General features: G+C 36.2%; 1 protein-coding gene across 6 annotated transcripts; it reads left to right on the forward strand.

The window, feature by feature from the left end:
- The first annotated feature begins 5529 nt into the window (after positions 1–5529).
- On the forward strand, positions 5530–58551 carry MICU3 (mitochondrial calcium uptake 3). Of its 6 annotated transcripts, XM_014873447.2 has the most exons (15): positions 5530–5829; positions 18216–18369; positions 21991–22022; positions 22813–22891; positions 26222–26269; positions 27591–27673; positions 32377–32448; positions 33769–33807; positions 36198–36293; positions 41315–41415; positions 42897–43068; positions 47078–47186; positions 48141–48298; positions 51129–51203; positions 56289–58551. In XM_014873447.2, exons 1-14 carry the CDS (start codon positions 5530–5532, stop codon positions 51195–51197), a joined length of 1512 nt encoding a protein of 503 aa, XP_014728933.2. In that variant the 3' UTR covers positions 51198–51203; positions 56289–58551. The 6 variants fall into 6 exon arrangements, with proteins under 6 accessions (XP_014728933.2, XP_014728932.2, XP_088019557.1 ...); XM_014873446.2 differs by lacking the exon at positions 51129–51203; XM_088163431.1 differs by lacking the exon at positions 33769–33807.
- The last annotated feature ends 6272 nt before the right edge of the window (positions 58552–64823 follow it).

Raw genomic sequence — 64823 nt, forward strand, 5'->3', positions numbered from 1 at the left:
GGGCGCGGCGGCGGAGAGCGGCTGCCGGCCTCTCCCGGTGGGCATGTGGGGGTGCGCGGCGGAGCCCCAAGCATGGGGAGCCGGCAGGGCCGAGCGGAACCGAACCGAGCCGAGCCGTGCTGATCTCAGCCGGTGCGAGCCAGGCGGTGGGGTGCTGCTCATCAGCTTCGCGCGTGTGTATATATATACGGCGGTCCCCTGACATATGCTAATGAAGCCGCTGCAGGGAGGCCGCGTTTGAAATTGTAAACCGGCTCCCCCTCTGCTCGCACCTTCCTCTGATCTGCGGTGACGGCGGGGAGGGGGCTCCGGGCGCGCTCCCCGCGCGCTGCCGGGCGCGCACACGCGCGGCGGGGGCGGGGGCTCGGGCGCGGCCCCTGCGCGGAGGGGAGCGGAGCGGAGCGGAGCGGGCAGCGGGGGACGGGCGGGAGCTGCCGGAGCATTACGTGGACAGGTGCAAGGAGAGGCAGGAGGGAAGAAAGGAGAAAGGGCGTTACCTGAGGGTTAGACCTGCCCAGACATACATGAAAGAAAAAACCCGAAGATCTGACAGTTTTACTCCCTGTTTCTAAAACGGTAATAAAATGTACATGCATTACGCTTCCCTTTTATCGCTTCAACTACAAGGAGGGGAATTTCTAAAGAAATTGGCATAGCCAGGGAGGTGTTTTCCCCTCTGCAAATTCTCCCTTGCATTTAATTTATCATTAATGTGACACTAAACTGATCTATAGTATTTGGGTATTGACAGGGGGTCTTAAAAACATAAATGGGCAGCCCCATCGTTTGGGATAAATATTTTCAAAATTTGCAGAGAAGAAGAAAAAAAGATTGAGAAGTGGCTCATCTAATCCATCTTCTTTGGGGTTTTTCATTGGTCCCATAGCCAATGTCTGTGAACATCATAAATTAGCAATATTTACTGAAAGATCCCTGTTGTAGTTCTACAATGTTTTGAATCAGTTTGGGACTTTGTTGTCCTGTTCCAGACGAGCATAGGCACTTTTTTCATCCCCGGAGTAGAAGGGTTCACACAGGAAAATATATTTTGGTGGAAAACATTTTCAACAATGGTAAAACATTAAAGGCTACATTAAACCTAAGAGCTTGACTTTTGCCATCTTTCCTGCTTTTTCTGTAAAGTCTAATGAATTTTAGGGCTTAAATGACATGACCTATCTTAGCATCTAAGATATGCAGTTCTTTGCCAATGTTAAAACATGGTATTAGAGTATAAAATGTAAAGATCTTTCACAGTTAATTCTTTCAAAAGTTCAAGAGAATCACTTGGTGGTTTAAGGTTTCATTTAAACAGAAAAGTTGCAGAGAATCATGAAAGATTAGTTCTCCCGTCTTGCTTCATCGTCTTTTCAGTCACAGTCTAAATCTGAGAGATCAAATGGATTTGACTGCTTACCTTTATTTGCTATGGAGAGTATAGGGCTAATTAATTGGCAGGTGCTTTAAAGCAGGTAATGTGACACCTTTTCATCATTGCAGTCCTAAGTACTGCCCCTGTGTGCACCTGAATTATAAAAAGGCTGCTTTAAAGCAAGTGATTTACTGTGGAGGGATTTAAAACTGAAAAAATTAATGCTAAATACAATGATCAGATAAATCACCTCAGAGGATAGCACAGGCAGACGTGTTCTGAAGGCAGTTACAGATAGATGTTATATTATTTTACCTTTCAGATAACAGGAGCCTGTCATGTGGTGGGACCTAAAAATCCACCATAATCGAGATTTCAAAGCACATCTGTGTAAACATTATCACATCAGTGTAAAACATCAACCAATGAGCTTTCTCTTTGAAGCAAATCTACTTAATTGTAGTGCTAAATCAAAGAAATAGATCAAAGTTGAATAATCTATATGGCACCTATTTCTCAAATAGCCTGTTCACTGATTACTCAAATACACCAAAAACGTTTGAAACAAACATCAAGTATTTTTATTGACATGACTGGCAGGTCAAGATCAAACTGTTCATCACAGCTGTTAAGTTGCAGGACATCCACCAACATGGTACAGTTAAGTGGAGGAGGTATATTGTTCTAAGCCTAAAGATGCTCCCATACAGATACTGTTCCTGGGTCCAAGCAGTACCCTTGAGTCCTACAAACAGTAGATGGGTCTACGATTCAGATAACGTCACTGTCTCCAGTAGAGAAGGGTTGGAGTTATTTTGAAGAAAAAAAAAGTCTTCAGCCACCACACACTGAAAGACCCTTATGGCTAAATCTTTCCTGTTATATAATGGAAACATTTAAAGTAGAGCGGAATACATAACACCAATCTTTTCTGAGTGGAGTCTTTAATGTCTGGGAACTAAACCGGTTATGCTGTTTTATAAAGTACCAGAAAAGAAACAAAAAGATAAGATTTTTTTTGTGTGTGTTTGCACTAGTCATGTGACAGGAAAAGATAACGCTAAAGATTTTTCTTTTGCACCTTCTGAAACTATACCATGGGAAGTTAAATAATTTTGAAGAGTTTTTGTACAAGAGTACATAATTCAACTTAAAGTATACAGTACAATCTAATCGACTCTACATATACTTCCTAGAGACGGCACTTTCAGTGTCATTAAACAAATATATATGTGGTCAAGCTTTTATTTCCATAGCAAGTAGTTAGGACTTCTATAGACAATACAATTACTGTATATTTCATAAGAATAGCATGTTGTCATAAGCAAAACCTGGTGGCTACCAAGAGAGTGGAGAATGTAATGGACTGAAATCTTTCATAGGTAGTCTATATATACACAGACAGACAGATTGATCTACATATCTATAAAACTCCTGTTAGCTATAAAACTTTAGGTCCTGCAATTTATTGAACCTTTGTTAATTTTAGAACTCCCTCACAACAGTTCTGTGCCAGCCATAAATTTTTAATGATATAATAAAATATTGGAGAGAGAGGGTTCATGAATATATGAAAAAGCAAACATTTGGTGGAACAAAAACCACAGAGTAGCACACAAAGAGATATGTCCAGCTGGAGATATCTATGTGTCATAGCCAGTTTCAGATTCGTCCTAGATTTGGACACAAAAATATAATTCTTGGCTTTCAGGGAGGTGAGCAGAACATGCACAAGTTACAATGAGTGCCTTTCCAAGCACTGCAAGTCTGAATGAAAACGGTGTATCCTTGTGCAGAATTCACTAGGAAGAAAATAACAGAACCTTTCCAAGGCTCCATGTACGAATTAGGCCATAATCTGATGATGTACAGCCTTTAAAATGCAATACATGCAGATTTTAAAAACACTGAAAGCTTTCCCTTCTGAACAGGTACAGTAGCAGGTATGTATGCATGTATACATACATGTATATTTATATTTAACTATTTAAAAAAACTCAGATGAGGAAAAAGCAATGATGATTTTTTTCCTATAGGAAGGAAGTTCGACATTTCTTACACATTCATGCTTTGTTTTATTTCTTTAATTGAAGACAGAAATTCATAGGGCTTTTTAAGATGCATGATTTTACTGTCCATGTTTTTGTGGACACACATGAATAAACCCCTATATATGCAGTATGGAACAGAGAAGCTATTGCAATGAGCACACATTTACATGGCTATATCCATATATCAATATTCAAATGCCTCATTTGACAGCTTTTTTTTATTAGTCCTGTAAGTGAATCATTGGATTAAAACAACCTTAATTTATTTAAATTACATGCGTTCTGAATCTTTGCATGCAAGATGTTCAGACAGCTTATGTTTTTAGACTTATTTGTTTTGAGCAAACACCTCACCAGGGAAGTTCTGCCTAAAATTACCTGGGCGTAAGTAGTTGCATAAGTGAATTGGATTTTTGAAAGAAATTTTAGCCTAAAGGTGTTATTGGACAGTCAGGAAAATGTGGCTAGCTAATTGTGTAGAGGGAGATAACTCAGGGTTCATGATTACAGTTCAGGTTGCTGATGAGCTCTTAACAGGTTTAATTTGGGACACCACGCTGACCAAAAGGAGTTTCTCTTCCAGTCAAATCAAAAAGGTAGACTATTTGAAAAAGATTATTGTATTGTTGAATGACGTCTCCTAATGAGGCAGCTAGAACAGATAAGATTCAAGACTCACATTGTACAAAATTTTCTAGACTGATGCTTAGTCATGTACTTGCAAGAAAAGTACTCATGTTTCAGTCATGCTAAGCATCAGAAACTATTATTGCCTCAACTCCTAAATGCTGGTCTCCATATTGGCCTTTAGTCATTTAGTAGAGAGATGCAACTCAGACTTGCAGACAAGGATTTTGCCTGGGAGTCATACATATAAAGTATTCATAAAATAAAGCAGCAGACTATTAAGAAAAACCCCAAAATAGTTTTTGACAGTTGGGAATAATGAAGTCAAGGGAATTACTTGATGATTGAATTGGCTTACAGTATTCTTAAATTTTGAAAGAAATGCAGTAAATCTATCATTCAGCCCAGATACCTGCCCTTCCAGCCATAGCTCTGAGGTAACTCAACCTTGGCCATGCTTGCAGTTGCATGATCTGACAGACTGTCAGTTGACAAACACGGCCACACTTACTCCTTGACACATATCATAACCACTGAATGTAACTGAAAATGCATGAGAGTGCCTTAAAAAGTATCAAGTTATCATTTGTGTATTTTCCGAAATCTTGCTCAAAGTAATATAAAAAGTCATTAGAGATTTGGGGGGGAGGGGGGGAAGGATAAGTGGCTGAAACTTGGGGAAATGTACTTATGTGAAGAAGAAAAGACTGAAACTGTACCATTGCAAAAAAAAAAAAAAATGCCATAAGGTGTGCTGTGTCTTGAAATGTTTGTCTGCAGTTTATAAAGTTTCAGGATAATACAGGTGGTGATGCAGGTTGTACCATGGAATAATGCCCTAACATTAAATGCCTGACAAGATTTATTGCCTATCAGCATTAAGTAGAGACAAAAGACCATGCTCATCTTTCTCAACTGGTCTTTAACTAGTTCTTGGTTATGCTAAGGAAGCTACCTGTCACCAAGAATATTTATCAGAGAGGCTGTTGACATGGCAAGGACACATCGCGGCACCGTGCGGAACACGCCCCCGGGAGCAAGGCCCCGGAGTACCGCGGTCAGGCTCTGGGCACGATGCTGAGGACATGAAAGGGGACCCACTGTGCGGGCACAACTGCAGTGAGGCGCCCGCACCGCCTTGCCCCGCTCATGGCAGTTCCCCCGCATCACCCCGCCCGGGCACTTGGGCTCAAACTGCGCGGATCCAGACCCGTGCCGGGTCCTTTGGTCAGGCCACCTCGTATCTCCGCTAGCTTGGCCGCGCCCCGCCGCTGACACGGCCCGGCCCGGCCTGCCGCCCCGCCTGCCGCCGCTCGTCCCGGGAGCCGGGCGTGAGGAGCAGCGCCCGCGGGCGGCCCGGCAGCGGCGCGGGGCGGGGACTGCAGGACCCGCTCGTTCCCCACCCCCTTCCCCGCTTCTCGCGAGGCTTCTGCCGGCACCGGGGGCTCGGAGCGGCGGGCGCTGGGGCGGAGCGGGGCTATGGCCGCCCTGCGCTCCCTGCTGCGCTGGCGCCGCCGCCTGGGGCCCGCGCCCGGCGCTCCGCCGGCCCGGCGGCTGTGGGGCGGCGGCGGCGGCGGCGGGGCCGGGCCGGCGGGGCCGCGGCGGTGGCGGCGGGAGCTGGGCTGGGCGGCGGCGGGGGCGGCTCTGGCCGGGTTCGCGGGGTACCGGCTGTCCGAGCGGCGGCGGGAGCCCTCCCGGGAGCCTGCAGCCGCCGAGCCGGGCGGGGCCCGGGCGCTGCTCCCCATCCCCGTGGCGGCCGCTGCCAAGGAGACGGTGACGGTAGGTGTGTGCGCGCCCCCGCGCAGGGAGCCCGCTCTGCCGGGGGCGGCTCTCCGGGAGGGCGCTCCCCGGGCTGTGGCGCAGAGGTGACCCTGTTTGGGGCAGCCCCGGGCCGGGAGGCGAGGCAGGGCCGCAGCAGGAGCTGTCACCGTCGGGAGAGACGGGCTGTCACCGCAGCGCGGCCGCGGACACTGGCGCGCCTTGGCTGCGCCTCGCAGCGTGAACTCCGCGTTTCGCCTCCGGTGCTGTCCTAGTCGAATCTTTCCTTAATGGGAAACGCTGGTTTGCAAATTGAACAGCTGCTGGCAGTGCAAACCCTGAGTTTCGGTTTGTGCTTAGGACAGTTACCTTTCTAATATAAAATTTCCTGCAGAGTGAAAGGCTTACACTGAACTTCATAAGAAGTGACAGCATTGTGACAAATAACGGTTCAGTTGGAGACTAATTCAGTGAAAACACCGGTTGGGTAACCAGGGGTAACAACAAACAGTTGATGTTAACCTGGAAAATGAAGATTCCTGTGATAAGGATGAACTGCTGCACCGCAGCCTATGTAACATATGGTAATCATAGGGTTGGGGTTTTCTTCGTTTAAAAGTGTCAAGAGCTGTGATTAGGCAGTTTGTCAGAGTGGCATCTGCTAAGATTGGAAGTCAGTGGTGCAAATGGTCTGTTTTCTCTATACCTAGTTTATTTTATACTGTCTTTGAGAAGAGGATCTGCATTTTTGCAGTGGAGGCCTTGTGCCTAAGTATAAATGTTCACCGTTTTGCCCTGTAATAACCCTTTGTATCGTTAGCTGAAAGGCAGATTCTGTTGGCGGCATCCTTTATGAAGGGAAGCTGAATGGTATTTTTGATTATTCATGGTCTTGTGTCTGGAGTGTGGCACAGAGGACTAAAGACAAACTGTTTCAGTTTTTCATAGTGTTTTGATTTGACAGAACTTTACATTGTTTTACTTAGCCAGTCTTAATGGTCAGGGTTTTTTTAAAAAGAAGTATTGCTGCTGTACCTTTGAAAAGTCAATGAATTTACTTGGATGTATGATTATGAATTTTCACACACATCGCTATAAAAGCATTGAGGTTGAAAATTAAGAACTAAGTTTATATTTTTATTAATGTGAAACTAAAAAAAATTATAAAATGTGATACCTGTGTATACTTATTTTTTGAAGACAAACACTGTCTTGATGCACCTTGTTTCTGTATGGAAAAGGGCTCTAATTAATTTGGTTTTCTGTTTGCATAGTAGAAAATTAGAATGATTAACTTGAAATATGTCCACTCAGATTGTGTGGGCTAAATCCGGACTGACATCTGAGAATAATACTTTTATGTTGCAGGTTTTTATTTTTGAATGATTGATCTAATTGATTTCCAATTGCATGTTTCAATTAAAGCCCTCTAAAAATGTGGATCAAATAGCTGTGGAAATTGTGATCTGAGGTAGTGGGGTTTTTTTGTTTTTTTTTTGTTTGTTTGTTTGTTTGGGGGTTTTTTTGTTTTGTTTTTTGTTTTGTTTTTTTTAATTGCTTTTTTTATTATTGACACTTGTTCCACAGAGTGGCTTGTGGGAAAAGACCATAGTTTGAAAGCAAATCTGGACAGGGAACTACCATGAGTAGTTTGACCATAAGCTCTATCTCTGATCCATCTATAATTGCCCTCTAGACAATTGGGTTGATGTGATGAGCACCAACTCTTTCACTACAGGTTTCTAAAACATCTCCAGAGAGGGAAAAAAGGATGCAGATATAGTGTTCAAGTTGCTTTGAATGGTATTCATGGTATTCTGCAATAGTATTGTATTGTAACATCCTTTGTTAGAAGGCTGAATTAGTGTTGCCTGAGTGGCAGTAACTTTTTTAATTCCTGATTTTGAGTGCTGAGCTTTCAACTGTAATAGTGTGTAACAGTTCAAAAAGTCTGATAACTTTGAAAGTAGAAAATTCTGTCATAAAAATTCATAAAGGTATCAGTCTTACTAGGATTAAGATTGGAACTCTTGGATCTGCTGCAAAGTGTGTTCAGAGTAATCATTGGAGAATGATAACCTGTAGCTTCTGTATAGATGAGGTTGTTGGAACTGTGATGCATGTTTTGCTGGGATATTTTTACAGGTTTATCAGGTACTGACCAACGAAGAATGATGAGGCTCAAGTGTCTTGGAATCCTCTCCAACTGCTTTTGGTTGTTTCTTTAATCCTGATGCATAAAGTCTGGCACTGTGTTCTGGAGTTTTCTAGGTTTATCCTTACCCTACTTTCCCATTTCCCAAGTTCCCCATTTCATTTCCAATCTCAGGCTGCTTTTCATTCCACCAAAGCAAATCATGCAACAGCTTTTCTTTTTCCTACCTTCATCAGGCCACACTCTTCTACTTCGTCCTAGTGTTTTCATTTACATGTTTCTTCCTTAATCATTAAGCAGCATGCTTTTCCCAAGTGCTATTTACTTAGGTCATTGGAAGCAGGAAGTGGTGTCTCTGCTGTCATAATACAGCAGCTGGTAGAAGCAGTTACACCAAATATTTCTTTGCATCACGCCTGGGGGACAGAATAACCACTAAAAAAGACCCCAGTACTGACAGTAAAGGGACCAGCCCTTGCAAAACCTGAAATCTTTCCTTTAAGACATAGATAGCTGTAATATATGGATTTGTATAAACATAGACTTGACAGAGAGAGAGTTAAAATTTTTGTAAATGTTCTGGGGGTGAAATTTATCTTCCCCCATCGATTTTGTGTTAATTTTTTTTTAAAATCCATTCTGAAACATTAATTGATGATGGATAATTTCATTTTTTAAGTTAATGCATAACGAGTTTATAACTGAAAACAGTATCACAGTGTAGAGTATTCAAATATTGAGGGTAGGTACGGCTGTCTCATCTCTAGCATTGTGGTTAACCTTGGCCAGCAGGCACCACATGGTACCACATAGCCACTCCTTCATCTTCTAATAATGAGATGGGAAAGAGGCTTGGAAGTGAAAAAGTGAGAAAACTTGTGGGTTGGGATAGAGACAGTTTAACAAGCAGAGTAAAGGTCATACAAGCAAAGGAAAATAAGCTATGCAAATAAAGCAAAACAAAGAATTTATTCACTGCTTCCTATGGGGAGGCAGGTGTTCAGCCATCTCCAAGCAAACAGGGCTCCATTACATGTAGCAGAGACTTGGGAAGACAAATACACTGGATATGTGTGTCCATTTCCTCTGTCTTCCCCAAAGCTTTTTTTTAGCATGCACAACTATTGCATGGTATGGAATCTCTCTTTGGTAGGTTGGGTTCAGCTGTCCCAGCTATGTCCCCTCCCAGCTCTTGTGCACCTCCAGACGACTCGGTGGTGGGACAATGTGAGAAGCAGGGCAAACCATGACACTGTGCCAGCACTGCTCAGCAACAGCTCTGTTAGCAACTTCTGGTCACAAATCCAAAACGTACCATCATACCAACTGCTGTAAAGGAAGTTAACTATCCCAGCCAAAATCAGTACAATACCTGGTATTGAACTCCCGTATGTCTTTTTTACTTCTTCAGAGGAATTTTTGTAAAAAAGTAATGAGTAAAGTGGCCTTCTTGTTTCATCCAGGCAGCTCCAGTGGACAGCAGAATAGTTTTCTGATGCTCCCAAACACTAAAAAACAGGGGTTAACCTAGTTTACATTTTGACTCTCAAAGAACAACTTTCTTTTCTGGCAGGGCACCTACTTCCAGATGATGTTCATATAGCCTGTGAAAGTATTTTGAGAGTTGTGCTAGTCCCAGTTAGTATCCCTGCAGCTTACTTTTCTTCACATTCTGTCACTGAGTTGAAATAATGCTTGGTAGTAGTGACAGAATATTTAAGTGTATGAAGATATCATACATATCTTGATAGTTGGTTGCTTCGTCCTTCTACTGTCTTCTAGGATTTATGAGCCAGGAAATTTTAAAAGGAGTTTTAGATTCCAGGACTAATAGTGGTGATTGATGGAACACCTTTTTGACCAGTTCAGAAATGAGGCACATAATTTGAGGCTAGCTGGAAGAAAAATGTATTTGAGACTTATAGAGAAACATTGTGTCAAAATGATCTGCATATCTGTCTTCACGTTCTATGAAATTGTTACAATATGAAACCTGATGAGCAACAGATTTGTGAGTTTATGTACAGATGAGTAAGAAAATGCTATTTGCCAAAAGTCAGGTAAACTCTGAAACGTGTCACCAACTTGAGGTCTGTGGTATGGCAGGCTATTTGATCAGACAAAGATAATGGGATCAGTGCAAAAGTATACTTAAGTATACTTGCTTGGCCAAGCATTACACTTGAGGTGTTCTGGTGGAAAGTAAGATTTGTTGCAGAAGCAGCATGAAGCTAAGCTCCCTGCTAGGATTACCTTTCCCCAGATGCTTTCTGAGAATAACTCTGGACCTGAGGGTTTAGGGCTTTGCATATGATTACTTTGAGTGAAATCTTGGATACTATAATAATTGGCAGTTTTAATTCCTGGGGTGCTGCCACAGAACATTTCAGAACCAAAGTAAAATTCTGCACTCAGGGCTGCTAGTTTTGTGTCTGAAGGTTTTGGTGAAAACGGGGAGAGCTCTGCTAGCAGACAGCTCCTTTAAAGTTTTGGAGATGGTAATGGACAGCAAGAATCTGTTTGAAAGACCTGTTATTTTGACAGAGTGACAAGAGTTCCTCAGAGGAGTTAATATTTGTCTTCTAGTTCCTTACTTCCAGACATTCAGTGTCATCAGTAAAACTTATTAAAGTGGTCTTGAAAATACTAGAGATGCATCCTTGTATTCCTAAGAGACCTTTTATGTAATCACATTGTCATTATGTAAAGTGAACTCCAGGCCTCCATTTATTTTTTGAGGATATTCTCTGTGGATCACTTCCTTCAAAAATGATTTAGGAATATAAAGAGGGGCAGGAGAGACAGACACAGACTGCATACTTCCATCACATTTCTTGAAGGCACATTAATTTCCAGGAGAAGGAAGGAAGCTATGCACCTCAGGTGTTTCCAAAGGGTTTTTCCCTAGTATCCCAGCACTACTGTCAAACTCCCACTTTGTGAAAATAATCAAAGGGTCAAGTATTTTCATAGCAGCACATTTCTAAGTGCATTACATCATGTATTTCCATCTCTGTGAAACGAAGAACAAGACTTTACCTCCAAAAAGTAAGGGACTCTCCCCTAGGGAGGAGGCTCTCCTGCCTGCTCAAAGAGGATGCTGTTTCAAAAGATGCATAAGCATCACTTTTCCAAAAGCCACTTGCAGCAAATGCAATTTCATAAATATTGTGCATTTCATGCCATAGAGCAATTGCCAAATGTATGAAGATGGTTTGCTCTTTGACTGATCACATCTGAAGCTCCTTACCAGCATAATCCTGAGAAGGATACTGCTTGCCAGCTGTAGCGAGAACCATGCTGAAGGACAAGGAAGGTTTTGCATTTTGTCCTTAATTCTGTGTTCTTCATAATGTTAAAAAAGGATGGTGCATGTTTGGGATGGATAGATCCAGCTAGTGGTGTGTTTTGGTGTTGTGTTGTGTGCAGTATATGAATATATGGAGCTGGATATACTGACTAAGGCTTCTTGAAGAACTGCTATAGATGAAGTAGTCCCCTGTGAAACTAATGCAAGAAGGACTGATATATTAGTTACATTGTTACACCAGAGATTTCCTGTAACAGAGTTCTATCTGAACTTGGCCCTTTTTACAGCATTTTAAACCCATTCCATCTTCCTACACTTGTAAATACTTTAATATAATAATGTCCTTATCTCAGTGAAGCGGGATCAACTAACAGAATTGTTGGCTGTACTGTATCTTAGTAGTCTGCTAGAAATACAACTTCAGTAAGCATCAAAACAATTTTGTCTACTTTGGGATTTTCCCACACTGGGAACCTGACGGTTAACCTTTTGGCCACCCAGCATGAAAACAGAATTGTGCTACTTTTATCTACATGGGAGCATATTAAATAAGCCTGAAGTCAAATATAAACGAAGGAAGTGAGGAACAGCGTTGCTTTGAAAACCTTTGTATTTTAATAATTTGCACAGATTCTCATTGATGGAAGACAGATTACTTTGCAAACAAAAATTCAAAGAAAGTTACTCACTTGAAATAAAGATTAAAATACTGTAGCAAACATATTTTTGACTGCAAGCAAAATGTACCTTTAGTAGTAAATGTTGGCTTCTTTAGCTGAAATAGACTCTCCTTTATCTCAGTTGGAAAAAGCAAGAGAACACTGATTTGCCTTGGAATAAAGTTGTGAGATTTTATGTGATACTGCTGGAGCTTTTTGCCTCACATGCACACACAGAATGTATATTTTTAATTATTTGTTCTGTAAAACATTTTGCATTTTTTGTAGATATTCTCAGAATCTGGGAATTGGATTATTATTCTGGGTTTTGACAATGGATTCTCGTAGATTACTTCTGCAGAGCTTGTAGGCATCAAATTTTTAATTTCCAAGAAATTGTATATCTGGTATTTAAGCTTATCTCTATGAGAAAACTAGATCTTTTGTCACAGAATAAAACTGAATTATTACTAATGTTACATAAGACTCACACTCAACAACATTTCTTTTGTGTTTTTTAATAAAAAAGAGTAATGAGGTACTGCTTTATCTTCTGCACTGTACTCCCAGTGAATTTGGGACATATCATTGCCTTTTTTTATATTTTCAAATAGTTCAGTGTCATAACTGCTGCAAAATTTTAGCTATTTCAGTGTCAAGGGCTTGTGCCCTTGCATTGTGTTATGACAATGTAAAGTTATTGCAGGGGTTTCGCTGGAAAGCCACTGGAAGGCCGTACAAGTTAATTCATGTTATACCAGATTCTGAAAGGAGATGTTTCTAAGGTAAGACAACCAGGAAAGTGAACATGGGACATGGAACCAGAAATAGAGATTAGCCTGTGCTTTAAGAAACTTAAAAGAGTACATGGAGACCTTTGGTGAGACACCAGATTTTCAGGGCATTTTGACTTGTCTCTGTTGATAGACACAGTACATGAATGATGAATCCAAAATGGAAATGAGTTTTGAATGCTGAATTTGCTTGATAAAAAGTTAAGATTTTCTTCACTCATGTTTTTGTTGTGAATAGAAGGAGAAAATACTAAGGAATGTCATTCTGAAGAGGTTCTCTAAGGATGCCTTCAAAGTCAATTGACTTAAAAATGTCAATTGTCCATAACAAATACCTTCATTTAAAGGACTACACATTGTGATGGTATTATTACAACAAGGATTCAGGTGGCCCTCTTTAAATACAAAACTTGCAGAAAAGAGTATATTAAGTCATTGAAACATGTTAGTGAGAAAGCATTATCATCATATTTTCATTTCCATAATAAATTTGAAATTTTTGAGGCCTTTCCCAGATATTTTAGGCTATTTGTGATATGTTTGTAGCATAGATTGAAGACAACACACCCAATGAAAGAATTATACTCTCCCTTAATAAAAGTCCCATGCCAAATTACTATTTGATCTTCATTTTAATTTTTACTTACCTTGCTTCAATAAAAAATGTTTCCCTCTGTTTCCTTTGCCTGAGTGTGATTTATATATAAGTGTGGAATCTATTTAATCTAATTTAGAAAAGGCTTTAAAATATGCTCCATGGGAGAATTAGGTTTGTGTAAACACAATTCTGTGTTAGGGAACAGCAGGAAAATAGGCCAAGATAATTTTCCTCTTCAGTTGATTTAAACACCCAGAACTGTGCCAAAACACCAAAAGGTGCTGTGTTCTCTCTGCAGTCCCTCTGCAAGAGTATGGCACAGGAGGATGAGGTGAAATGTGGAGCAACAAGGTACCAGAGTTTGAGGAAGGAAGGGCAGAAGGATGATAACCATTGCGTTGTTTGATTATAACTGTTTGATTACAACTTAAATTTTTTTGAGAATAGGGAAAAGAGAATATATTGTTCATGAGTTCTAATAAGCTTCAAACTTGCCCCTTTTTGTTTACTTCTTGAGTTGTGAAGTTGAAAGGATGGAAAGTTTGTCTACCAGCTAGATTCTTGGTTTCAGCTGTGGACTTTTTCCCCCTGTATTTCTAATAACAAAGCAGGTCAGTGTACTTGTGCAGATAAACAAGAGATAAGCAGCTATTCCTAAAATTAGGGTAAAACTGCTATTAGGAGATTTGTGACTCTCTGAGTGATTGAAATGGGCGTGTCTGTTTTTTAAAAGAGAACTGTAACATGATACAACATTGTAGAAATTAATAAGCATGATCACCAAGAGGATTGGTAAACATGTAGTATAAAAAATCTATCTCCATTTGTTTGTCAGAGAGATGTGCTTTCATGAAAGTTTTTGAAAATACTTGCTAATCACAGAGATTTAGTCTGGATAAGCTCTTGAAATTTCAAATACAAATTGGAAACCTAGTGAATCCTGTTCACTCCTTCACCAACAGTACCTTCCCTGAGGTATTCAATATCTATCTACTTTCTTTGTCTTGTTCACAGAATCATAGAATGATTTGGAAGGGACTTTAAAGATTATCTATTTCCCAACTCCCCCTCCATGGACAGGGACACCTTCCACTAGACCAGATTTCTCAGAGCCCCATCTAACCTGGCCTGGAACACTTCCAGGGCATCCACAGCTTCTCTGGGCAACCTGTGCCAGGGTCTGGACACCATTCTTTTCTTCACAGTAAAGAATTTCTTCCTAGCATCTGATCTTACTCTGCCCTCTTTCAGTTTAAAGCCATTCCCCGTTGTCCCGTCTCTACGTGCCCATGTGAAAAGTCCCTCTCCAGCTCTCGTGCAGACCCCCTGTAGGTCCTGGTAAGGTGCTCTAGGGTCTCCCTGGAATCCTTCAGTCTGAGCAATTCTCTCAGCCTTTCCTCACTGAAGATGTGCCCATTGTGTCCATTGCTACAGTAAGATTTCCCAAGTTGGGCATAAATATGAAATAAATCAATCGAGCAATTGGCATCACTAAGATTTTCACACTTGCCTCACTGCATTATCATTTGCAGATGTTGGGGAAAACAGATGATGTTTCATTGTTATGTGTTGAGATGAATTTCTTAAATGAATGCTTGAAGAAGTGCAAATTGAGGTAATTCTTTAGAATGTCCTGGTTTTCAATTAGAATATTTATTACTTTCCAGTAATTATGGCTTTTACACAAGAGAAAATGTTCTGTATGATACATAAATTATTAACCATAATAGAAGCACTAAAGCTCTGACAAGAAATTTGGATAAAAAATAATATTATTAACAAAGAAAGTTTTATTTTTCAGTTTGCTAATTGTGTGCCTGGAGTCTTTTGTAGCCAAACTTTGCTTTTTTTTGGACATTTAGTGTATGGACCACTGATCCAATACATATTAAGCCTTGGTTACCTTTATTTAAATTCATGTTGAAGCAATAGCAGAAATAAGTTGTTTTGATTCTTTCAGATAAGACCACCAAATTCAAAATAAAGTGGTGTTTTCACTCCTTGGAATAAAATAATGCTTAAGCTCACAGTTGTCCTTCACTTGAAGTAGGTGGAGCTTGCTGCTGGAACAGGTGTTATTTTATTTTTTTATAATCTGTAAGCTCCTATGGCCTAGGTTTTGAAACAAATAACTCTTTATTAAATATTTATATCTTTTATTAAATAACTTTTATCCAGGCATCTATCTAGCTTAAAAATAACACCACCAAAAGAAAAGTTCTCTGTCAGACCAGTTCCCTCATGCAGTTTGACGCTCAGAAAAGTGAACATAAAGAACCAGAGCAAGATCATGAGGTATTGGTATTTTAGGGAAGTATCCTTATGGGGGCAGGCTGTATTCATATCAGCTTACAATGCTTTTGAGCCAGAGCATGAAATATTGGCATTGCTACATAGTCAGGGGGAAACTAGATTGAAAAATCAGGCAGAAATTAAGTCTTTGCAGACCTGAGTACTGACATGCATAAATTTTAAGCATGTGTTTAAAATTCCATGTTTCCAGCATGTTGCTTTATACTTGTAGCAGCATAGAGTCCTTAAGATAATGTTGAAGTATGTGTCTGAGAATTTAACAAATGTTTTTCTGAGCATCTCAAGCAAAATATTAAGCAGTGGTACCTGAGACAGTGAAAATTTCTTGAGAGCAAGGAATCTCAACATGTTCTCTAAATACTGACAGTGATCAAAACTAAAATAAGATTTGAGAGATACATTATCTAGAGATTTCCAAGACTGTGTATGATAGATTATGACTGATAACGATTATACATAGTGTGTGTAATATGGCCTTGAAGCTGGTTCTTTTCTGAAATTTGACTTTGCAGGAATACTGTTTTATTACTTGTGTTTACAACCTGACTGTATTCATCAGCATGTTTGTAATAGTGATAAAATAACATACGTATCAAAAAAAAATAGATTATTAAACTTCAAATACAGGGATAATCAGTTGTGTCACTACAAGTTCTATCAAAACAACTGAGTTATGTACTTCCCACATGAAGGCATAGCTTGAATGCCATTGGACTGCTGAAGGATCAGTAAGACCAAAATATTCAAACAGTGAGATAGGACAGAAATATTTTGTCTTGCATGTGAGTATGTTAGAAAAGAATTCTGTTTCTTTCTGTCATTTTAAGATGACTTTGTAGGTCTGGCTGATGGACTATTTTTTTTCCTCCCCACATTTAATTGTTAATCATTTGAAAATTATAAGAAACATGAAGTCCTGGTTTAGAGCTGCTTCTCAGGCAGAAGTGCAGAATATTTGTAGAGCAGTCTACTGAAAATTAAATTATCGTATTGACCTTTCTCTTAATCTTACTTTCTATGACAGGTTCGTCTGTTGAACCAAAACATTTTCACACATGGAGCAATGATTTTGAAAGTACTAGAGACAGTCCAGAAAGAGAAGTACACAGTCAATAGTCTTTTGTCCTTATAGAAGGCTGGCTAAAATGTCCTAGATAAGGTATTAAGTAGTAAGACTCCCCTATAAAACATAATTTTTTTCCAAATAGAATGTGTTTGACCTCTTCTAGACACATTCATCTTTGGTGTTTCTCTTCTACAAATCTAATTTAACCCCCTACAACTGAGGCCATAACATTTTGTTTGACTGCAGTGAGACTACTGTTTAACTTTTTAAGGATGCTGTTTGAAAAGCTGAAGAAAAGTGAGCCCAGATCTTTGACTACTCAGTATTGTAGTATTGCTGAAATCTGTAGTCTATTCTTAGAATGGTTTTGGAAAACCGATTTTTGTTTGTATTTGAGGACAGTTATCTCTTAGTGGACAGCCATTGTAGACATCTTCCAACTTATGTTTGGGTATAGATGCCTCTCTGAAAAATAAAATGCATTTGCCTGTTTCCTTAGTTGGTAAAAGAAAACATAATATGAGTTAAATTGTGTGTTCCTTAGTTAGACAAATGGAGAATTTTAGGAATGCTGTATTAAATGACAGGAATAATGAGCAATTCAGAGTTTTCATTGATAAGATGCTGCATTCCTATTTTAACATAATGGGAGAAGTTACCTATATGATCATTCCTCCTTCTAGAAAACAGTTTGGGTTTGGTTTTTTAATCTCTGAAAAAATGTTGATACTTACATTTTCTTCAGGATAATGATTCCACAGAGGAGCTTGCTTCATTATGGTCTAAAAAGAGTTTTCAGATCGTAGTAGCATATTTTCTATTAAAGGTTTGGCAGTGCAACAGAAAAATGTGAGAATTTAGAACATTACAGTTTTGTACTACCAAGTTTACATTTAAATCAGCTGGATGGGAAATATACCAGAAACTCCTGACGTAGACTATCATGATATGTGAGCTTAATGCTATATTATACTTTTGTAACTCTGGAGTTATAATTATTCTCTTTTCTTCTTGGGTTACCCCAGGTATTGTAGCTTTACACTGCAGTATATTATGGAGGCCTATTACTATCAACAGCTGCACTCTATATTAAGAAGCAGTATAGAAAAAGTATTACTCTGTTCTCTTCTGGAATTATCAGAAAACTTAAATAGTTTCGGTAGAGTTGCTTGAAGTCTGCCTGCTGAAGTTGCAATGACTTCCTTGAGTTAAAGTTGCCCTTTCTTCTATGATTCAGGAGCTGAAATCCTCTTTTTTTGAATCTTTTCTTCTGAGGTTGGGTAGTACTGCCAATTTCAATACACAGAGATTGTTGCAAAAGTTGTAGAAGATTGAAAATTATAGCCGTGGAAATCCCAATTGTAATTTCATCTCTTACCATAGAAAAGTACTTGGATGTGTTTGACTTTATGAATTATCACTTCTATAGTTATAGTTCCTTTATGGTGGATGTGGCATTTGTAAATCAGAACCTTTTTCATAGATTAAAACTGCATCTTTCTGTCTTTGAAGGTTTCAGAGCACAAATCAGACCTTGAAGATTTACACCTTTATGCAACTCCACGGGAACAGCGGTTTCGTAGGTTTGCCAGTCTGGAATTTGAAGGACAGCTGTACATGACTCCATATGACTTCATCCAGTCTGTTACAAGTGATGAACCCAAACGTAAGCAGGAGTTTTATAATGCTAAAACTGCTAGGGAAAATGCCCATGGTGCATGTTATTTTCTCTTTTGCTTTTGATTCCTACTTCTGGTTCTGATTGTAGTAAAAAGGTACTGCATCTTCAGAATTTTGTGTCCAAATGCATAAAAACCTGATTGTTACTAGACTGTAAACATCTGTATGCTAGTTAAACATTCTTGTCTTAAAGGTTGCAAAAGCTCAACAGCCAAGAAAGATGGCAAGTTAATTTGTGCCGTTTGCATTGACACAGTTTCTTTCTGAGCAGGCCTGTATTGCTGTAAAACTCTTGCTTCCTCTTCTGTATAGTTTCTCTGTAAGCAAGCAACATATGTGTCCTCTAAAAGACTTAAGATATAACTTGTAACTATATCATGGCTCTCTAAATCACATGCTTTGAGGAAGAGTTTTAGTCCCTCAGGGGATCAACTTTCTGTGCTTAAACATTGCCAGTGTTAGTACTATGTGTTAATTAATGAAAAATTAACTATCAACTTTAGGTCGTTTATTGTAAAATCTTTGCTTTAAATATCAAAGAGTGACTAAATAGTAAGGTGATCCCTTTCTGCTGTAGTTTGATTTCCTGGCCCTCAGGCTTACAGTGCATTGGTAGCAGCACACAGCTTCTGAGGAACGGGAATATCTTTGCTCAGGTGTGACTTGTATAATCACTCACCTTAGGTTTTCCTTTCTTCAGTCTATACCAAAAAGCTAGTATAGAGAATAGTCAAAAGCAGTGCTAAAACAATCAGAGGAAGTTTAAAATTCTGTGCAGATGTTGGATTTTTTCCCCTTTGTTCTCTTAATAGTAATGAAACAAGGAAAGAATTCAGCCATGGCACATCAGTGATCAAAACTTCTGTAACTTCTGAATAAAGATATAATCTCATTGTAACAGTGAAGATAGAGCTTAGATGGTGAAAACTTGCAAAACTTTGAAACTCTTACCAGAAAGCAAATCTTTTTTTTGCTTTGCAGTTAAAAGAGAGGAAGCAGATTGCTTATCACACAAGTTAATACAAATACAAATCAGCATTTTTTATCTATTTCCTCTGCTCAGACCTTCAATTCTTCCCTTTTTTGTTAGTGTGGAGTTGGGTTTCACTGTGTATGAAGCACTTGTGCCAGATATACTGGACATCATTAAAATATTTTGGTTTAACTCTCTTTTATGACGGTTTGATTGGCTAGACCACACTATATATATGGTTTGCTATTAAAATTTTTCTATGCTAATGAAGTTTCTGCTTTCTCCTCTTGCAAAGCAAGTATTCAGATTTTATAAACAAAAGCAAACCAAAAATCATGAAGCTCATAAGGACATTCTGTTTATCTCATGGAAGAGCAGAAGAGATCTGGAGTTGAACAGTCAGGCACCCTTCTGAATTCAGTGTAGCAAACCTTGTTTCTGTCAAAATCTTTTCTGATCATCCAATTCACCTCTGAGACCAAAAGCAAAACTAACCTGGGTGTCTTTTATGTTTCATGGTATCAGAGATGAAATGGCTGGCATAACTATTTTAAGGGATTTTAACTAAGTAGAAGTGGATCACTTTATTCTAGTGCAGGTAATATTGTCTGGGACATGGGGACAGAAGGCTGATAAATAGGAAGTAATAGCTGAAAGAGATGACCCACTGATGACCACATCCAGCTTCTCATCTCTGACTATGGTAATTTTAACCTCTGTACTGCAGCATTGCCGAAGTACCACTTTGTCTTCTTGGGCAAGTGAATTTTTGTCTTGCTCTGTTGAAAGTAGTACATTTAAGGAAGGAATTTTTCTAATAATACATTCTAAACATTTTTTTTTTGGAGGGAGTAATTTTAGAAATAATTGCAAATTGTATATAATTGGGTCTATTCAGGCTGACCTACTAGACCATCTATATTTTGCATAATAAAAAAGAGAATGCATACCTGGGGATTTATGAATGAAGACTAGAAAGGTCTTGAGTTTTGTCAAAAAGCAGAAATGCCCTTTGAAGTACAGTAATAGAAGCTCTTTATGTCTGCTTTATAGAAAAGCTAATAACACTAGGCCTGAATGATATTTGTGATTGAGTGAATGCATCTATTGTGATTGATTTGCTTTGGAAATCATGTAGACCCTACAAAAGTCAAGAGGGTGTTCACTTCCTTTTTTGATTAAACACTAACTAATATGGTAAGAGTATATTTTCTTTTATAAAATGTAACTTTTTACTCTAGGCATTTATTACAAAAAATAGAAACTAAACTCTGTAATTAACTTGCTTCTGTCTTTATGGTGCAGGCTTTCATTTGGGAACGTTCATTATTTTTAAGTCATTCATGATATATTTTTATAATCTGAATATGTGTTTATATAGTGAGAAAGCAAATTAAGAGACAATGAAATATATTTTTCCTCTTATTGCTAGCTATAGGAAATTCAGCTTAATACTGAGCTGTAAGAAATGTACATATATACACATAAATCTTCACTGAATTGTCTAGAAAGAAAATAATGTATATAACATATGAGACTGGGAAATTATCTGATTGGAAAACTAAATATATTTATTCTCCAAGTTTTTATGGCAGGCATAAACATACATCAATTTATATGGCAAATGAGATTGTTTTAGGGGACTTTATTTTAAAAAATTCAACTGAAAAGCTTATGAAAATCCATTAGCTCATGTTATGATGTTATATAAGTCCACTCTAGTTAGAGTGGAATTTGTCAAGAGTCTTGGTGTAAACCTTTACCAAGATGTAAAATTAAAATTTCAGTGAGTTTCTAAACATTAATTGATGAAAGACTGTAAAGGGTAGCTTATGTATTGTTTTAATTATTTAATGAAGCATGAAGTTCATTATGAGGAAAAGTTTTCTCATAGCACAGCGTGTTTTGCTCTATAAAAAGAAGCCTTTACCTACCAAAAAGTTATGGATTTGACCACATAAAATACTTTCTGGACCTTTATGAATTCTGATATTCACAATGCCTTATCATAATATTGAATCTATACAAATATTTGTCTTGAGAAGGTGGTGATGAACCTCAAGTTTTGAATTATTGAGTTGTTATGGACAGCTCTTCAATTATAACTACCAAAAAATTGAGCCTGACACAGGCTGGAAAAGGAATCTGAGGTAGTAGGAAGGGATGAAGGGTGTCTGAGCACTTGGTGTAGTTTCAAGGGCTTTTTTTGTGTCTTTGCTATAAAAAGTATGAGTAGTCCATGAAGCAAGGGTCATAATCCAGATCTCCTTACAATTTGCATTTTAATACTACTGCTACTAAATAATCATTTCAGAATATTGATACCAGGGGTTAGCACAAATGCCCTCTATTTCCTGTTAAATGTTTTAAGGATGTATTTTGGAGGTTGAAAATCTTTTCCCTCATTGAAGCAGAGCTGGATTAAAAACTCCACCTGAATTGGTTCTTTAAAGGTAGGACTTTAGGTATGTATTAAGTTAAAGGTTTTTTTATCAACATAATGACAATTACACTCATAAAGTAAGGCAAATAATTCTTTGTCCAGAAAACACAGTATAGATGTAGTCCAATTTTTATGACACCACAGCAGCATAACTAAATTCTGTGCATTCATAACTTCTTCTTTTGTTGCAGATGCTAAAAAGTGGCGATCCCTTTCAAAGCAGGTGAGCAATAATTCCTGTATGGTCTTGTAACAATACATTTTGATAGTTGATTTCACTTTTAATGTAAATGTAGAGGCAGAGGAGAGTTTAATTTCTTCATTTTTGTCACTTCAGACTCAGCTGAATCCAGAATCTCAGATACTTTAGCTGGTGTTCCTGTTTTGTTGGATTTACTGTCTTTCTCAGGCATCTCTCAGTTTCTCCCTCAGTCTATGTCTGACTGCATTTCTTAATGTTTAGGTGAAATAGGTGTATCTCAAAACCTTCTCAGATATTTGTGCTACTCTGTCCCTTTTGTGGTGTTTAAGTGCCTCTTTTTTTTTCATTTGTAAAACTGCAAAAGGACTCTGTCTGTTTCCCTGTATTTTAAGTAAAGTACATTCGTATTCATGGGTGAAGTTTGCTTTAGTTCATGTCAAGTGTTTTAAAAGGACAGTTGCTTGGATTTTGTATGAAAACCTTACTGAAATCCAGGGGGACTTATCCTTGGCTTCAGTCAATATGAGCAGTGGTGAGTTATTTCAGCAGCAAATATATTGCATGTCTCTCTCCAGCTCAGCAGCACTTAGTATTCATGCAGATGAGTAATTATTGTAATAATTATGTGTGCAAAAATTTAGAGTGCTTAAGTACTTCCAAAATTGTGGTAACTGAAGTTCAGTTAACTGGAAGATTTGCATGCAAATCCTTGTCTTTTATGTTGATATCCTAGAATTTAATCGTAATCTATTAACTACTTCATTAAATAGTGAAATATATGCTTTTGAATTTTTTAAACCTTATGTTTTAGGAACTGAATCAGATCCTTATGGAGACACCACCGGTTTGGAAAGGATCATCCAAACTTTTCCGTAACCTTAATGAGAAAGGTGATTAAGGAGAATTTATTTTCCTGAACCAAATTACCATTCTACTAACTTTTTTGTGGTGATGTACTTTAATCTGAGTCACATTTTCAAAAATAAAAGAAGTGCTTGCTGTTGCTTTCTACATTTTACACCATGGAAAAGTTCCATGTAATCTCTACAGTGTTTTAATGATGCTATCTTCCAACTACCATCTTTAAGTGGTTGGGCATTCAGAGTTTGTTAAGCTGATGTTTAAGTATTTCAGGTTCAGTTTGTTGCCATAAATGATCTCTGGACTATAGACAGAATATTCCAGTAAAGAAACAATATCTCTTTACTTCTTTTCAATAGGTTAAATAATGTGATTGTTTCTAAAGACAGTAGTGGTATCTTATATCACTCAGTAAGCATTTTGTGCACAGCACAAAGGGACAGTTTCAGAAATGTTATATATTCCTCATCAGATGAGGGGTTTGATAGCTTTTAAAAGTCATACTATTGGTAAGCAAAGAGCCAAGAGTCACTCCTGGTCTCCTCTGTTGTATTTTTTTCTTTCTTAATAAGCTCTATCATTCACAGCAAAAACCAGAGTGAATTAAACAATTATGGCTTTACAGACATTTAAAAGCTATTTATGATAAATAATCCACATATTTCTTTGCTTATATTCAGAGTGGCAAAGGTTTGGTGGCGTGTTTGAAATATTTTCTAAAGCAGACACAAGTACTTGTTATAAATGAGAGACATTTTATGGCTGTTTAAAATAAACACGCCAGCAACAAAATTCCAATCAAACATATGCATGGAATTGATTAATATAACTCAAATGCATCTCAGATTTATTCAGGGAGTAAGTAGAATGGACATACTCTCAAAGGAGGCTCTCTAGTGCATGGAGGCACTCACTTTTTTTCCTGAGTCTGCAGCCAGCACTCCAGAGATGCAGAAATTGGCACATCTTTGCATTGTATTTGAGTGTACTTCTTTGCTCTAGGCTGCTTTCTATATAGTCAGAACAGCTGACTTTTGAAGTATTAATTGCATAAAAATTCAACCTCAGAATCTGTTAAATCAATACATTATCAGCTAAAAATGTATCTAGATGTTGCTTATTAAGTTTGTAATAAAATGTCTGCAACATGCACAGTCTTGATTCAACAATATCTTACTCCAGTTTTCTGACAGTGGAGTTCTACAGAAGTTGATGGAATTGGTAGGACTCAAACTGTCAAAATAAGATGGTAAAATTAGTATTTAGAACTTGAGTATTTGGATATCTTTTTAGCATGTTTTATGAAAGAGTTCTATTACTCAGTTTTATAGAAAATATAAGAAAATGGGTCTTATGACTGATAGTGTAAATTGATGAAAGAAATAGAATTCAGGTCTCCTTAGTTATAATTTAAGGGTTTTTTGGTTGTTTCTTACCTTTTTTTTTAAACATGCACATATAAATCAAAGTAGCAAAAGCATATGACCATTTATTTTGCCATGGATGTATGTAATTCAGCAGAGGCACACAGATTTATGCCCATTGACCTTAAGTTTTTATTACGTTTTACCCTTGAGTGCCCTCCTTCTCTTCTTTCTGATTTTAGTGTAAGTTTTTCTTTCCCTTCAATCATCATTTCAGAGCCTCTCTCCCATAACACTCAGAGCAATCAACCAGAACTATCTGTCTGCAACTACAATATGCCAGTACAAACAAAAGGAGAGAAGGCTTTCAACTCCATTTTTATTGCTTTCTTCATACCTGTGATGGACTGCTTGACAATTGCAGAATCACAGAATCACAGAATTAACTAGGTTGGAAAAGACCTTTGAGATCATCACTTTCTTCCTGTTTTACAACAAAGAAGGTGCCATCAAAAAAACAAAAATATATATTTACATTTATTGACTAGCTATTAAGGAATGTTTTGCATCACTGAATGAGAACCTTTGAGGTATCTGATTTCTTGATAGGTGCTTGTCCAAACAGATTCAAGCAGGCCTTTGAAAACTTATTTTCTGCAAGCTGCTGTATAAAATCAAGAAAATAAAGCATAAAGCATGTGTCATTTAAATGCCTGTATTTTATCATTGCTAATCTTCAATAATGCGTAAATTGAGGAAAAGAGTTGGTGGTATTAAAAAACTGTAGTAACTTTCCTAACTAGATCTACTAGCAGTAATAAAATACTGGTTCTGAGGACCTAAATTTGCCCTTGGATCAGAAGATAGGATATGAAATATAATGGAAGTAAAATACAATGTTTTTAGTTTAAATTGTACAGGTTTTTCAGTTCAAAAAAATTCAGATGACTGCTTACCTAGTTTGTCTATATTCAGTTAAGTCAGATTTAAAAAGATATTTAAACATCCAAAGATGTGGCTTTTTTTGGAAAAACTTTTGCACCTGACTTGGACTGAAATCAAGGAGACCGCCAGCAAGTTTTGAAAATCCTAACTGATAGACATCTTTACTCTCAGGCATCTAAATACTTTTTTTTCTTCACTCTTTTGAAATAATCTAATATTGTGGACTGACTTAACACTTCTGGTTTTGGAGGACAGACAAAACCAATTTGTGAGAGATTAGGAGCAAGTTTTCCTAGTTGAGCCTCAAAGGTCATTGGAGCTAAGGGCTTTTGGGAGAGCTGCAAGCTGTTGTTGTCCATTCTTTCTGAACTATGAGATGCTTCTCTTCTTTGCAGCTCTGGACATCCTGCAAGGTTGTCACTTTACCCCATACTCCAGAGCTAGGAAAGCACAAGTACAATGTGTGGTACCAGACATACTATTTGGGTGTTGACTTCAGCTCTAATTTAAATTTTGCCTTAATCACTTCTGAAGAGAAAAGGAAGTGCCATTCCACAGTGTGGTTCTCTTTTGTAATCTTGCAAAAAAGAGAGATTAAGTTTTCAGTTAATACAGCACATGCACTTACAAAGCACTTAATAAAGTCAAGAACTGTATTCAAATGGTGTGTATTAGGAGGAAGAACTATGAATATTCTCAAAGTAAATGTTTTCATGCTGTTAAAGAGTATTATCATGAATTACTGATGGGGTTTTTGGAAAGAAAATGGAATAAATCATTTAGATTAGCTTTTAAGAGTCTATCCAGATTCTGTGTAATGAGCCTTGTTCCACTGACTGTCAATTTACTTGCCATATTTAATGTACTCCTCCCCTAAAATACAAACTCAAACAAAAAGCCCCAAGTCTAGATGAATATGGCAGACACATAACTTCTTGACTAGGTTGAATAGTTACATGTGCAAAAATTCTTCTTATATATAGATTTAGTGTTTTCAAGTTTAGGATGTAATGGCAAGGTGAAACTAACATGGTGCTTTTTTGTCTTCAGGTGTGATATCTTACACAGAATATTTATTCCTCTTATGTATTTTAACAAGTAAGTACTTTTGGAGCAGAAGTCTAAAAGATTCCTTACAATTTCAAAGCTCTGAATGTGTTGTCGTGTGTTAAATTACACTTCCCATCCCTGTATATAGAAAAACTACACCATACATCTCTGTGTCCCTCTGAACCTCTTTTGCTTTTCTGGAATCTTGTGTTATGCTTTATTTAAGTGCATTATTATCTAGAATACCTTTTAATGGCTTTTGAGGAAGCTGTACCATACACTCCAACTAAAATCCAGTTTAGAGCTTAAATTTATTTTCTTGTTTGAAATTCCTACAAAATTTGTAGCTAAATTTGCTGAAGTTAAGGGGCACTTAATATAGGAAGGACAGGAGGATACACATTATTGCTGGTTTGTTTCACCAATTAGTGCATAATGGCTAAAATCAAAGAGTCAGTGGTAAAATATAAAGTATTTATGTCAGAAACACTAAAAGAATTGAAAAATTATTCTTCTAGCTCCCAAAAAATTGAACTAAAATAACAGAGTAAACTATACCTGATACAGATTTTTTTATATTTTAAGATGTTTTTTTGGGACGAAGCAAAGAATTTTATTTGTCTTTCACTTACATATAATTAAATAATTTCAATTGGATTCATTTGTGGGGTTTTTTTGGACATGAACTGGATTCCTATTATGAATCAGATAATACTGGAACTTGACCCTGAACCCTTAGTATCTTCCACTGTGGGATCAACGATTCTTCCATCATTTCGTTGTTATCTGAATTAACTTTTGGCCATAATTCGTTCATATTGCAAATTAGGGCATCCCCAAAATATTGCCTAACGGCTTTACTTACAGTTACCTTCAAAGTTGCCATGTTTCAGAAATAATTTAAAATTCTAGCCTGATCTCAAATTTCAGTGGCATGTAAACAAGAAAATGTTGACTGTCTTTCAGCATAACATTTCCTTTGACCAGAAGTTGTGTTTTGTACCTTTATTTCAAAATCTTTTCGTGCTTTTGAGAACACTGTGTTTTCATAGAAAATTTATTTTTTACTTATCTGTGCTTATAATGTAAAATGGACTCTACCCATGAACTGACACTCTTTTATGAGATATTATTCTTGAATATTTCATGTTCTATTTCTACTTTTGTGAGCATGCCTTCTGTTTGAATAACATGGGTTATACTGTTTTACAGATGTTATGATCTGCATTTACTATGTACACAAATATCCTGATTTAAATTAGTTGAGGCTCTAGCTTTTATGAAGGGACACCAGATAATTTCTTAGATTACTATACTTGATTTCTTTCCAAGGAAATAAATAATTGAATGTTTGGCATTTTTTTGGCAGAGCCACATGCAGGTTTTCGAATTGCTTTCAACATGTTCGATACTGATGGCAATGAAATGGTGGACAAAAAGGAATTCTTAGTGGTATGTATATTTGCAGTTTTTGATGTAATCTTGAAACTAATGTGATGATGTCAGTAGTCATGAGAATACTATTTACATTGCTAGCTATTCTTCACTGAATGTAGTTATTTGCCTAATTTAATATAAATAGTTATTATAATGTAAACTGAAAATAGAAGCTCCTTCTTAAGAGTGCACAGGAGTGTTGTCTGAAATTATTTTTGAAGCTCAATTCTAGTTTTTATTCTGGATCTTTTAATTGCTACTGTAGTCACAGATAGGCTATTAAAGTAATAGAAATGTTTTAATGGTTAGCAGAGTTATTTAATTACCCTGATGATGAAAGGACTTGTAAAAGAATCTTTTGCTGGGAGACCACCTGACTTTGCCATTCAATCTGCTGATAATTGCAAGTGACCTGAAGATACTGACTAAAATAATGTGACAAGATTTGTAATGAAATAAAACATACTGTACATATATCTAGTTTAGCCCGTAAATCCATATGCTGAAGCAATTTGCTGAGCTGGGGTTTGGTGAGTTCTTTTTAAGGAGAATATTCCTGCAAGCGAAGTTGACTTTGACCTGAATGATTTCCATGTGCTTTGGAACAGATGGCAGGATACCTAGAACTTGGCAGTAGTTTGGTTGCATCCAAGGTTTTGTTACATTAATAATTTGAATGACAGTATTTTTCAAATTCAAGCTTTACTCTGTTTACGGTTTGGAAAAAGCAGTTCCGTGAATTCATCTTATAAATCATTTAAACAGAGTTTATTTTTTTCAGGTTATAAATCTAAACAGTTCTAAAAAGCCCAGACTTTGAAAGATAAATTCACATATTGTTGAGATTAAAATGAAGACTAATTTGGCACTTGAGGGAAAATCTTTGAAAGTCTTAAATTATCTACTATATATTAATTTTTATCATGATAAATCTGATAATAGCATCTTAAAATTTAAATACTTCATAAGTTTTTAGGTGGTAGGGTGTGCCAAGTTCAGGAGAATGATCTTTGCACTAACAAGAGGGCTATTTTAGATTTCTGCTAATTTGTTTTCTGATTTCAAAAGAAATGGGAGGAATAATTAATGTGATTCTAAATAAATGCCAGTGATTGATCATTTGGAAAAAAAAGAAAGGAAATGCAGAAAACTGACTACTCAAAATTAGGGCTTAATTTTCTACTGAACAAGAACTGATGATTAATACAACAAAACATTTATAAGAATTGAATCAGATGTTGAAAAAAAATATTTGTGTAAAAGACATACATTTTATCTTCCTATATTTTTGTAGTTGAGCTTATAAATAAATACAGCGAGTACACATGAGAAAAAGCCCAGTGCCTTATTGAAAAAGATGGAGCAAAATACAAATAATGAAACAGACATGGAATGTATTTAAGTGTCAGAGCCCAATTTATTTAAAATAAAAACACCCTGATTTCCTGGGTGTGGTTTCTTAATTGATTCAAATAAACTATGCTTACCTTAAGAAAATAGAAATATGGAAGAAACTCTCCTTAACTGAACTTCCCTCAATTCTCCTTTTCAGGGAAGTGAGGGCTGAGCTCTGGGGGTTTGTTCTGGTGACATGGCTTAAGCAGAACAGGTGTCTGCTTAGATTCCAAATTTATTTTGGAAGGTGACACCACTTGTAAATTGTGGCATGGTAATTTTTTTGTATTCTGTTCTTAAATGTACACCTCCTTGTATGTGCTAATTCTTAATAAGCATCTCCTCCAGTTGGAGGAACAAACCAGCAAACACTGGATTAATTAACAAAAGAAAAAAAATAGAGGAAGAAGAAGAAAAAAAGTAAGCATCTTTCATGATTCAATTAAACAGACTATGGTAGAATAGACTGACAAGTTTGCTCTAAAAGAAAAAAGGGCTTCCATTACAACAGCTAAATGGGAGGAAATTGAAGCAAGAGGCTTTGTCTCTCAGAAACTAATGCTAAAAATGAAATAAAATAAGCATGTAAAGTGGGAAACAAGGACAATATTTAACTATGGATATTGTGTCTTTCTTTCTAACTATGCTTTTATAGTCCTCTTCATGTCCTGCTGTGTATTTGTTCTCTGTCATAATCCCTGGCTAAAGTTTCTCCTTATTCTTTTTCTGTTAGCAGACTTGGTGGATAAAAGAAAGAAAGTAGAATTTTCAAACAATAGATATACTGTCCCCTACCTAAGATTGTCTTTAACAAATTTGTATAGATTAAACTTTAGTGCAACTCTGCATCATTAGGTGTCAGTGATCCTTCACAAATGAGATCAGAACCCTTAAGTCAGAATGTTAGATCTGAAGTGAAAAAGACTAAAATAGATAGGTAGGTAGATTTTTGTGTAATAAAAGTAAATATGAAAATAGAAGTTGATTCAGTGATACTGCAGCTGTGATAGAACTGGCTCCAGAACATACATTTGGCATCTTTACTCAGCTTGCTTGTATATGATGTATCATATTCTGTGTGCCTGAAAAAGGAGACTTTTCAAAAGTTGCCCATTTGAGCTCCCCCAACACTTGCAAAATATTTATCCATCAATTACAGGCAGCTGTCACAGAATTGGTAGTAAATGCTATTCCGTTTTACAGATAAAGAGACTTTGAAGAGCTTTGTTTAGGGATCATGTGTTATGTGATTCTTGAGGAAAACACTATGTGTAGTAGAGTTAAAAATACTTAATTTTTCAGATAACAGCTGTATTGTTTTTGTAAACTAATTTCATGGTGTTTGTGCTTTCCTCTTTGCTTATGTCATAGGGTTGAGGTCAAGAACAGAAGGATTGTGTTGCCTTGTTACTGGAGATCTTGTTTTTGCTGCCTTCAGCAGTCAATCTCATTATTCTGTTTCAAACAATGTTCCTATGAAAGTACTCCTAGACCCTTTTTGCATTCACTTATTTTCACTCACTGGTATCCTATAGCACTCTCTGAACAAAAGATCCATTTCCAGAAGTTTAGCAAGGGCTTTAATAATGCATGCAACAGAATCCTACTCCTTTTGCCTCTGTGGCAGGGGAAATACATCCAAGATGCCTTGCTTTTTACTGATCTTTTTTGGTTTTTCCATTACTGCCACTCTTCTCTCCTGCTTGATGGCTTGTCACTTCACTTTTCACAAGGGATTTTCTTTCTATTTCTCTCTGTTCATTTAAATTTTTTCTTTGCATTGTTCTGGGTTGCAAACTTTGTAGTACTCTATCCTATCATTACTCTTTACTTGGCAGAAGTTCCAGTAACTTGTCATATAAGTTTGCAAAAAAATTTGAAAAAATTTACCAAAGTGTGTAAATTTATCCCATACTCAAAAACAGGTATTGTGATTACACAAGACGTTCTGGTCTGTATTTGCCTTGTAGGAAATTCCAGAACTCAGTAGTCAATTTTGGAAATTCATAGAATGTTTTTTATAAATGTGTTTGCTATTTAATCACTAAACATTGAATTTTTTGATTTCTGTGTTGTCATACCCCTGCAGTAAAGCTTGCTGATCCCTTTGTCTTAGTCATCTGCCTTCTCTGAAATAAAGATATCCTGAAATTTAGTTTGGAAAATTTCCTTGCAAAGTTTATCTGACACACTTTATGTTTCACACTCCAATCCTTGTGGAGCTCTATGTACATGCCATTACATTTTCAGGTTTTACCAGACTTCTGGTACCTAAAATTGTGCCTTTGAAAGGACTGCCACAATTGTGTCTGTATGCCAAGATGTTTGGTTCTGAAAATACCATATTCTAGATCAACAAGTTTCTCAGTTTTCTAGATCAGGGTTTATTCCTTTTCCAGCCCAAAAGACAACAAATGCTACACGTGACAGTACGATATTTTCACATGCAGTTTTTTAAAAGCTGAAGTTCTGCTAGAGACCTAGATGATATCATAGTTAATATTGCTCTCTCTTGCTAAACACTGTGAGACTTTTTTCTAATGGTTTGGGAACATGAATTAGTATTACTATAAATAAAAATACCTAAATTAAAGAGATACTTGCAAAGAAAGATAAGTACAATCCAGTTCTTACTCTGGAGACTTTACAAAAATAAATATGCTTAAGAATCTGTATGTTTGAAATCTTGTATTTGAGGTTTTCTCAGAAGTTATGTTTAAAGCTCTTCGTGTTGAGATAGTTGTGAAAGGGGTGCTTTATAAGACCTGAAGGTATTCTTTGAACAGACTTGAAAAGAAAGGGTACTTGATAAATTACTCTTGAGTAATAGTTTGTTGCTGCTGAAGGGGAATGTTTCACCCCCTCCAGGTGTTTCTACCCCTCCCTTGTGCCAGCAGGAGTAAGAATTGATCAGGTTGGAAACTAATATAAAAAAGATTGATCCAGCTGACTACATTACCACACTAATCAAAACCTAACCTCCTTGCAGTGGTGAAAAAGGGTGGAACTTCCCCCTTTAATACTGGCCAGATTGGCTACAAAGGACATTCTTAGTATTGTGCTCCCAAGTAGAATTGCTACCCTTATTTTGTGGAATAGAATTGTTACCCTTATTTTTCCCTTTCTGTATGGTACTTTAAGTCACAGAAAGAACATGAAGGCATGAGTATAAACAGTGTGAATAAAGCATCATTGAAACTCAGATATTTCAATAAAGAACTGCATTTTAATACTGTTAGTAATGTTCCTTACGATGAAGGATATTGTTATGCATGTGAAAATAGGCTGAACACTAAATATGAACAAAATGGTTTGGTTTTTAGCTCCAAGAGATCTTCAGGAAAAAAAATGAGAAGAGAGAAAAAAGAGGAGATGAAGAAAAACGTGCAATGCTGGTAAGTAAAATCAGAAAAGTTGCATCTGGTATTTTTTTTGATGTAGGACAAAATTATGTGTGTATATATTTCACTGATCACTTTCTTTAAACACTAAATTCATATTGCTAAAAGCATATGCATAACTTTATATGTAGAAAAAAACCCAATATTTAGCCTAAACTGCAGTTACTGGAAAAAAAAGACTAAGTGGTTTATATGAAGAAAAAAATATTGTTTAAATACTGTAGTGTATGTTATGACAGTAGCATTGATTCCATTTGGAGTTTAGAAATTTAGGGAGAAGTGAATAGTAATGACCCAGTGTTACTGTCTATAGCAGTGAGAGATCTCAGTAGGAAGACCAAGTTATCCACTTGCTTTCAAAACTGACTGAAGCTGTTCATGTAGACCTACTGATCCTGGTGCTTGTTATCCACATAGTAGTTTTAAAATAGATTATTAAATGTTACAACTGAACTCAGATTTTATATTTAAATTTAATTTTTTTATTAAATAATGCTTATAGCCTAGGCAAAATATATCAATCTGAATATATTTTCATGAAATATTGGGTAGTCACATAATGTCAAATTTGCATTTCATGCAAATAAATAAAAAAGGTAAGCCTGAAATAAATGAGTCTGTGGTGGTTTGTCTGAGGGATGGCAGCAGTAACTGGTACTTCTTTTACTGTTGGAAGAGTAAATATCAGGGACAAATCTTTGTCAAGCAAAGAGCAGAAAAAAAAACCACGTTCATTTGTAATTTGCATATTTATGGGAAAATTCCTTATTATAAGAAACATTTTGACATATCAGCAGAGCTTCTCAGTGTCCATTATACTTTTGCCAACATCAATTCTTAGTCTCAGTTCTTTATGCCTGAAACCACACCAAGTATGATTTTCAAGAATACTTTTTAAACCTCCTCTGAAAAATGCAAGAAGGATTTTTTTCTTCCCACCCTGAGAGACCTATCCTACTCAGCTTTTCAAAACTGTAGGTCAGTTGTTGAATCTCTTATAGACTGTTTATTTTGAAGAAAGGAAACTTATAACTAAAGGAAGAGCTTTTGGAAAACCTAAAGATTGCAAAATGGTACATAAGTCCTGAGGGTAATCTCTAAAAAACTGCACTTTTTTTGAAATTTGAAGAGTAAGACTGGAAATAAACCAATTTTTTCTTCACTGTCATTTTGAAAACAAATAAACAAAAATACTAATAATATATAAAGTAAAGGTTTGCTTGTCTTAACCTATTCTGTTGTCTTTTTTCCCCCTTCTTTTGTCTTCATTCTGACATGTGATACTTGGCTTGGCCCATTTTTGCTGTATGTCAGCGTCTTCAACTTTATGGATATCATACTCCCACTAACAGTGTATGTACTCTAATTATTTTCAATTGATGCAGTCTTCACCAGTGAGATGAAATAATATGCTATAAGAAAATAGATTGTATTTATCTTTTTCATCGAGTAAATTATTTCTGCTAATCAGTAAAAATGGGAGGAATCTTGACTTGCATAAAAGATGGTTGCATGCATGCTGAACATGCAGGAGGAAAGGTTGCTCTCTATATAAAATGGAGGAAACAGTGTTTTTAAGGGAAAGTACAAAATACATTTCAATATACTATAGACATATTTTTAACTAATGTGTGTAAATTAAGTCATCCTGCATGAGTCATTTGATCCATCTCTTTGTTTCCTTGGGTATAGTGTGAATAATTTGTCAATTGAATCCTTCACCTTTTTGTTGCCCCCCAAAAAGAAACCTGAAGAGACCTTTCCTATTTTTCTGCTTCACCTACAGAGCAAATGCATAAGAACTTTGAGTGCTAAACTAGGAAAAGATTTTACAGAAAATATTTCCTCTATTACTTAGGCAACAGTAAACTTCTTTTCAATCATTTTTGAGGGATGAAAAGGAGAAGCAGCAAGAGATCTTCTGAGGTTTTTAATGTTTTCATCATGACCTGATGAATTTCTGTATCATGGCAGAAATAAAGTAGTTTTAAAAAAACAGACTGATTTGATGTTTAAATAGAAGAATTCATCGTGTAGCATTATTGTGATACTCCAAGTGAGGGGATGGAATCCGGGAGAATTAGATGACTAGTGAAATTCCAATTTTAAAATTTGTTACTTTATATAACTATTCACAGAAATGCACAGATTTCTTTACTATGAAGTTGGCACCTACAGTTTGAGCACTATGCAGGAAGGAAGTCTGTTGAATTAAAACATGCAGTTGACACAATGTGCATACTACAGTGATGTGAGAAAAATTAAGTAGAATATTCAAGGCCTTATGACTTAATAGATTTCAGATCAGGCTTTACTGTAGAGTGAAACTAGCTGGACAGTGATTGCCATATTCCCATGCTTCCTCCTATTTCAAACTGAAACCAAACTGGTTAGGCATTCTACTTACATAATTTTCAGCTTCAGTAAAAAAAAATCTCCTTCTGGATTCCAGCCATGTCCAAGCATTTTATCAAGATAATGCCCAGGTGTGTGCCGTATTTTTTTCATTCCTACTATCTAAATGGAGATCTCCATGCAAAGGAGACTCAGGTGTGTAGGAATTCAATGGGATTCAATCTCATCTCTGAAAATTGATATTTTGAGTTTTTACTTCTCCTATTGAAACAAGAAGTGTAGCAGCCTTTTGTTTCCCTTGATGTTCTGAGGAGTTGAAGATACCCAGGTTCCAAGGAGGTGCAACCCTAAAATGTCTGGGATAATCCAACATGCTGCCTCATGCACGAGGCTCTTCTCCTCACTTCATCTTACAAATCAGTTCTGATTTTTTTAAAATGTCTTGAGGTCCATAGGCCATAAAAAGGATATGGTGATGTTTTTAATTGGTTAAATATTTTAGTATTTTCATTTGCATAAATTAATTCTTTCAAGTCATGTTCTGGTGCAAACTGCATTTGTGTCTAAGACTGCTTTGGCAAGTACTGCATGAGGGCTTTCACTGGCCAAATGCCAACCAGAACATGATAACTATGATGTGATGCATGTAAAGGAAATAAAATGTGCATGCCCAGAAGTACTAATTCAATTGACTAAAGTAATTCCAGTAAGAGAACAAATTCAGTGAGTTCTTAAAATAGATAATCATAGAATTATATGCATGAAAGAATGTGGTGTTCATTTACATAACATAAAAGTTTGATCATCAGACGTGGATAGTGTTTGCCTGATAAGTATGTTACAGTTGAAGTATTTCCTTTCTTTGTTGGTGCAATGATGTCATTATAAATATTAGATTAAATTATTTTATATTAGATTAAATTATTTTATATTGTTTATATTGTTGATTATATTATTTTCTATTGTTTTATATTGTAGTTGTATGGTGATATTTTTGTTTTAACCAATGAAAAATTAATTTCATAAGTATATAAATTAATGTTTTCTGGAGAAACAGAATTGATGGAAAAAACAGTAGCAAAGTGCTGAGTTTAAATGGCATGTACTTTTAGTAAATATTTTCACTTCTGCTTTCTTGAATTTATTTTGTTTGGGAAGATGGAGTCTGGTGATACCTTTGGCACAGCCAAGAGCATTTAACAAATAGCTGTAATAGACCAATATTCCTTTCATTTAAAAAGTGTCATGTAACTGGTTAAAATGTCACCGTTTAAAAGCAAGAGAACCAAGCCCTGCTTTTGAATATCTGTTAGAAAAGATTTTAACGTTTATAAATTGTCATTCTATTGCTTTTGTTTTTCAAACAATTGTGCTTCTTGAAACTGCAGGTTCTTAAAACAGAAGGAGAGGACCTTGTCCCCAGAAGCTATTGGGATACTTTGAGACGTAGCACAAGCCAAGCACTCTTTTCAGACCTTGCAGAGGTATAAAACAACCTCTCTGGTCCATAAACAGACTGCTATTTTATTTATTCTGTTCTGGTTCCTTTCTTATATTATGCACTTTGTTTCTTCTTTTCCTTTTAATTACTTTTTTGTTTTAAACCTGAAAGTTCTCTGATCAAATGCATTTGGTTCTATACAATGTGATAATTGAAGGTTGTCATTTCCAAGAAAAAGCAAAGTTAACTTTTGAAAGAGTTGGAAGATTAAGTCTTCGCCAGTCCTCACTATCCGAAGCATTTTCTAACACCAATAGTCATGGAATTTCAAAGTCAGAGAAGCACTTCAGGAAAACTTTGTCATTTAGGTGTGGTCCAGTAAAATTATAACTTTATTGAGAGTTGAAGCTCTTTAAGCTTTTAATCTTTATGTCTTTAATGTGTTTTTTATGTATATTATCAGAGCCAATCTTCACAAAAAGTATAATGCAAAGATCGTTTTAATCATTGGAGAAAAGCAGGGATGTTCTAAGGTAACCAAAACATTGGTCCATCTGTTTTTTAATATTACACTATCATTATGGAGGTCCAGAAATACCACTGAGCTATCAAATTAATTTCCATAATGCTTTAAATTCTAATAATTCTTGTTTCATGATCTGCTTCTAGGTAATTGAGTAAGATATTTCTTTGTATTTATCATTTCAGAGGGTCAGAAAACTAGATAATTTATGCTCTTCTGTGCCCCACACAGTGAGAGTGATTGCTCTGCTGGTAGTGGCATTAAAGAACCTACAGCAAGTCCCCACTGACTGGTGTCAGAGTTCCATGTTTCCTAAGCAGTATGATAATGAGAAAACAAGAAACCAAAACTGACCTCCAGAGTAAAACAGACTTTTTCCCTGGATTGGAAGCAATGTGTGCTTCACATCAAAAGTAATTAGTGTTTTGTCCCTGCTGTTCCTCTGCAGAAGCTGTTGAATAACCTGAGGACTTCGATGGACTTATTTCTAATTTCCAGGCGAAATTTACTCATAGTCCATATATATCAGTCTGTTGTTCATTAATTTTAATAGGGCTTTTTTTTCTTTAATCTTCTTACTCATGGTGGTGTTTATAAATGCAGTCGTAGCCCTCTGTTTAAATTTATATTATTTATATTAAATTTATAAATATAATTATGGGCCAAACAAAATAACTTATTTGATTTTTCTTTTAAGGTAGAATCTACATTTCCTAGGTATCAAATAAGCCTTTTCTGTTGCATTTACCCTTGAACAAAACAAAATGCAGTGTTACAAAATTGAGTTTTATAGCAATATCTAGAGCAATGTCTATAGTAATAACATATACATAGTAATATTGCAGTAAAGCAGCATACCCAGCCTATCTTCCCATGCATCTACATTGATGAGCTTCTGAATTGTTAATCCAGTTATTAATCCTAATTTATTCCAGCAAATTTTAAAATCCAGAATATCAGCTCTTGTCTAGTCAGATAAGAAGACAAAGAGGGGAGAGAAGGCTTCTCATTTCACTGATTATTCAAGAAGCTTGGGATATTGAGTTTTCTGAATGAGATGTCATCTTAATGTACATGGCATGAATTCAGTCCCAAGTATAGCTGGACTGAAGTTTGGTAATCTCTACACATGTTTAATTTGAAGAGAGAGAGGTTTTTTAATATCTGATGCCTCAGATTAATATCTGGAACTAAAATGTAATTGAAGCTTAATAGCAGCTATAGTCAGCAGTTATTTAAATTCGGTGTAAAGTGTAAAAAAACCCTGTCTCCTCACTTGTAAATCATTTTATGAAGAAAAATCATGTTCTGCATTTTCTCCACTGACAGTTTCCCATTTCTCACCTTTATTATCTTTATCTTGCTTGGTTTGGGCCAGCTGGCTTTCGTCCATTTCCTTATCTCTCCCAGGTAGTCTTGCATCTGAATGATATTATAGCTATTTGTAGTGAGAAAGTGGCATAAAGCAAGGTGACACTGGGGTCTGTGTTGTTTCACGGGCTTTTGAGAAGTCTGTATGTAAGTTGGAAAGGAGAGTAAATAAGGTTTATTGCTGTGGGAATCAAAAGGTCTTTTCAGAGAGTAAAGTTATTTCTCACAACTAGTTTTTTCTGTTTTTACGAATTTAGCAATTCCACCGTCCTGTTGGAATATGGGAGTATCACTAAATTCAGTTTTGGGATTTATTCTTAAATTAGTAAGTGAAACTGGAAATCAGTAGGTTAGTTATCTCTGTGGAAAAATCAAGAGTTTGCAGTAAGAAAGGTCTTACTAAATCAAATCATAATATACATAATTATTGGAAGATGTTGGTAAAAGTGGAATCAATAGTCATAAGCATTACCTGCTTTTAGTCAAACCTTGTTAATCAAGAACTTGAAATGAATTTTGAAGAATAGAAAATAGACCTTATGCACTTTAGGTTAGGAAGTAAAAAAGGAAAATATATTGCCATTATGTAGCAAGTCAATAAGGTGATTGAAACACTGTCTTCAGTCTGTTTCTTTACCTTCATTTGTATTCCCATTAGTGTAAAGGTAAAGAGAAATTAGAAGAATTTTATTCTCATTTAAATGACTGCAAAATATATTTGATCAAAATTGAGGCTCATATTTGTATACATGGAAGTAGGTGAGGTAATTTAACTTTCACGGATCTAAAATAAATAAAATTAATTTTATCGTGAAAAATAAATAATAACTTTAAATGATTAAGGCTTCTGGTTTTATCCTTTACCACATAAAAGAGAGAATTTTTTTAATGCTATCAGTGCAGAAGGAGCACGGGAATAGTTTTCAGTTGCCTGCAGTTCTTCAGAGAAGCATATTGGGTTGAGTTTCTGCAGTGAGGTTTTTGTTTGGGGTTTTTTCATTTAGTGAGGCCAACCAAGTGGGAATTGTGAAAAGACTTACAGATTGTATTTTTTTTAAATGGTTCTTTAGATATGGGTGAATGCAACCTAAGTCTAAGGTTTTGAAATGTTTTTGCAAGATGAAAGGCTGTAATTTAACATTTGATATCTTTTCAGTTACTTGAGGGAAATTGTTTGAATGTGCTTAGGGATTTAATTGCTTAAAAGACATAAGAAATCAGGGTATCTGCATTTCAGTATATTGTGTCCTGCAGTGGAGGATAACAACATTAAAAGACAAATAGTGATTACTTTTCTGAATTGGTTTGCTCACTTGAAGAGCAGAGCTGTCTTAATTGAAGGACATGAAATATCTCTACCTCTGTATACACTATGTCATCTTGTTTCACCCTGGAGAAGAATATGAGAATAAAGAGGAAGCTGGAGTACATGAAATGCAATCTTGAGAATCCTAAATTGATTATACTAAGGGACAGAGAAGTCTCTCTCATTTCTTTAGATTAGATGTTGAAAGGAAGGAATTTGTGTTGTTACTGCCTTGTGTTTTCCCTTGTTGTTGATACATAAATACTCTTTAATGAATATTGCACTTTATATTTTCTACAATTCAGTATATAAATTTGAAAACAATATAGTACATTTTAGAGAATGTAGATGTGAAATGCTTTTTCATGGTACATGGTTTATCATGATGTTGAACTATTGCATATTGTTCAAAATTTTTTCCTGGTTTCTTCACTAAGTTTCTTTGTCTTTTACAAATATGTAGCCTCTTCAGTGAAGAAATAAAGTCAGACTTACAGAACTCTGAGTGTGGCTTGCAGGTTTATACATGTAGATCTTTATAGAGCTGTATAAACAGTTTTCTAGATCTGTGGTAGATCCCACAGGTTTATAATGTATCATTATGGTGATAAATTATTGTTCTTACATCTCCCATGCTGTGTTTCTGTACTGTGCCTTGTTTTGTACTGTAACACTTGAGTCAGCAGGCAAACTTCCTATTGGGTGGTAGCTTGCCTAGGAAGAGCAGACTGCTCTCCTACTCTTGGCTTTTCATAAAGTCTTGTCTTCCTAAGAAAAATGAGAGCTTGGACAGGAGGTAATCCCTAAGTAGGTGCAGTAAAGAGGGTAAATACATTACTTTTTAAATTTCAAATGTTGGCAGAAGCATGTTAATGCCAGGAGGATAGTGTCAGGTTGGACTACTGTGGCTTATTCAAGAGCCTTATATTACTGAATTATTCTTCTAGCTCTTCAATGTGTCAAGAGCTTCTTTTTCAAAGAAGTAAAATCAATGCATATATGCAATAGTTAAGGACAATGAATATGTAGTAAAAAAAGTGGAATATTATGCAGTCACTATGCACAGATGATAGTTACTTCTGTTTGGATTCCTGTTTACAACTTTTGCAGTTACAAATGGTCAAAATTAGTTGGCTTTCTTTTCTAATTCTTTCCTTCAAAATCTACTATTTATTAAGGAAAAAGTATTAATACATATTCAGAGATTCCATTCCTGCACAGATACTACAACTTGGTAGATGAGGAACATTCTTAAGGGAAGTAATCCAAATATTGCTTCATTATTTCAAAATATTTCATATTTATGGTGTTTTAAATGTGTTTGGGCAGTAACATTTAAGATGTGGCTATCTGCCACTTACAGAAAAGAATCATGTAAAGTACACCTAACTTGATGTGATTCTTGGAACACAATCCTGTACTTACTTTTGAAATATTGAATAAGACAATATGAACTAATGTACTTTAATTTCTTTGTAGTTTCATAGTAGAAGGGAAAAGAGATTGTGTACAAAGGGAGTTGTGTTTTATGATTTACCTTAATTGACAAGAATTTTTTTCCTCACAAGTTTCTGGTTTTATTTTTCATACCTTTCCCCCCTTGATTGCAGCTTCCATTACATCATTTTCTTGGTTTAACTACTTTCTACTAAATGCAATTAACAGCTACTGCTATTTTTGTGTGAAAATTGCATGGCAAAACAAATGTAATGGATTTCAATACTAAAACCTATTTTAAGACTATAAACATAAAATACAAACTCTTTTAATAGAAAAGTCTATTATGATGATAGGCATTCTCAGATTATACTTCTGTATCTGATCCAATCATGGCCTTTAATTCTTTTTTATTCTAATATTTAAGCGTGCTGATGATTTTTCAAGTTCACTGTCAGATACTACACTGCTTGTACACTTTTTTGGCAAGAAAGGAAAAGCTGAACTGAACTTTGAAGATTTTTATAGGTGAGTCTCAACTTCATTAATTCCTTGTAAAAAATATTTGTATAGTTGTTGTAATTAATGTGTACTATATTACTATACACATAGCTTATGCAGGTTTGTTTATGTGGTTTATGTTCCCTTTGTGTCTGTTATATACAGAAAGAGCAAAATAATAAGTGACCCAATAATAAAAAGTCCTCTTCCAGTGCTGCTGCATTTGCAAATTTTGTTAGCACTTGTGTGTTTAGTTAGTTTGGGATGGAAAGGTTATACCCCTGTCCTTATTGATAGATAGGAAGTTCTTTCTTGGTTTTGAATTATTTATGTCTTTTCCCCTGTTTATCAGTGCCTTAAAGTAATTTTGTGTGCATCTCTGCACTTAGGGACATATCTAAATGCAAAATTTTTCTGAAGATATCATTCAGGCACCTCAGAACAAGCTTCTTTGGGTAAAAGTTAAAGCACAATGGAATCCATTGGCTTAGTTATTGTGACAGTAAATATGGAAACTAAAAATACAGGGAGAATGCCATAAAAACTGAACCACAAAACTGTCTGCTTCTGCATAATTGGGAGAGATGTTTAGTTATTGCTTCCTCAGTAAATACTCCTAATATCTATTGTCTTTATCATTATCACTTAGCTATGTATTCCAATCAATCAGAAATTTGCAAAATATTTTGACTTAAATGAGAATACTGAAAAGTACTCAGTATTTCACATAATATAAAAACTATCATTAAGTGAAATCATTACATATGTTCAAAGTAAGAAGCAGCAAAGAAGGTAGTTCTACAAAAGGCATCTAATTAAAATGCTGTGGGTTGTGGTTGGCAATGAGATGAACATGAGCTCCCAGTGCACTACTGTGACCAGAGAGCTAATTTCACCCTTGGCTGTAGGACTAGGACATCACACAGAATCAGGGGAGTTACTTTTCCTCTTTATAGGCAGCTGTTTTTATATTTGGTGTCCGGAATATACTAAATGGGTTGTTAAGCTGAGAAGAGTTTATAGAAATATCATGAGAATAGTGAAGTATTTTTTATAAGGGTCATATTGAAAGACTACAAGCAGTCATCATACTCAGCTTGTTAAAAATACAAAGGTAAGGTTAAATTTCAAACTGTAAGTAACTACATGGACAATAAATCTTGGGAATTAGTTTAGCACCATGGTGGAATTTTGAATTTAGCATATGCAAATAAAGATCTGTGACACCGAAGAAGAAAATTGGGCTAATACAAACTAGAATTAGATTACAAATGTAAGTATCAGGTAATTTTAATCCTTATTAACACATTTCATCATTGTGTTAAGATTGTTGCATTGACTTGAAAATATGTCAATATAGATAAAGGATTTACCAAATCTACTATCAGTGCTGCAAAAACAGAACTAATTGGTGTAACATTATTTGGCTCATATTCTATGGGTCTTTCAAGGACATGAAGTGGAAATATAAAGTATAACAATTTCTTCATGTTTTGTTTGTGCTTTAGATTTATGGATAACCTGCAAACTGAGGTTCTAGAGATAGAATTCCTTTCTTACTCTAATGGAATGAACACCATCAGTGAGGAAGACTTTGCCCATATTCTCTTGAGGTATACAAATGTGGAAAATACATCAAGTTACCTGGAAAACATGCGCGGCAGTATTCCTGAAGAAAAGGTAATTGTTTAGCAGTGGACCACAGCATGCAGTCCCAGTGTCATTAAGATGAAAACATAGCTTTGAATTACTTAGCACCAGGATTTTATTCTGATCATAAACTGCATGCCTGGTATTTCAGATGACTTGCTGAATAAAAAGTAGAAGAGTAAATGGCATAGAATTATATTCCATAGGATTTAGCTAGAAGTATTTTTGAAGTTTAGATAGAATGTAACAGATAGATAGACAGAACAGATTAAATTGCAAAAACTGTAAGACATTAAAAAGAAAAAATTTCAAGCAATGAATTATTAAAAAAACCTTTCCTTCCTTTCCTTCCTTTCCTTCCTTTCCTTCCTTTCCATTGTTCTTCTTTGCACTGCCACTGAATGGCATCTCCTCAGAAATAACATCACATTTTATCTTGTTGTTTTATAGTCTTATTAGTGGATTGTTTGTAATTATTGTTGGGTGTGTGGGTTTTTTCATGAGTGAAGAGACAGAAATGATAATATAAACAGTAAAGGTCAGGAGGTAGATAGTCCTTAATTTGTTTAACAGCAAATATGGTGTCCTAAGTGTTTCTGAGAGAAATGTTGTAGCAACTATGCATCAGTGATAATCTATAGGATAATGTTAAAGGTAGCTCTTCAAACATGAGATGCTTCATCTGTTTGTGTTTACAGAAGAAGATCACATTAATCTCTCCTAGAAATCTAACTCTTTCAACAGCTATATCCTTTAATAGCATTGACAGCAGAGTTTGAAAAAAAGTTTGTTTGGGCTTGTTTTTATTTGAGCCATAATACTGTAATTTCAGTCTTCATACTAAGAAAGATCAGTCAACTGACCTGATAGAAGCACACTCCAAAAATCAACAGTTTTCTGTTCAGATATCTGGATTATCTGATTCTTCTTGTGGTTGTACAGTAGTTAGGGCCGCTGAGTGTTGAATATAGCTGGGAAAGCTGGGCTGTCTCTTTTGACCAGATTAGGTGTCAGATGAAATGATAAGATTGGGATCAGAGTTCCTGCTCAGTCACCCTTCCCAAGTTCCTGGTCTAGGCACTGAGGTGCTCAAATCAAACTTCTGTAAAAGATCTGTGCAGCTTTCAATATTCAGAGCCAAGACAGTGCAACAGAACTGCTGTAACTGCATGATTCCAGATGGAAATCTGAAAAAAAACCAAAACAAACAAAAAAACCCACTCACTTTGGGTCTTGTAATAATGTAAGTATCACTTGGGAAACTGAAAAATAGTGACAGTTGTAGTTATGGAGAAATACTTTGAATGTCAAAGGTGAAGTAAATATACAGACACTTTCTTTTGAACACAAGGTAGTAGTCTTTGAAGTTCGTCTCTGTCTTCCAGTGTCATTAGCAAGTATTCCACTGTAGTTTCCTCTTCTTGGTCGCTGGTAGGACCATCAGTTAAGGAAAACTTCCATGTAGAAAGCTTTGTCACTCAGTTACAAATTTGCTTTTATGCTGTGTTCTGGGAATGTCCTGGCACTGGATAGATGCCATTGATCTGTATGTCAGACATTGCTACTTTTCATAACTTTGTATCATTGGCTTGGTAAATGTGCTGTCACTACATCTCTTATGCTGGCCACAGGCTTTTAAGAATTGGACTTTGCCTCTTACTGCCTTGGAGGTGTTGTTCATATGTTGTTCAAATGTCACATTTTTTGACTCGTCATAACATTATAAGTAGATTATTATAAAATTTGCTCTTTATTTCATGACAGTGATATGCTGCAACATTAATACTAACCAGAGGATTCCATTTAGAAGAAAAATTAGTTGAGTCTGTAAAGTAATAGGCCCATAGTCTCACAGTTGGCAATGCTAATCTTTCATGGTGTATGAAGAAGCCCCTAAAGCAGCATTATGATCTTTTGTCATATTGTAATCACGTTAGTTCAGCTGGCATGGTGCCTGCTCACAGGATATTTTCCTCCTTTTACTAACTAGATGCCAAGCAGTGATTCATGTAAGCTGGCATCACAAATTACTACGGATATCAGCTCCTGAAGAAAGTCTGTGCATTTTTACAGCATTGATACATTAATCTGAGTTTTCTTTGCTGTAGTAAAATATAATCTGTCTATATAAATAAAAAAGTTAGCTTCCCTCTTTTGTCATGGTTTAACCCCAGCCATTGACCAAACCCCACGCAGCCATTTGCTCGCTCCTCTACCAGCAGGATCAGGAAGAGTATTGGAAGGGTAAAAGTCAGAAAACTTGAGGGATGAGAAAGAGACAAGTTATTAGGAAAAGCAAAAGTCATGAACATAAGATTTTTGCAGTAGCCTGACCTCTTACACTTATTTTTTGCATTCAGAATTTTTACAGACAAATTGGTGCACTTTTTTTTTTTGTGAACCTAAAAATATCAGCTCAAGACTGGTGGATGTTCTCTACGACTGCTGTTTTGCCATAGTACCTGAGGCTCCTGGCTGAGAAATGAAGTTTCATTGATCTAGGAATTTCACAAATGCATGGCAGAGTTATTCCAGTCCCATAGAGTTTTCAGTCTAAACACAGTGCAAGAACTAGAACTTGGACACATAAACTAATAGTGTCAAAGGAAATGTTGTCAAAACAAAAAGACAGTATTGATTATATTAAATCAAGTTTTTAAGATGAAAATTTAAATAAAGTGGTGGTTCTGCTTGTGTGTATGAGTGTTTCCTCACAATTGTGAAGGATCTCCTTGTTGAGAAAAACAATTCATGATGGAGATGAGCCAAGCTCTCCAAATTGTTTATAAATCTTAGCTAGTGGTTAGGTAGGATCACTTAAGCAGGGGTTTGCATATAAAGTATGTGTAGACCTATTAAATTCTTCTATTATAACAATGTTATGCTGCTCTCCACATTTTCCACAGTCCTTGCTGTTTCATATGGGTTAGCATTCAACCTCTGTCATCTTCTCTGGCACAAACCTACATTTGCATGTTTGCTGTGCTCCACCATACTATAAAGACTATGTGTATGTGTGAGGAGAGACACAGATCAACGTTTTAGTTTGAGCAGAAAGACTCACAGGTCTTACTGTTGCCTTAAAGTATATTTTCAGAGACAAATACTTAAATAGGATAGAATAAAAGCAAATTGAAAAACAGCCAGGAATTATAGTTAAAGGATTCCAGGGAGATCAAGATTTGACAAAGAATGCCATTCCATGTTCAGAATGGCTGAGACCAATGGGAATTTGATACAGGCAATTGTCCTGGCATTGTTCAAAGTCTCGTTTTCAGGTATCTCTCAGAATTGATTTAGAGATAGTTTATCAGATCTTTGGATCTCTAACTAAGATGAGAGAAGAACAAATGTACAAGGAATGAAGATTAACTCTTTTAACGAGAACACTTTCAGGGAAACTTTCACAGAAGATACTCTAAAGTCTGGTCAAAATGCAATTGATTTTTTAAAAAGCTGGGCAAACCCTGCAGTACTTGCAGATCCTCAGCTGAAGAGACTTGGGTGACTAAATCTGGATATGTAAAAATTTCACCTTAAAGTACGGGCTTAAGGTAGATCATAAAATACATGTATTTATGAAAAAATAATAAGTTTATTAATAAATCATATATTTATGAATCCATTCAATGTATTTCTATGAGCACATACACTCACATATATATAATAGTGGTTTGCAGGTTTTTAGTAGTAAATATACTTCAATGTTCATCCAAACTAGGCTTTTTATTCTCAGTATTAACTATTGTATTGTAATAATCCTGGAATTCTTAAAAATTGTGAGCAATGGAACAGTATTTTTGACTGCTCTGGTGAGAATTGCTGTCTTGTTGCAGTCACAGATAGGAAGGACATACTGCATTCCTCAAGAAAATCCAGTTCTGTACTTTATTGACTTCTACTACATATCCCCTTTTTTAAAAATGGGTGTGGTATCTGTTCTTGAATGATGTAAACATATATAATTTGACGGTTTGTTTATTCAGTTGTTATTACTACTGATAATTATTACAGTGCATGTTGTTCTCCTGGTTTTTAGGGTATCACATTTGAAGAATTTAGATCATTTTTTCAATTCTTGAACAATCTAGAAGACTTTACAATTGCAATGCAAATGTATAATTTTGCAAGTCGTTCCATAGGTCAAGGTAAGTATCTGTATTTTTATAAAAGTACATTGATATCCATATTGAACTGTTGACAAACATGCAAAAATGTTTTGTATTTCCTAGTTTGTAGTTTTAATGTTTCCAGTAAAAGGCTAAAAACGTTAGCTGGGACTCCAGCTTTGAGAGGATAAAGTTTGGTCATATCATAAGAGATATCATGCAAAGTCATATAAGTGGTGGACAAGCTGAATGCAGAATAGTTGTCCATCAAATCCTACAATACAGGTGTTAAGAGTTGATGACGCCAGTGAGAGATCAGATTAAAGCAAACAAAAGCATCTTTACACAGTGAGCATCTGAAGTTGGCCTTCTACAAAGGCTGTAGAAGAAAACAATGTCAGAAGGTCCGAAGAGAGATCAGATTTTTAACAAATTAGTAAGTGGGTACTGAAAGAACTAGGCATGTATGTACCTACTGAAATCCTTAATAAACAGCTGTGATGCTTGGGGAGCATGAGGTGAGTGATAATGCAAATTGGTCAGACTTGTGTGCTCTCCTCATGGGTCTGACCCTGTAACACCAGCATGGTCCTACCTCATGTGGCCTTACCAAGGGATTGCATCATTTTCTCTGTGCTCTATTTCTTGGGTTCTTGGTTTGTGTCAAATAAGTAAATGCCATATATGTAACATAGGTTTAATTATAATACGATTTTCTGATTTTGTTATTGCACATAGTATAGTACATGGACTGTTATTTTTCTTGTAAAATAATTGGCACCAATTAAGCAGTGTCATTTTATATCAGTTAAGAACTACTTGGTTTAGAACTGTGAAATTCAGTCCTAATTTTCACTTTTTCATATTTTTGAGTATTTAAATATAAAAACTCGAGTTCATAGTTTACTTATATTTCATAATATGCTGTTCACAAAGTACCCTTAAATTCCTTAAATACCGTTTTAATTTTTTTCTGGTGTTCTCCTTATGCAGATGAGTTCAAGCGTGCTGTGTATGTAGCCACAGGTGTGAAGCTCTCACCACATTTGGTGAACACGGTGTTCAAGATTTTTGATGTTGACAGAGATGACCAGTTGAGTTATAAAGAATTTATCGGCATTATGAAAGACAGACTCAATCGAGGGTTTAGGGTAAGGATTCTAATTTTTATAGTTGTTTTAATTGACTTTACTACTTACCACTACTTTAGCATCTGTAGCACCTGTAGATTTCAAACCAGCAGTGCATATGTTTAAAGACATACATTTTAAGATATACATTTATAGATATCCTGAAGCAATCTGTAAGATAAAATCCTTCATAAATTACTGATTTCTTTTTTTTGTTAGAAAGAAATACTTAGAGGACATGATGTATAAACCAAATAGGAGACGAGAAATCCTCTGTATACTGTCATTTCTTCTGTATTGTGTCTTTAATTCTTAGCATTAAGAATTTTAACAACGGCAGCAATTATGTCTGTATTGCTTGCAGAGAAAAGAAAATTTGTCTCTCAAGCTCAAGAAGTTTAGTTAAAGGTCAACTCTTCTAAAACATTATATAAAATATCAAGTGCTCATAATGACAGTTGGAAAGAGTGGCAGCAGAAGGTAGTTTTAATTTTCAAATAAAAATGAGCGAAGTGGTGCTGAACAATGTTGTGTCCTAGTTCAGAGCTGATTTTAATAATTAAACCCTGTATCTAATACTCAATTATAATAAGCTAGAGGGCAGGAAATTACTTGCAGTCTTTTTTTTTTCCTTCATATGACAGGCATTAACATTTTTAACTAAATGTAAAATTGTGTTCTAACTAACAACCTTATTGCTTTATTGCTTAAGACATAAATCTTAAACCGTATTATGGTTCCTAAAGTCACATTTCAATATGTTATTTCTGTAATTTTAGTTAGCTTCTTAAATGTAATTTTAGGACTTTCTGTGGTGTTGAGTCTAATAGTTTACTTGTTATTTCTGTAATATTATGATCAAACATAAAATGTGGATAACAACTCCTGTATTTGTAACAAACTTATTTCCTTGTTGGTCCTCAATTCCTTTTATTATGGTGTGGCAATGATGATTGTTTCACAATCGTTTCAAGCTGTTCAGCTATATGTTTTAATTGTTTACTAATTGTAAATGTGTGCAGTGTATGTTAATTTAACCAGCAAACAGTCTGCTTACTAAGTAATTCATGTATTTATTACATGTTCCTATTTCACAAAATGCATGACAGAAATCACATATAATTTTAAGAATCTATATCATGCAGCGCTATTCAGTCTTATATATATGCTTTTGCCTGGACCACTATAAAATATTCCAGTGGACTGTAAAAGAACTATAAAGAACAACCAATATTCAGAAGAATAACACAGTCTTTCATAAATTATAATTCTAATTTAAGTTAAATACTAGACATCTCCTGGATTACATTGGAGACAATTGTGATCTGGTCCTGTAATTCAGTTAAATGCATTCTCTTCACTAATCAGTAGTATTACAAGACCATTAAAGTAGTAAACTGAGGAATTAAAATTTCCAGTAAGTTTTCATAAGTGTCACACAAACCATTTTTTTCCAAGAGTCGATAATAGTAAAAATTCTGCAGAAATTTGCCTTCATTAAAAAAAAAATGTTGCTAAAATTTTGCCTTACAAAACACCCACTGCAGTCCTGGTTTAGAATGAAAAGTAGAGAATGCCTAAGCACTTTTTTCCCAGAACAAAGTGGTGAAAAATGTCATTAATTGCTTCCTATTGTTTGTATGTTAAAAGTTGCAGAGTATTTAATGTGTCCTAAACAAGTCAAGCTTTGCCCTCTTGCTCCTACAATGTGGAGGGCTCAAATGTGGTCTTGTGCTAAATCAAAACTAACAAATTACTAACCTGTTCTTTATCAATAACTGTTTTGAATCCATATGATAATTCAGTCAGTTTCATTATACAGATAAAAGATCATAACAGCTTTGGCTTATTCAGTATTTTGCAGCAACTTAGAAATCTTGGCCATGAGAAATCGGAACCCCTTTATGAAGTATAAATTCCTGACTTTACTACTATGTATCCCACAATTAATATCTGCCAATTAATGCAGTATCTGATTTCTCTCTAAAAACATCCTAAAATACCATTTTCAGTTAGGCCTATAATTTGAAGTACGATTTTACAATTAATATCTTGTACTTAGCAATTCTACCTTTTAAAAAGTTGTTTCACTAATTATGTTTGCCCAGAATCTTAAGGCCATTACAGAATTTGATACTGAGACCGTGTATTTTAGGAAAGGGTATTTTGTGGTTATATAGTCACACTAAAGTGAGCCTATTTAAGAGCAAAGAGTCACACAAGTCCAATGAAAATGCAGTTCTGAAACGTCAGTAGTAGGTTTGTCCTCTTTAAAAGCTTAGCCTTGGACTTAAAAACTACAGGAGGGTCAGGTACAAACCTCTTACAGGAACACAATAAATGTTCATTTTAATTAAAATTTTAGATATGTTTTTGGAAAAGTAAATGTCGTAAAGACTTTACCAATGAAATTTCTCTTTTTCTGCAATTTTGTAGCACAACCTGAAACCTTGTTTTTGTTTCAGTAGTTTGAAGCAAATTCGTATGTTAAGCTGCCATCAAGTGGCCAGTTAGAGTATTGCCATAAACTTATTAAAAATGTACAGACATGAAAAGCTTTTATTTTTACTTACTGCTTAGTAAAATTAATTATTTCCCTTTCTTTTTAAAATTTAAAAATATATAAGAAGATTCCCTTTCCTTTACAAATTCCATTTTCAAACTGGAAGACTTGGAACTTAATGACTAAATGATAAACATTTTGCATAACACATACTGTACTGTATCTCCTAGCTATTTGTCAATTAAAGCCATTTTTTTGTATTTTCATGATACCGTTGTCTTATGCTTACCCCTGGCTGCCTTCACGTGTTGTCTGCATCTGCACACTTCTCCATCTTTTGCTCCACAGGGCTACAAACCTATACAGAGGTATACTACTTTCAAATCCTGCGTGAGGAAGGAGCTCTATAGCAGATAAATGACGGTATGTGTTAGCCACCAGTCTGAGTGTGCTGGCATGCCTGCAGGAATGGCTGAATGTTGAACTGTCACTGCTTTGTTTCCTGTTCCAAAATTCAGGAATAGGCTATATGACTGCAAGCAATGTAGCAGCTCGAGGCATCATGTTGTGTTTTTGACTGAAGCAATAGAATTTTATCGTGGAGTTGGTAATGACTGACTCACACTGTCACTGTTCTGTGAGCCAGCTGTGATCTTGTACTGTGTTTGAAATTAGGAAAAGTATTTTTTCATAGTTTCTGTTGCTGTTTTCTGTCTGTCCCATTACCTATTTTTAAGTAATTTCTCAGGTACCTATAGCTAGTAAGTATTTACCAAGGCAGATTTTTCTGACTTTTAGTGACTTTATTGTACTTTGATTTATACTGCTACATTCTTTAAAGCAATAATGTACTTTTGGCTCAGTTAGTGCTGTACCAACATTTTTGAAAAATCAGCACTGTATCCACACATAATCACTATGGCTGTTTTCACACATGCACTTCGTGGACGTCCCTTTGTACAGTTCAGTTGTACTGTGGAATTCAGTGTAATACCCGGGGTGTGCATATTCTGTAGCTGTATTGTGGAACTGTTTGTCACACAGGGGACATAGACACTGCATTAGTAGATACTTCTCCTCTTGTATAAAGGAAGAGTTTGTTCCTTTCCAATTTAGAGGTTTTTCCTGTTTCCCTGTAAAGACTTTGCATGAGTTGCTATGAAGGCTGTTGGCTCCCAGATGTGTTTTTTACAGAGGGGAAGAGCAAGGAGAGGTACACCAAGATAAGCAAAGCAAGGTCCCATGGCCAGTGGTCTGCTCTGAATGACCCTGTAAGGGGTCCAGCACATCTCATGCTCCTGAGCCAGGAGGGTTTGACTGTCATTCCCCTGCTGTTTTTAATTCTGAGTCACAATATTAAGCCGATATTTTTTGTTCAATACTATACCCTAATACTGAAGCATTGTACTAATATGTGAGGGACAGAAGAGGAAATTTGATCTTAACAAAGCATCTGGTTTCTCCACCTTACTAATGGGAAGTGTAAATGACTAATAAAGTAGTTTAAACAATATTTTAGTAATCCAAGTCACTAGTCATGTGAGGGGAAGTCATGGCTTTAGTTTAATCTTATATACCTTTATATCTTTGAAACTTTTGACTTTCAAAGCTTCCTTTCTTCTTTTCTCATGTATTTTTAAAAATACTTACTAGGAGTACTTTGTCTTCTTGGCAAAACCCATATTGTAGTTTTATGTGAAGTATTATTTAAACTGTAAACTTCTCAAGATGTAGAACAGCTCTTACAGGAAACTGGCAAAATGCTACATAGTCATGATGCTTCCCTAATAATTCAATGAAGGGTACGTGACCAAATGGAAGAAAATGCAAGGAAAATACAAAGGAATCCCGTATCTACTCAACAAACCTAATAAAATTATCTTGATGACAGAAAGAGAGACTGTGGTAAAAGCATCATGTATACATACATCAACACCTTGTCAGATCTAGATTCAGGCACTAAATAAATTAATTAATATGCTGAGATGATGGTATAAACCATGGAGATTTATAAAGAGAGATGTTGTTCATTCTGTATAAAGTGATTCTCAAAAAAATTTGAATTACAGTACATCTACACTACACATTTGGAGACAGAAGAAACCAGGTTGGTTTTCAGGACATGGCTACATGGACTTGGCTACAGGCAACCTCACTGAGTTAATGTAGAGGCCACTAGTTATTTACCCTGGTCTTCCCACTTGGAGCTCCTGGATATAACATAAATTATTCTTGTACCCAAGCTTGCTTGAGTAGGTCTATAGCAAATACCTGTTTCCTGTGTACTGAAGAATACAATGTAAGCCTTGTGTATATAAACACATTCGTTTGCTACTGCTCTTCACTTGAGCCACTGCTTCTTGTCTCTTGTCACGAGTCAGAATCACAGAATTGTTAAGGTCAGAATAGACCTCTGAGATCAAGCCCAAGAGTTACAGTGACATAACAGTTGCTGGCTGTTAAGAGTTTCTTTTTGTGCAAAAGATTGCATCACTCATAATATTTCTTCAGACTTGTTGTCAGTTTCTACTAATGGAAATGGAAGCTTTAGCCAAGGCATGTGAAGTTATTTGGCAGAAGTACCGTGGAGTAAAACAGAAATAGTTCTGTCATTGCCACACATTGTGGAGTGAAAGTGATGCTAAAAATCATTATTTTCCATTTAGTTGATAAATTGAAAAGATAATAAAAATGGAATCATTGGAAATTTGAAATTGAACAATTTCAATAGGTAATTAAATTTCAGTCTGATGTCCAAAGAAACACATAAATGTACATGAAATACAAAAATCAGCTGCAGCTACACAGTAGGTGCAGTACAACTACTATAATTTTGCTTTTCTTCAAATATGAATGTACATTTCACTGTGCTTTGAAACACTGTGCTTTTCTGTGGTAAATGTAGAACTCTGGTGATGGAGATGAAGATAGTTGGCACACTTAGCATAGATTATACTCTACTTTGAATCTGCACTCTGAAAAGTGGTAAACAGCACATTGTGCTGTACGTCACATACCTATAAAATGCACTAATGCCATCACTCCACAGTGTAAAGAATGTTGTACCCTTATAATAAATAATGCAAATTTCTCCTTGGAGAACAATTGTACAAGCTGTGTGTGGTCTCTGCAGGGCACACAGCCTAACTCAGCATTGGCAGGTACTCCTTTGCATGCACTGCAGGGAGAACTGAAAAAAGATGTTTGGAGAGAACTGCCTGACAGAGAACAGAGGAGAGCTCTGCTTTGAATGTCTTGTGGAAGGATTACCTAGGAAATTTCTAACAAAGCCCTTACAAAGTTAATTTCCAAAAAGGGATGCTAGAGATCAACTCATGAAGGGATTCAAGTCCATTCAAAATACTGTTTGCTAAACTATTCATGTGCTCAGTAACTGTAATATATATTTAGGCCATAACTGTGATTTTACTGATTACTGAAGTATTGAAAGTAATTATTACATCACAAATGTAAATCTAGAAATAAATTTCTATGAACTAGTAATTTTCTGAGAATCTTAGGATTTTTTTTCAATTAAAATAACTGATTTCTAGATGTTCTGAATATTGTGGGTTTTCAAAATTTCTGACTAAAAGCTTTTAGGAGGTTATGGTTAATAATACCTTGAGACTGACTGAGGAAGGAAATTTATTTTGAAAAAGACATGAAAAACTGAGGCATGGATTCAGAACATCATTTCCAGCCATTTCAACGTGGTGTCTTCTGTTAACACTTTATTCTGTCAAGTGAGATTAAATTTTTCATGTAGCTAATCTTTTTAAAGCTTTTCATTTCTATACTTTCTTAGTACACAGCAATTGAATACATCTAGTGTAAAAGACAGCTTTAAAAAATGAAAGGCTGTTGCTTACTGTTTGAAGAGACTTTTGGTTACCTCTTCTCTAAAGCAGAGAGGTGAGAAGCGTGTGATTAGGCACACCTTCCTGATTCATCTTACAAAAGTAATTGGAAACTGCAGAACTTGGGATTTTGAGCCTAAACCTGACAAGAAGCTTAAAAACATACCTGGATACAGTGGGAGGAGAATGTCCCAGTGAAGTGTGAAAGCGCTGCAGAACGTCTGGACGAGCTGTTCCTTCCGTGGGTTTGGTACACTGACAGTAGATACAACAACAGTGCATACATTAGAAATAAGTAGATGAACAGTCAGTGTATTTCAGCCCTTCTTTTAACGACTTTCATGAACATTTCTTGGAACTTGTTTCATAAAAAAAAATGCATATCATAAAGCTTAGGTTAATAAACTGTATATGCTTTTGTTAAATAATGCACTGCAATTTGCAAGTTATGCATTTTATTCATGAGATTAACTATAAATGTCAGCTAAATTATGCATTCATCTAAGTATGGTTTCTAATATTTCATTTAACATCTGCATCATATACTACTGTGGATTAAATAGTGTTCTGAATATCTACAACTTCTTTATAAACTTACATGCTTTTTAATGAAACAAGATGAGAGATAAGAATAAATAGATTTGGCCTTCAGTGTCTAATGGTGGATTTTAATGTACTGCAGTGTGGCAATTTAACATCTTCATTCATTTCTACCAAAACAAGGTATTGGACAGTCTGACCATGTGTCCTGGTTTTAGCTAAGTGACTTAATTTTCTTCCTAGTATCTGCTACAGTGCTGTGTTTTAAATACAGGATGAGAATACTATTGATGACAGACTGATGTACTGGTTACTATGAGCAGTGCTTACACAGAGTCAAGGACTTCTCAGCTCTTCTCCTGACCCCAGATGGCCCAAGGGATATTCCACACCATGTGGCATATGCTCAGCATATAAACTAGGAGTAAAGTGGTTTCTTTCCCCAGTTGCTCTAATTCTTATTATCTCTCCATCTATTTTTTTACACTTACTATGAAAATAGATTAGTGGAGTTAAGAGCAGTGGAAGAAACAATGAGATCCAGTGGTAACTCAGAGAGCATAGAGCACAGAGCAGTGAATCTCCCAGGCCAGCCCTTAGCCAGTTTTCCTCTCCAATCAGTGGACAACTGTTCATGTTGCTGAACTACAATTTAGGATTAAGGTAATCTAATATAAAGAAGCTTTCATGTCATATGCCCATATGGTATTTGGCTTTTACTGGTGCCTCAGTTCAATGCACATCAGTAATTTTCTATGCTTTTTGTTTGGTGTCATAGGTGAGCTTTTTAGTACAGTGTCAATACAAAGAAGCAAGGAACAAAACTAGAGAGGGAGCTGGACATACCTAAATAAAAAGGAAATACTTTTTTGCATCTTTTAATATAAATAGGCTATTTGTTGAATGCTAATTGTGTGCTGTGAGGTGAGGATGCCTTTTGAATACTTACCCTACTATGGATTTATAACTCTCATTTTACAGAAGTAAATTTGATCTCTCATTATTTTATCTATCTAGTATGTATGAATCTGAATAAAATTTAAGGTAGAATTAGAGAATTTAATGAATGGTATCTTTTTTCCAATTGTATGTTTCTCACTTTTCACAGGAGACTCCAAAGTATGGTTGGAAGGAATATTACTCTTGTGTGATGACTGTAACCAGTGAGCATCTCAGAGATCTATGGAAGCAATTTCGGAGACGAGATATGCTGAGATAAAGGAAGAAAGCAGGATTATCTGCACTGGCTAGAATTATTTATTCCCATGAATTCCTAATGAAGAACAAACTAACCCAGGTGAATGATGAATCTTCCAGCTGCAGCAGAAAACACAGGACTTCTTTTCCACTTAGTGTAGTGATCATCAACTCTTAAAACTGCTTTTCAGTATGTATTTTATTTAATTGATGAACTAACTATGCCATGTGAATGGGAGAAGCCTTTTTTTTGTAAGAACACCTTTTGAATATTATTTTTTATTATGTTGAGATAGATTTGTCATTTAAAAGAAGACAAAAATGAGTCTCACGTCTGGCTGGGCGGGAAGATGTTTGGCAGTGAAGAGAAACTGCCTGCATCAACTTAGACTGTGAATTTACTTTCAGAAGAGCACTATTAAAAGTTTGTGCTAAACTGAAAATGAGACTGCATTAAGTAGCATAACAATTACATATGAGTTGAATGGACAAATTAAACTCTTAGAGGCTGTTATTTTACAAAAAGTAAAGCTGTTACAGTTATAATGTGAATGATAGGTATTTACCTAGGAAAAGTACTGTATGAACTATAATGTTCAGATTCTCCAAGTCTTATTATTATGTTTATGAATTTATCCTTTACAGATTTTAAGATGTCTTAAAAGCAGTGTGTCAAAGAAAAGTCAAAATGTTCAAATTCATGTAATACACACTTTGTAATATTTATTATAAATTTTATGGCCATACACTGGTATGTTTCTGGTAGAGTACAAATTCATGTGTTTCTTGTGAGTAGTGCACTTTGATATGAAGTGGCATTGAGTAGAAATTATAGTTGTCTAATTTGCTACTCTGGAATGCCATATCTGAAAACTAGATAAATAGCTTGTGTTTGTGTCAAACAAAAAAAAACAAAACAAAACAAGAATGCATGCACAGTACAGAACAACACTAAGTAATATTATTTGAATATTACTTGTTTGCTATTCAGTAACAGCATTTTTCCTTACTCCCTATTAACATTATTGCTAGGTAGTAGGAATTAAATCCACACAAACAAAAACACATATTTTTTACACCCTTCTTGAAGAAGTTTACTGGACATCGAATAAATCTATATCTGTTTAGAAAAAGAATGTGCCTTGAAATAATTCCAGCTGAACACACACACTCTTAAACTAATGTTAATAAATTGTCATTGGAAGCAGAGATACTTGGTAGTCAGACAATCAAAACAGAATTAAAATAATGGTTTTACATATCTTACTACTCCAAATCATGAAAGAAAACTTTTAAAAATTGTATTCAGTGCACATGTTGCCCAATTACCATCTTAGATGTTATGTGAATAGATGTATGGTATCTGTGAAACAGTGCACCTAAGTTTAGAAATGCTTAAATTATAAAAAGATACATCTCTGGTAGAAAAATCAAAATAAAATGAGGAGGAAGCTTTTTTTTTAAGAAATTCCACACTGGGAATTGTAGAAAAAATACGTGCTAAGATTATCTGAAAAAAAACCAAAACCCAAGCCAGGTCAGAAAAAGTATCAAAGGATGATACTTCAGTTAATATTTTCTGATAAATAAATTTAAAATTTCCTCCTTTCTGTCCTTAAACTATTGACAGCAAGAAATAATCAAATAAATTGAGATAAAGGTTCTTGAATTGACACAGCAGAGCACAGATAAGCTGCAGTCCCTTTGTGATCATTTAGGGAATCAACTGTATTCAATGTATCGTCTCGGTACGCAGAACTGTCTCACTGCTTCTTGTCAGCCTATGCAAAACCCAGTTTGCTACTAAGGTGATGAAGGACAAAGAAAAGAGAAGAAACCGTTGGGAGACACTGAAGGGGTTCCCTTCCTTCCTTTTCATCCATGACTGCCCACTCACAGTGATCCTCCCCTTGGAGGATGCAGCAGTACCATCATCAGCTCCTCCGCTGCCCTAGGCAATAGTGCACTTTGCTTTTATGGCTGGCTTGAGGCAATTTTAGCATTTTTCTATATATTTCCTATCTATAGTTACTTAATACAAAATGGAATGTGAAAGTGTCATAATAGTTTTTAAGACTATTTTTTCTTCATGTTTAATAATATTATTTAATATAAATATGAATATATACGTATAATATTCTTGTTTATTTCAAAATAAATGCACTTGAAACTAATTTTCTTTGTAGTGTATATAATTCAAATTCTTTTGTCATCATAATCTTTTTTTGGTAACATGAATGTGTAAGCACTTTGAATTAGAGCATCTCACCATCACAAAAAAATAGACTTGTTTTTTCTTCTTTTTGTCATCTCTTTAGATAGCTTTGCTTTCAGCCACAGAGTTCTGCATAAAAGACCTGAAAATGCAAGGACAGGTGAAAACAAGGCACAGGAATGGCACATGCCATCTGCTGTAGAGGCACCCCTTGGATAAGCAACAGCCACTGGGCTCAATAAAACCTTATTCAAAATCTGCAAAATTCCTGGCAGCACAGAAGATGTGTATGCTGCAACTAAATTATGTGAAAAGTTCCGTAAATTTAGGCTTTGTTTAAACCAGCTCTTGTTCTCCTCTGGAAGTTGAGAAAAGTGTAATAATGCCAGTAAATGTGTAAAGGATACTTAGCTGCCTACAGATGCCCAGACTAGCTCAGAGGACTAGCAAACCTTCAGCCTTGTCATACAAAGCAGAACATAGAACATTATCAGCCTGAAGGGGAAAAAACCCCAAACTATTGAACAGTGACTTTCAGCATGTTGGTAGTCACACTGCCTGGTTTCTGTAGTTATTTGATCTCTTCTTCTCCACCTAAATATCAGGATACAAATGCATTGAAATAAAGGGGGAAAAAATTATACAGAATGTTTTTACTTTGATGCAACATTGTGTGATACGATGATTATTACCTAATGATATGTCTTGCTCTCTTGTCTCACTGAGGATGTATTTAAGACAGTTTCTAGGAAAAGAACTCCAGACTAATATTTGCAGAAGGAAAATAATCAGACCAAAAATTCACTATTCAAAAATGGATCTGGAACAAATTTGTAGCAATACCAAGTTCAAATTCCCCTTAAAATCAAGGCAAAACTTACATTAGTATTTTCTAATATGTGTGAGGTCTGAATGTACGGTTTTCTTCCCTATATCTGAGAAACCATGAAAGCATTTGGCACCCTGAACCTGTCAGCAGATAGTGCCCTTGGATATACTGCATTTTATTTCTTACACATACAATTTAATACGAGGGTATGCTTTAATCTTGAATGGGTAATGTTAATTTTCACCACTAGTTTGACTTACAAATTCCTCCCACAGATGAACGTTATAATTAGCTAGTAGCATTCCATAAAAATACTAGTACCCACTTGAATTTTTTTTATTAAAATACATAATTTTGCACATATAAATATTCATAGAAACAGCAATTTATTACTCATGGGGTCCCTGATTCAAAAGCTACAACCTAGATTCAAAAGAGCATGACTCTGTAAAAATAAATTTTCAGATATTCTAATCTCTGCAATAAAATACTGAGTCTGAAGTTAGTTACCTAGGCTTTACAAAAAATGTCCGTGCATTTGGAAACTGTGACAAAACCCACTACAAGGAGCAAAGACTGGAATCCAGAAGTCTCTGCTGTTTCAGGCAGATGCCCTGAGAGGCTGCTGAAGCATTTACTTTGCCTGCACTGTGACCCTTGCAGACTTTTTGTATCATTTCATGGAGACAGTGGGCAAACTACCAAAACTGGCCTGCAGTCTGGCAGTTAAAAACATTTCTATGGAAAGTGGAAAGAAAGAAAACGTGGCTGTTGCTGCATTTTGTGAAGACATACTCTGAGAATCCCCAGCAACAGAAAGTGTGAACATAGGCAGGTATTTCATTCCTGGACAACAGCCAAACCTAGGCAAGGCATGACCTAGGCATAGAGTGGCTCAAGTCTGTCAAGGCATTTCAGGGCATAAGCTGTAAAAGGAAGTTTTTACTGTATGGAAGAAGGAGGGGAGAAAAAAGAAGAAGGAGGTTATTAGATTGGTCATTTTAAATTTAGATATCTGCTTTTGGAGTCAAGCATTAAATCACGTAATTTCTACTCCAAAGGGCAGAAAGCACTGGAATGATGCACACATCATGGGATAAGGTTTCTCACATACAGCTCTTGAAGAGTTTTCTACTGGAGGGGTTTTGATTTTTGCCTAAGCAGAGACCTGCCTTAGGGCACTGTAAAGATCTCCATTGCATGAGAACTAGTACTGATTTGAACTGGTTTAGCTTTTTCCCGTGTTTCCCACCTTAAGTAATAAAGGGAAAAGCAGCAAGGGAATGAAAATTCCTAGATGAATGCATCTGGGAAAAAAACAATGCAGTGAAAAAATTACCACTGAAAATGACAGAAGAGTGGGTGGATAATAAGCCCAAATAGGATTTGAAAAAACTTCCCCGAAGGCAGTCTCTGACAAATACAGTATTATATCAATACAGAGGTAGATCTCAAGAAACTTGAGGAAGAAATTGGAAAGGAGCTAAATGTGCCTCTCCTGTGGAGAACCAGGAAAATTGCCATAAAAACTTTAAGAAATAAAATAATCATGCAACACCTGTTAGGTTTGGGTATCCAAATAGTTGCAAATAATTAAATACCAAGCAATAAGTTGAATACATCTGGGCTAGCCCTTCAATTAAAAAACACATTTGACAGCTAGCCTGAGACTGGGGGAGGCTACTTAACTGCTTGTTTACACGTAGCCAGGAGCTAGGAACTATACACAGATGGTCCCTAACTCCAGCTGGGATATAGCATACATTTCCCAGGTGATACCTTATGCCTGAAATGTTGTGGAGAGATTTCTTTTCCTGTGTGTGGTAAGTGTGGTCCGACACCCAAACATTCTGGAGAGAAGCAAGCAGCACAGTCACTGTCAGGAAGGCCCAGGAGCGTCCCTGCAGGGCTGCTGCTTCACCTAATGAGTGCTGTGTGCCTGTCAGTCTTGTCTGTGTGTATTCCTGCTTCTAGCTGGTGCTCTGTGCATTGCACTTGTGCAGGAGTAAGTATGTGTTTTCCTGTCCTACTCTTCCTCCTTCTCTTGCTGCTCCACTTAGGACATGGTGGGGAAGGAAGTATTCCATCATATCAGATTGTTTACAGAGAGGAGCAGAGGCCTCTAGACTTGCAAAGGAGTAGTTTTTAATTAGGACCGCATGGTAAGGGTGTCAAGATGTCTTCCTTCAGAAAGAGGCAGAATTTTCTCTCCCCATTCTGTATCTGAACCCAGCTGAAATCTACCTGTCAGAGCATATGGAAGGAGAAAGCACCTGCTTCTTTAATGTCATCTGATCAAGGACCTTATCAAGTGGAATGACAAAGGGAGGAAGCCAAACATAGAGATGTACAATGCACCCAAACAACACTCACAGAGACAACAACAAGGACAGCCCTGGTCAGCCAGAGTACTTGGCAAGGGTATGTGGAGCAGGAGGATGCTTGTTTCAGAAGATGAGCTGTACAAGAACCTGTCAAAATGCAGGGAGCACCAAGCTGGACAGCTGGTGATCTGAAACCATGGAGCAGGTAAGAAGGTCTGGGATCTGGGCAGGGCTGTGAGACAACCAGGGAGGCCATGCCTGTACTTCAGGGTGTGCAACAATGCATGTGCTTGTGAGGGCAGAGGGGAGGGAGACGTGTGTGTTTGCACTAGTGACCCTCAGCCCTGTCAGACAAAGAGGAGAAAGGAACTTGGCTGTAGGTAATTGTGAGAGCCCTGTGCAGACGAGCATTGAAGCTGCTGGTTGAGCTGGAAACAGCAGCCACCTTCACCAGCCTGGGACAGAGACACTGGGTCCCCACACTGGAGTCCAGCAGGGAGGAGGATGCCCGGCCACAGAGCTATGGGTGGCAACCCCTTCCTTTAACATCACTTTGCACAACTGGGTACAGAGAATAGTCAGAAGTGGTAATGATAGAAATGCTCAAATGTATGCCAGGAGAGACACATTTTTAAAAACCTACCAGCAATAACTTGCATATACCTTGCCTGAGGGGAAAGCCTGAGTGGTACCACTTATGACAAGAACATTTTATTTCCATTTGCCAAACACTCAAGCTGCCTCCTCAAACCCCAGCTTCCTTCAGCCCAGCTCTTGACAAGAAAATCACCTTCATTTCCTCTCTCTTTTTCTTGGGAACATTTCATACAAGCAGTAATAAGTAGCTTCTTACAAGTGCCTTAACTCGCTTTTTTCACTGTAGAGACACAGCCCAAGTGCATTGATTTGGGAAACCTTTCCATTAATACCTAATGGCTTGGACTATCCCAGGATTTACTTCTGCCATAACACAATTCTCCTTTGAATGTGCTTGCTCTTGAGTTTTTCTGCTGTTACCCAAAATTTCTGCAGGTCATACCACAGAGGGAGGAAGAGGAGGGAAGGCACAGAGGCAAAGGTCTCTCATGATCCAGCTGGAGAGTGCTAAGAGTCATGGAAGGAATAGAAAGTAACTGTGGACATGAAGGAGAGCTAGAGAACCCCTGTCCATGGAGAAAAGACACAAGGACAGGAGAGGGATTCTTTACAGCTCTCTGACCAAAGGATTCTCCAAGGTAATTCAGAGTATTAGTCAAGGCAAGCTTTTTTGTTCCATCTGAATTAAAGTGAAGTTTGCCTATTTATTTCACTAATTTTGTATCAGATAACCATGATTTTGGAGCTATGGTAAAGCATAGTCTATAGTAATTATTGATATAATTACTAGCATATGAAATATGAGAATTCTGATTACTGTGAAAGTTGAGCAATGAGCAGGGAGTGGTAGTGGTCATGAATAAGGTAGAATGCTGAACTACACAAGCCCATTTCCATGAATGGATAATGAAAAGCTTCTGAACAGAAATTGTATGATATAATTTAAGGGCTTTCCAACACATCATCTTTTTATTCCCACACTTCTGGCAAATTGCCACCTCTCTATATGCATAATATTTTATAATAACTATGATTCCAAAATATAAATTACTATATTATAAAGTTTTCTCTAATGTTTACTGTGTTTCCCTGGCATGTATTGTTGATAAGCCCCGTGTCACATACAGCATTTTTAAATGTTTTACAGGAGAAATCATTTCATAGCCTCTAAGACGATGCAAAACCTACTTCATTCTTACATACACAGCATCCAGCTGCAAACTTCTCAAGGTACAGACATGTCTCCCTGGAAACACAGAGCATACTAGATGCATTATCCTTGGTACCTGAGAGAGGTCACTGTCACGTATTTCCAAATAAGTGAAAAAAAGCCATCAAATGAATTAAATTGCCTTCATTTCTTTTAACTTTTGCCAGCAGAGCACGAGGTTTGCCTTCAGGCAGCGGTAACCTTATTCCTTATGCTTTTAAAATCTATGTTGAATAATCACAGATGTTTTCATTAAAACATAGTAAAGTCAAATCCTTTAAATGTTCTATTAAAATGCTGGTCTCAGCGATGACTTGCACAATTAATTAAGGTAAAATAAAATACTTTTATTGTGTACATCATGTTGATTTCAGTCCCTTTACTCTTGTTTTGAGAAATATAGAATTCAGGAATATAAAATCTAGTTTTTCAGCACCATTCACTGTATCCTTACCTTTTAATGTATAATACATAATACCCCATTATGCAGGATCATTTCTTAAATTATTATATTCCAATCTTTTGGTGGAATGTTTCGTTCATTTCTCTACTGTAATAACCATACATTGAGGAGATGGCTTTGCTGAGCCTTTCAGAATGATATACAAGTCTTTTTCCTGAATAGGCAAAGTTAATTTACTGCCATGGGATATGTATTATTCCTCTCGATGCATCATCCTGTCTTGGTCATTCGCTGAGTTCACTGTGGCTCACTGAAATCACTCAGTTTGATCTTACGGTAAAGAGGGGTGCATGATTTTGCCTCACATAAAAACACTGCAGCCATATGGTCAACTTCTTTTTTTGTGTCTCTTCAACAAGCATACTACAGCTACTCCATTTCCTATTCTGGAACCCACCAGCACACCTACTATTGGTTCTTATTTTCTCCAGTATTTTTTTCCTCGCTTGCAGCCCTTCTTCTCAATCAGTTGCAGTTGTATGACTTCCAGACAGTGATTACTTATCTTCATGCGTAGTCTCCTGCTTGATATTAGACAAGGCTTTTTTCAAAGTCCAAGCACATTTTAATGAAGCAGCTACTTCCCACCTACTGCACCACTGATGCTCTGAGAGACTCTAGCAGATTGCAGAAATACTGCAGGCCGTGCTCGACATTTCTGATTTGCAAGGATAATTCAGCAACGATTAGGGCGCACATGATGTAACGCGGGCTGGGTTTACTGTTATGGGTCACAAGCGTTTTGTTACGGTGAGTGTAATGTAAAGCCTTTCGGGGAAGGGTGAGTCAGCACAACCTTCCGCCACTT

The sequence above is a fragment of the Sturnus vulgaris genome, chromosome 4 (assembly GCF_052056855.1).
Source record: "Sturnus vulgaris isolate bStuVul1 chromosome 4, bStuVul1.hap1, whole genome shotgun sequence".
In the NCBI taxonomy this organism is placed as follows: Eukaryota; Metazoa; Chordata; class Aves; order Passeriformes; family Sturnidae; genus Sturnus; species Sturnus vulgaris.

What these genes read in the sequence shown, in the direction of transcription:
- MICU3 (XM_014873446.2), top strand. Translation starts at nt 5,530, where the DNA reads ATGGCCGCCCTGCGCTCCCTGCTGCGCTGGCGCCGCCGCCTGGGGCCC. An exon ending in CTGCCAAGGAGACGGTGACG is followed by an intron (nt 5,830 to 18,215) that starts GTAGGTGTGTGC and finishes CTGTCTTTGAAG; the next exon opens with GTTTCAGAGCACAAATCAGA. An exon ending in CCTCTTATGTATTTTAACAA is followed by an intron (nt 26,270 to 27,590) that starts GTAAGTACTTTT and finishes TTTTTTTGGCAG; the next exon opens with AGCCACATGCAGGTTTTCGA.